This window comes from Oryza glaberrima, chromosome 2 (assembly GCF_000147395.1).
Source record: "Oryza glaberrima chromosome 2, OglaRS2, whole genome shotgun sequence".
NCBI classification, from domain to species: domain Eukaryota; kingdom Viridiplantae; phylum Streptophyta; class Magnoliopsida; order Poales; family Poaceae; genus Oryza; species Oryza glaberrima.
This window is the reverse complement of record NC_068327.1, coordinates 10,660,581-10,731,693: the sequence shown is the minus strand read 5'-3', so window position 1 is coordinate 10,731,693 and position 71,113 is coordinate 10,660,581. Positions and strand designations below refer to the sequence as shown.

At 42.4% G+C, this 71,113-nt stretch overlaps 5 protein-coding genes and 1 long non-coding RNA gene across 9 annotated transcripts in view; 4 read left to right on the top strand and 2 right to left on the bottom strand.

Moving 5' to 3' along the window:
• LOC127763284 (uncharacterized) overlaps nt 1–329 on the top strand; it is a 5,617-nt gene extending 5,288 nt beyond the window's left edge. The window contains exon 5 of the mRNA XM_052287935.1: nt 1–329. This exon is cut by the window's left edge and continues 549 nt beyond it. Within this exon, the coding sequence (XP_052143895.1) occupies nt 1–3 (3 nt within the window). The 3' untranslated portion in view covers nt 4–329.
• A 2,342-nt stretch (nt 330–2,671) lies between these two features.
• On the top strand, nt 2,672–6,024 carry LOC127763038 (phosphatidylinositol 4-kinase gamma 4). The gene is made up of 5 exons (XM_052287613.1): nt 2,672–2,813; nt 2,981–3,124; nt 3,229–3,301; nt 3,405–4,937; nt 5,305–6,024. The coding sequence occupies exons 4-5, from the start codon at nt 3,636–3,638 to the stop codon at nt 5,695–5,697; spliced, it is 1,695 nt and encodes a 564-aa protein (XP_052143573.1). The 5' UTR covers nt 2,672–2,813; nt 2,981–3,124; nt 3,229–3,301; nt 3,405–3,635; the 3' UTR covers nt 5,698–6,024.
• A 718-nt stretch (nt 6,025–6,742) lies between these two features.
• On the bottom strand, nt 6,743–9,943 carry LOC127763039 (uncharacterized). Its single transcript, XM_052287614.1, has 7 exons — nt 9,549–9,943; nt 9,069–9,161; nt 8,366–8,510; nt 8,165–8,275; nt 7,679–7,761; nt 7,533–7,590; nt 6,743–6,971 (listed from the first exon to the last, which is right to left on the bottom strand). The coding sequence occupies exons 1-7, from the start codon at nt 9,831–9,833 to the stop codon at nt 6,892–6,894; spliced, it is 855 nt and encodes a 284-aa protein (XP_052143574.1). The 5' UTR covers nt 9,834–9,943; the 3' UTR covers nt 6,743–6,891.
• Nucleotides 9,944–13,606: 3,663 nt separating this feature from the next.
• On the top strand, nt 13,607–27,624 carry LOC127761661 (uncharacterized). Its single transcript, XM_052285987.1, has 18 exons — nt 13,607–13,778; nt 16,793–16,910; nt 17,731–17,880; nt 18,112–18,228; nt 18,301–18,385; nt 19,041–19,149; nt 19,243–19,310; nt 19,417–19,542; nt 19,769–20,462; nt 20,570–20,885; nt 21,342–21,545; nt 21,651–21,711; nt 21,987–22,100; nt 22,511–22,624; nt 22,705–22,791; nt 25,327–25,389; nt 25,611–25,724; nt 27,370–27,624. Exons 2-16 carry the CDS (start codon nt 16,819–16,821, stop codon nt 25,351–25,353), a joined length of 2,364 nt encoding a protein of 787 aa, XP_052141947.1. The 5' UTR covers nt 13,607–13,778; nt 16,793–16,818; the 3' UTR covers nt 25,354–25,389; nt 25,611–25,724; nt 27,370–27,624.
• A 4,770-nt stretch (nt 27,625–32,394) lies between these two features.
• Nucleotides 32,395–39,826, bottom strand: LOC127762830 (putative pentatricopeptide repeat-containing protein At5g08490). The gene is made up of 5 exons (XM_052287336.1): nt 39,685–39,826; nt 35,549–38,477; nt 35,241–35,341; nt 34,723–35,115; nt 32,395–32,608 (listed from the first exon to the last, which is right to left on the bottom strand). Exon 2 carries the CDS (start codon nt 38,442–38,444, stop codon nt 35,652–35,654), a length of 2,793 nt encoding a protein of 930 aa, XP_052143296.1. The 5' UTR covers nt 38,445–38,477; nt 39,685–39,826; the 3' UTR covers nt 32,395–32,608; nt 34,723–35,115; nt 35,241–35,341; nt 35,549–35,651.
• A 19,312-nt stretch (nt 39,827–59,138) lies between these two features.
• Nucleotides 59,139–63,401, top strand: LOC127764762 (uncharacterized). Of its 4 annotated transcripts, none has more exons than XR_008015958.1 (3): nt 59,139–59,436; nt 59,520–59,988; nt 60,064–63,401. It is a non-coding gene; the product is annotated as an uncharacterized LOC127764762 (long non-coding RNA). The 4 variants fall into 4 exon arrangements; XR_008015960.1 differs by lacking the exon at nt 59,139–59,436 and having other exon boundaries at nt 59,479–59,988; nt 60,064–60,176; nt 60,291–63,401; XR_008015961.1 differs by lacking the exon at nt 59,139–59,436 and having other exon boundaries at nt 59,479–59,988; nt 60,064–60,447; nt 61,032–63,401.
• Nucleotides 63,402–71,113: the final 7,712 nt, after the last annotated feature.

The window sequence follows — 71,113 nt, the reverse complement described above, 5'->3', positions numbered from 1 at the left end:
TGAATGTGAAGAGAGGAAGAGAGAGAGAGAGAACTACCTGTGGTGTATAAATCTTTTGCTCGCTGTGGGCATGACTTGGGATGTTGTTACAGTATGTTGAAGCTATTTCATTTCCATCATCATCATCTGTAGTTATCCGCAGACTCCAGGGATATGATTCTTTTGGCTGTGATAAGGATGGCAGATAGATGTTAATTTCACATTGCCTTTCTCTTTCACCCACAGCTTGGTGTGTGTGATGTGGAATGTAATTACTGCTGCTCTAGAATGCCGGAATTTTGTGGTATATTTCCAGTAGGAATCAAGAAAATTTTTATTACGGCAGGAAAGCACTAGTTCATAACGTTACAGGTTGCACTGGCCAAACCAAACCTTCGGTGTCGATTCATGCTGATCGATCTGTGCCGGTCGTAACTCGTATCCACGATTTCAACTAGTCGGTCGTCTTCAATATTTACGCCAAGACTTAAACTATAAACATACTTCCAACCCTAAAATAAGTTTATTCTTCATTCATCTCACACGTACCAATACAAAAACTAAAATACCTTCACTTTATCAAATTTTGATAAAATTGTTTCTCCTTTTGTTTACTCCCAATCCATTTATTGGACCGATCTGGTCGTATACCACTCTTGACGATTTCAACTATTTCAATATTTACGCCAAGACTTAAACCCTAAACATACTTCCACCCCTGATCCCCAAAATAAGTTTATTTTTCATTCATCTAATACATACTAATACAAAACTAACAAAACTAAAATACCTTCACTTTATCAAATCTCAATAAAATTATTTCTCCTTTTGTTTACTCCCAATCCATTTATCTCTTACCTTCATAAACTTTGATGTAATGATTATTAAAAGATAACTTATTTTGTGACAAACCGAAGGAGGTAGCCTAGTATCGGATTTGGCTACTATTACGAATCTGGACATATCATTCTTCAAATTCATGGCATTGGCAGTCCAAAATTGTTATATATTGGGATGGATGGAGTATTTTCTAGAATTCTTCACAGGAGCCCAGGAACATCCATGGCATTGGCAGCAGCTTGACTGCTCGTCGTTGTTGTTTCAAGATCCTTTCTGCGAACTTGCTTGTTACTTTAGTGTCTTAAAATATATCAACTTTTAGCATTTAAAATTTGTTCTAAAATATAATAATTTCACCACATATATTCCATTATCAACTAATCACAATCTTTCACCATTCAAATTCTTCACCTACTTTTTCTTCCTAATCAATTACAAATTTCTCCCATTTAATTTATGTACTTTCTTCAAGCGCTAGCAAAGAAGAATTAGGCTGTATTCTTCCCTCACATTTCCCAACTCACCTCCCACGTGTTCCGCACGCATGTTTTTCAAGCTGTTAAACGGTGTGTTTTTGTAAAAGATTTGTATATGAAAATTGCTTTAAAAAATCATATCAATCCATTTTTTTAAAAAAATATTAAATACTTAATTAATCATAAGAAAATGCGTCGCTCTGTTTTGCGTGTGTGGGCCTCACCTCTCGAACACAGGCTTAGAAATCAATCGTTGTAATATTTGTTTTCTTGGTATATAATCCTTGTTTGGGGATCATTGTGCAATGGTTGCATTGTAAACATTTCGATCTACATAATTTATATAGGCTTATAATATGACACCTTTGGATGTATCATTTGTAACTTTTTCATATGAAACTATTCAATTATTACCAATCGGAAAAAACTTCACGTTCCCTTAGAACGCAATTCTTATATTTCCTTTTCTATTTATCTAGAATTAGAACCCAACTTGGGTTTTCACTTTTCACAAGCGCATGTTATAGAGTACCACCGTCAAGAGCGCTGGAGCATACCCGAGTTTACTTCCTCCATTTTCATATTAAAGTGTTTTACCGAAAATACTACACAAACGACCGGAGCGTCCGACTTTTGGACGACGATGTACGCGGCGTTAGCAACATGCTATACGTCACATGAAGCCTCACGCCATCATGTACTGTGCTGCTTTGTCGTTTCGATCGTACGCCGGTCGAATGTAGAAGTCGTACATATAGCAGGGTTCGTGTTTTACAAAAACTTCTAAAGTATTTGTTCTTTTCAGAAAAGATCTACTAGCGATTTTGAAACGAGCAATGTCTAATGTCAACTACTCTCTTATTTTTCATATTATAAGTTATTTTGATTATTTTCCTATTTAAATATAGAAAAATTTAACAGCATCTAAAACATGAAATTAGCTTTATTAAAACTAATATTTAATATAAAATATGTTTGTTTTGTATTAAAAATATTACTAAATTTTCTATAAATTTTGTCAAACTTAAATAAGTTTAACTAGCAGAAATAGTCAGCCTATAAAAGCTCATAAAATTTCAAATTCGAAATACAGTAGGACCTAATGGCCCCAGCTCACCGTTGGCCTGACTTGCAAGTTGCAACCCCGGGTTTCTTTTTTTCTAAGTCATTCATTACTGGAAACAAACAGACAATTAATTAATTAATAATTATAATTAATTACCGGAGTTACTTATTCTAAACAGTAACCGACTCCTTTCCAACGTGTTGCCCACGAAGCCGGCAACCCGAAGCCAAAGCCACCGCCTTCCAAATCCAAATCCAAATCCAAATCCTACTTAAGTTAAAATCCCACTCCCACCACGGCACCACGCTAAGCTAAACCCACACCACCTCGCCCAATTAAACCCTCACCCATTCTTTTTCTTTTCAACAACTCTCTCTCTCTCTCTCTCTCTTCCGAAGGGCGGAGCAGTTGATCGGCTCCGGCCACCGCCAATCCGCGCCTCCGCCGTCGTGGTAAGATGATCCATTCGTTCTCCGATTCGCTTTCCGCGATTTCTCCCTCCCGCGGGAGCGATTTGGTTCCTGTGTTATTGATGGGTAGGATCGATGAGGAAGTGGTGCGATTTTTTGGATTCGGGTTTGTGTTTCTAACGCGTGTTGGCAATGGCGATCGATCGTAGACTGCGCGACTTCGGAAGCGGAATCTCGCGGGGGTTCGCGGCCCGTCGGAGGCCGAGGCGGAGGCGGAGGCGGAGACGGAGACGGGAGGCTGGGAGGCTTCGTCTTCGCGCCTCCTCGGATCCAATCTGTTTATATCAATTCCGGTGAGGGGTCTCTCTGTTGCTTGTGCTGTTCGAATCCCCTGGCCGAACTCGAGTTCCTACTCGATTTATATTTTTTTCTTCTTTTTTTTTTTGAACTTCTACAGATGCTGTGCTGCTGCGCCATTGGAGTAGTAGCAGAGACGATCCTGCCGCCTCTGCACGATTCCTTCGGTTCGGGTGCGAAATGCTCAGATTGTTGCTGTGGTTTGCTGAAATTGCTGCTTTGAGTACCACGATTGCTCACCTAGGGTTTGATGATTTGTTTCTCTTGAATGTGCAGGGTTGAACGCATTGGGGGCCAAGAAGGGATTATAGGCGCATTGGTGTCAAGCGGTGGCCCCTAGGGTTTCCTTGTTGATAGGAGACCCTAGGGTTTGTTTTTTCATCAATGGGTCACATCCACTAATTCATAGTGCAAATAGCTGCTTCTCTAGTGCTGGTGGCTGTGCACTTGTGCTTGTTGCATCAGTAGCTTTGGCTGCCTTGGCTGTGTTGCTTGAGATCAGCAAAGATGTCGTCAGCCGGTATAGCCACACTGAGCCCCCTGCTGGACCAGTTTTGTTTTGTGCCCCATGGCGAGCCCCGGTCGCAGCAGCTGGATTCTATTGTCATTTTTCTTGCCATGCCAGGGGTGGCACCCATGCCAATGCGTGTCCTGCACTCAGACTCTGTTGCCTCGGTCAAGCTCCGCATCCAGCAGTCCAAGGGCTTTGTCACTACCAAGCAGCGGCTGGTGTTCAGTGGGCATGAGCTGTCACTAAACAACTCCCATGTCAGGGATTATGGACTTACCGATGGAAATGTGCTTCATCTTGTCGTGCGGTTGGCTGACCTCCGTGCGATAAGCATTGAGACTGCCAATGGGAAGAAATTTCAGTTCCAGGTGGAGAGTTGCTGCAATGTTGGGTATCTCAAGGACAAGCTCTCAGCTGAGAGTGGACAGCAACTTGGGAGTCTCAAGGACCAAAGGCTTGTGTTTGACGGTGAAGAGCTTGAGGATAACCAATTGATTGCAGATATTAGCAAGAAGGGTGCTGCAGTTATCCACTTGTTCATCCGCAGGCCAGCAAAGGTTCAGACACAGCAGGGTGATAAGGAAACTGTTGTTACAGTTGTTACTCCCAAAGACAATGATAACCTCCAAACAGATGCTTTGAACCTTGCGAAACCAGCTAAGGGTAAACCTGCTCCAGTTGAGCCAATCATTGCTAATGGAAAGGTGAAATTGTCTCCTGCTGTGATGGAAATGATCTACTCAACAATTTCTGGTATAGAAAACGGGTACCTTCCCGTGATGTCAACAGAGGGTTCAGGGGGAGTCTATTTCATGAAGGACTCTTCAGGTGAAAGCAATGTTGCAGTATTCAAGCCTATTGATGAGGAACCAATGGCAAAGAATAATCCCAGGGGCCTTCCTTTGTCAACTGATGGTGAGGGGTTGAAAAGGGGAACGCGAGTAGGGGAAGGTGCATTAAGGGAGGTTGCAGCATATATTCTTGACCATCCAGTTTATGGATGTAAATCGTGTGATGTTCCTGGATTTTCTGGTGTACCACCCACAGCGTTGGTCCGTTGTTTCCATATGGGGAAGGGATCTAAGGTTGGATCATTGCAGCTGTTTGTAGATAACAATGGCAGTTGTGAGGATATGGGCCCTCAAGCTTTCCCAGTTAAAGAGGTTCAGAAGATTGCCATACTGGATATTAGGTTGGCAAATGCTGATCGTCATGCTGGGAACATATTAGTGTGCCAAGATGGAGAAGATCACTTGAAGTTGATTCCAATTGATCATGGGTACTGCCTGCCAGAGAAGGTATTTGATCATTGCTATCATGTGAAACAATTGTATTTATGTTCACTCGCTTGAATTGGTAAACTTAAACTGCTATTTTTTTTCCTTAGCATAATAATTAGAGATCCCTAGTAATTATTTAGTGTTGTTGGAAGTTTAAACAATGTCAGTAATATCCTCGTATTTTCTCAATGTTTTTGTCTATGTTAATGTGACAATTTCGGCACTGATCCAGTAAACAAGGCCGTGTGTCCTTAATATTCATTTGATTTGAATCATTGTTAGCTGGCATTATTTTTGTACAAGTTAATTCCTTGTATGCTATCTTGCTTAGTTCAATCAATTTTTCTGTACCAGTTTACGAGTCTTTACCTTTTCCCCTTTGCAGTTTGAAGATTGTACCTTTGAGTGGCTCTACTGGCCCCAAGCCCGCGAACCCTTCGGTCCAGAAACCGCAGCATACATTGGATCACTAGATGCTGACAAAGACGTTGCGCTTCTCAAGTTCCACGGGTGGGCGCTATCTCCCCAGTGTGCCCGAGTTCTGCGCATCAGCACAATGCTTTTGAAGAAGGGGGCAGAGAGAGGCCTAACGCCTTATGACATCGGCAGCATCTTATGCAGGCAAACAGTAAAAAAAGAATCTGAAATCGAGGCCATCATAGAGGAAGCAGAGGATGCCATCCTTCCAGGAACTAGTGAGGAGACATTCTTGGAGACCATCTCGGAGATCATGGACTTTCACCTTGATAAGCTTGCTGTGAAGTTAAAGAAGTTCTGAATAACTGATCGAGTCACTCGAATTGTGCCCGGTTGTAAGTATGTATCGTAGTCACTAAATGAAATAACGAGTTTGGCCGTTGAACTCATTACCGTGGAACATTTTGTGAATATAACAAGGATCATCCACTTTTTTACCTGTACTTGTAATGTAGACTGTAGTTGCATCGAGTGTTCTTTCTGCTTGGTAATTTCAGCAAAACCTAGCACCTGAGAAGCTTGTTTGGATCATTGTCAATGTAAACCTGTTTAAAGTGTTGGCATTGCCAAATCCTGAGAACAATGTTTGGATCATTGTCAATGTAAACCTGATGAAAATGTTTGGTGAGGGTTGTTTGGTTTGCTGCCAAAATTCCACTTGGAAATGTGTTCACACTACATTTCAATTTGCTTACCAATATTTTGGCAATGCCACCTTTTTTTTTTTTTGGAAGGGAATGCCAATTATTTGGCAACAAATTAATTGGATTGCCAACTTTTTTTTTTGGTATTATTAAGATTGGGTAAGAACCAAACAGCTCTAGAGATTGCAATGTCTTCTTCCATCATGCTGGACTGAACATGAAGAGCTAAAGCATTTGCTTTTATGCAACCGTAACCATTTTTCTATTCTCGCAGGCATTGACTGGTATGGTTCCTGTGTTATTTTAGAAGATCTGATTCATGTGTTGTTTTAGAAGATCTGATTCATGATTGAACTGTCCCACTATCTTAAAATTTTCTGTGATACTATATATATATGGACCAAGCGTTGAGTAGAAGTATAAATAAAACCAAGGAATCAAACGAAAAAACCGCTTGTCATGAGATCTCGGGAGTGAAATGGTCCTGTTAATGCGGGTAAATCTCAGCTCAGCGTAAAATTTTGGGGCAAAGGACAAACGTTGCAGTTCGGTTTTCAACCAACCTAGCTCAAGGCTGGTGGTAATCATAAGCAACAGTATGCCTCAAGATGTAACATATTGTTGCGACAAACATTGAACTTTAACACTATTACCACCGGAGTTTTCAAGTCTCCACAATCAGAAAACAGTACACACTCAGCATGGGAGGAGACCGCAAAATTGCATTAGCTAGCGAGTACACAACAATTTCACATAATGTTTTACAGTGTTCGTTTTCAAAATTGCATTAGCTAGCGAGTACACAACAATTTCACATAATGTTTTACAGTGTTCGTTTTCAAAATTTCCTTTCACTGGATGTTCCACTTCTGCTCGAGAGCACTGCATATTCGATTCAAACAGCAGGCAGCACTGAGAGGGTAATTGCAAACTGCAAGAACAATGTGCAGAATATCAACACGAGTCAAACGAAACCATCTGAAGACAATGGATATCAACACAAGTAAAAGGGAAAAAAAAATCTGAGACTGTCTATATTTACATAAGTCACAAAGGAAAATCATTTTTTTACGAACTAAAGAAAACATCTTTGAGACAGTAAATGCACGCAACATTCCAGGCATCTCAGGAAAGGCAACAGGGCATTTGTGTTACAGAGCTAGATTGTAAACCTGTCTTACAAATGAGCGAGCATATGATAAATGCAACTTGCTTGAAACCTTTATGTAATAATATTTTTAACAGCTACTTCCTCCGTTTCACACTTTCTAGCGTTGTTCACATTCATATAGATGTTAATGAATCCAGGCATATATATATATATATATATCTAGATTCATTAACATCTATATGAATATGGGCAATGCTAGAAAGTCTTACAATATGAAACGGAGGGAGTAGACAATAACAAAAGAATGCAGCAAATAGATGATATCACCATGATCCTGCAAACTGTTTGCTCTAATTCTAATTTAAATTGAAGGTAACTTACTTTGTATGTAATCATCTGAGTATTCGTTGTCAATCTTTCCATGAGCCATAGCACCTACCTGAAATCATGTGCAGACTATAAGAGATGGACCAGGAAGAAAGAATGGAACAAAAAATAAATCAACTCGACGGCATAGCTTAACTCACCACAAACACAAGGGGTACATCGTCACTGGATTTGGCAACATAGTCAAACAAATTGACTGACTTCTCAGCACTATATGAAAGACCTAAGTATAAAAAAACTCATGAATTAGCAACAACCAACAGTGGACCATTACCTGATGCCCTGATCAAGAAAAATGTGCTACTAAATGTTCATTGGGTCACGAATTATACTATTTGACCTAGCTAAAAGTGCATCTTTGCAGGTATATTTTACAAATACTACTTTATGTTGTGATTCTCATAGGAAAAAAATGAGTAGAAATTCTCTACACAAAACTAGTAAACGAGGTTCTGGAAAATTGTATGCCATGACATTCAGTTCTCAAAATTTTGGTTTCTGTCATCCAAATTTAATCCTAGTCTAACCAAAGATGATTTTAGGATGTTACTCTAGCTAGTTTAAGGAACTCTGGATTTACTTATACCTAAGATTAACACTACCACTAAAAGAATATGAATTCTTACCAATCTTATTTGCTCCAACTGGTAGATAGCGGGTGACTGGATTTTTAATGACATTAAGAAGCTTCTCCCGCTTTCCAACTGCTGTAATGCTCAACTTCTGCAATAATTGTGCTGCAATATTGTAGAAATACTTCATCAGCACAGTTCACAGAAAACACTAAAAACACAATATATGTGCAATTACAGCCATTATTAACTTACACATTAAACCGCAAAAACGTTTGAATGTACGTGGCATGCGGACGTAAGGCTTGATTTCAAACAATACTCCCTTTTCAGTCCTAACATAAACAGCTTGTAACCTCCCTGCTTTAGTTAGCGGGCTATCAAATATTGCAAGAAGAGCCTGCAAAATATTAAGAATACAAATTATGTTGGCTTTGAGAAAGCAGGTATAAAACGAATGAGAGAAATGAATGACTGGCTTGAACAATTTCTTTTTCATTAATCACTTAGATGTTCTTTGTAAAATCACCACGAGGCTCTTTCAAGAATGACTTCATTCTGGTGTTATGCGCACAGCACCAACTACAGAAATCAGCTACTACTTCTGTCCCAAAAAGAATGTATTTCTAACTATGCACCTGATAAGAGTATGTCTAGATGCATAGCCAGAATAACATTCTTTTTGGGACGGAGGTAGTATCCTTTACCAGAGGGGCCATTCTGTGGTTAGCCCCCAAAAGTGAGGAGGTAAATGCCATGGAATGTATATATCCTCAATAGGGGAAGCCAAAATAGAACACAGATAATGATGTGGTACGGAATGATTTCAAACAGAAAATTGGATGTCTGCTTTCGCTCAGTTTCAAACAGGGGTTGTACAGAGATGTGAGAGAGGACAGGCTTTAATCATGTGCCATTAATCCCTGGGAGCTCCGGAAATACAAGAAATTCGAAATACCTGGTGAATGATATCAGGCCTGTAATCAGCTGGATTCCTGTTTTGCTTCCTCAAATAATTAGCATGGTCATCCGAGTTCAGGATTTGCATAGTCTACACAAAGAGTCAAAAGAATCGTCAAAAATATCATTCGTGCAGCTTAAGCTCTTCAATCATCAGAGCTACAGACTGATATGTTCAGATACAATATAGCTAACAAAGAATCGTCAAAAGTATCATTCGTGTAGCATTAAGCTCTTCAATCATCAGGTATACAGAATGATATGTTCAGATACAATACAGCTAACTCGTTAACAAAGTATACAGCTGAATTATCTTCTAGCGTCCACTCATCACAAACAAATTTATCAAAGATAAGCATAAGAACAGAACTAATCCAACTATCCAAACTGTACATCCAAAGCCAGAAACGGATTGGTCGAAAAAAAAAAGCGCAAGAAAAAGGTGTAATAAATTTGTTGGCAAAGCTTCGCCCCATACCTTGCCGACTTTGCCGACCTCGAGGCAGGCCCTCTCGAGCACGAAGATCGCGCCGGGCCGCCGCTTCCCGTCCACCGGCCGTGGCACGACGGGTAGCCCATCAGCAACCTCCCCGGCCGCCGCCGCCGCCGCCACGTCCTCCTCCTTCCCCTCCTCCTTCTCCACCCCCTCCGGCGGCGGCAGCTCCTCCGCCGCCTCTTCGTCGACCGGGGGCTCGCGGGAGGCCCCGCCGTCGTCGAGCTTCCGCTTCTTCTTCCGCCCCTTCACCGCGTACGGCCGCCCCATCGGTCTCCTCCTTCCTCTCGCCGCCGCTCGCACGCGTTGCAGTGGTGTGGTGGGGTTTCGAGGGGGAGGAAAGCTAGGGTTTTTGGAGAGGGTGGCGGCGATTTCTTCTTCGTCCGGAGGTAAATACTGCGAGTGATGTGAGCCACTCATCCAATTAATGGACAGCTGAGACTTTTTGGCAAAATAAATTTGTATAATATTTAGAAGGAGAAAACTAGAACTAAGTTTGTATAAGTATTTAGGCTTAGGGTGTGTTTGGTTCACGGTTAAGGTTAGATGGGATATGACGAGCCAGTTTTTTGTTTGGTAGAGTGAATATGGCGATCCAGTCTTTTCTTTGGTTAGAGGGATGAAGATGGATTTGGTGATCCATTTTTTTTTTGTTAGGAGGAGTAGGATGGATGAGTGGTTACAATCACCTCATCATTAGAGGTGGTGAGTATACCCCTTCAAATTCACCAAACTAAAAATTATCAATGTACTGCAAAATAAAAAATCTAAAGAGAAATAAAAGGGGAAAAAGGAGAAAAAAAGAAAAAAAGTTGGTCCTTCTTGCTCTTCACGCCGGCCGCCGGCTCGCCTTCTTGCACGCCGGCCGCCGCCTCGCCTTCTCACACGCCGGCCGCCGCCTCGCCCACTCCTCTCAACGGCCGCCGCCCTGCTTCTCTCGACGGTCGCCGCCCCGCCTTCTCGACCGCTGGCCTCCGCCCCACCTCCTTCCCAACCGGTCTCCGCCACGCTCGTCTCGCCGGCAGCCGCCTCGTCTCCTCTAGATCCGGTCGTCGCCGTCGTTTCCTTCTACACCGGCCGCCACCCCATCTCCTTCCCCACCGGCCGTTGCCCCGTATCCTCCAGATCTAGTCGTCGTCGTCGTCTCCGTCCCCATCGGTCGTCACAGTCGTCCCCGTTTCCTCCGGTCGTCGTCGTCGTCTCCGTCCCCCCACCGGTCGTCGTCGTCATCGTCTCCTTTCCTCCTCCCGTTGTAGCCGCCTTTGGGCTTGCCGCCGCCGTCCCCTCATCCTCATCCCGTTGCCGCCGTCGTGCACCGGGCCGCTGCCACCGCCATGCACCGGCCGCTGCCACCGCCGCTCACCCACATCGTTGTTTCGCATGGTGAGAAGGGTGACGCGACCCACGTCGTCGCTCGCCCCGCTCACCCGAGCGCTCGGGCGGCTCTATCCGGCCAAATTAGCCGGATACCACCATCCGGCATCTAGAGGGAATATTCCCCTCCGGGCCGCCCTATCCCACTTCCGCCCACCAACCAAACACCCACAAAAAATGGGCCGCCATGTCCTATCCACCCAAATCCCTCCATCCAAACACACCCTAAGCTAAGGCTGGCAACCTTTCGTACTAGCACGTAAATCGAAACGATCCATTAACGCATAATTAATTAAGAATTAGCTTAATAAACTTAAAATATCAATTAATATGGTTTTTTAAGCACTTTTCTATAAATATTATTTTTAAAAAATGCATTGTTTAACCGTTTGGATAGCGTGTGTATGGAAAACATTAGAGTCAAGTTAGGCAATTGTTCTGAACGTAGCCTTAGAAGGAGGTGACTATATTCAAACTCTCTTCATCCAAATTTAATCATTATATATTAAAAAAGCTGGATCTTCACAATGTTCAATTGTCACATTTGAATTGGTTGCTTATTGCGTCTTTGATCCAACATGGTGACCCTTTCGGTTCCATATGGGATTACTCCGCTACTCTCTAAAGGTTGGACCAATAGAATTTGACAAACAACTTCTAAATTCCTATTATGTTGTAGCAACGCTTTTCTTCTCCATGATTTGTGTATTAACTGCAACCGCCTGCATGAGATGGACGGTCGTTTTCATGTAGAAGACATGATGGAAGTGAAGGGAAGTGGGCAGGTAGACATTCTAGGGAGAGTGAGTGCCATGGCGCTGAGGTGAACATGTATGATTCCTGTGATGTTCATGCCGTGAAGAATTCCTTGGCCTGATGACACAAAAGTTCATGATTCCTATGTTGTTGTGGACGTCCAAGGTAGTGTTTGTGACCGAGAGCGAGATATATGGTGCGCATAAGAAAAAGCTTCTTCTATTGTCCCAATATCGGGTTTGGGAGTTTTTATTTCCACCTGATCCCTAAGTTGAGCTTAACTCCACATTTGAGCATGTCTAATATAGGGTTAAAGGACCCAGCACATTTTGCCATACTTCTTTTGCGCAAATGTGGTCTAATGACTTGCCATTATACTCTCCATCCCTTTTGATCTTAGAGCATGTACCTCGTCCCTTTTACGAGCTACTAGCTACTTGTTCAAAAATACCACGCGGTGCATGGTACTACATTAACATAAAGTAAGTATATAGTGTGCTAAAACAACCACATTAGTAATATAGTAATTGATGAACAACCACGTTAATAATATAGTAACTGATGATCAGGCTACAGGCCGATAATCATGAAAACAAATCCTCAAGTCTACAAGGATACAAATCCACGATTTACCTCCTTATAGTTCGTTTTAACTTGCCGATGCTACCATCATAGCTATAGCCTTTAAAAACTAGAGGACGACGAGGATGAGACATAATATTTGATAATATTTGATGTTAGAGGATATCTATCACATGCATACATAGGATGTCACGAGAAAAAAGCCAAAGCTTTAGAGAATTCGTATCTACTATATCTGTCTTTGTAAGTGTACTGAAATCAAATATTATTGATTACTAATTGAATTTTTATCTATGAGGAGGAAAATATTAGTTTCACTGGTCTTACACTCATGTAAAATCATTTTTGTTGTAGAAATATAGAAAAACATACAGAGGGCGCTATTTCAGCCCTCTATTTTCAGTACTTGTGGAAGAATATTCCACCACTATCTTAACACATATTTTATATGAAACACGGTTGAACCATGGATTGAATATAAAACATCAAGCTTCAATTACTGAAACATCAACAAATCCACAAGAATTAGAGACAAATTGAAACACCATAAAAAATCCCACTGCAACATTTAATCCAACACCAAAAAAAAAAACATCAAGATACATTGGCTGAAACATTAAAAAATTCGCAAAATATACCACCCATAAAAAATACATTGTCTTCTTCCTATCCTGTAGTGATGGCAGAGGAGGGGTAGGCCAAATTAAAGAGCTCTAAAACAACTTTGCCGCTAGCGGAGGACAAGGCTGAAGAAACGATATCGCTGGCGATGAAGCAGGGGCGACAAGGCTTGAGGATTCCCGCCCGGCGGTGGCAGGTGGGAGAAACGATGTCAATGCCGACGAAGCGGGAGCAATGGCGCTCGGGGGTTCTTGGCGGCAACGACGGCAGACCGGAGAAACAATGTCGATGGAGACGAAGGTTGGGCCGCCGCCGCCCTCCTGTGTGAGTGTGGGAGAAAGGTAAGGGGGTCCAAGAGAGAGGGAGTCACAAGTGTAAGCAAATTAATGGAAAAAAGCCCGATATAGATATTTTATTATCACAATATAGTTAGCGTTCTCTAAAATATACTCCCCATATGAGATCGAAAAAGAAAAAAAAGAGAGCCGTTGATGCCCACCATCCAACGGTGGGAAAGGACGCGCTATCGTATCGCCCCTTCCACGCTGGAGCCGCGTCGTCTCCCCTTTCTCGGCTCGACTCGCTCTTGACGCCCTCCCACCAAAGCGTCCTAAGCGCAACGAGAAAAAGAGACGAGGGCAAAAGCACCCGATTGCCCCCCCCCCCATCCCCTCCTCTCCCCCCCCACCCCCACCTCGCCGCCGCCGCCGCCGCCGCCCGCTCCCCGGCGTCTTTCGCCGGCGACCGCAGAACCGACCCCTTCCGTTCCCCCGCGCCCCCCCTCCCTTGCCGCGGCCTCGGTCTCCCGCCCCTCGTCCCCCCTGCCTCTCCGCACCGCCGGGCAACCAGATCCACCCGGTTTCCAGGCATCCCCTCGTCGTGGTAAGCCCTAGCTTCTGATTGTTTGGTTCCGCCGCGTGTGCCCCGCTGAGAAATGGAATACTTGTTTTGGGATCCCGTGCGATTCGTTGTCGGAGTGCGCTGTTGGATTGGATTAGATTGGATTGGTCCCCCGGATTTGTTCGATGCTAGGATGCAATCCGTCCGTAGGGTTCGTGGCAGATATGTTCTGTTTTGGGCGTGCGGAGGGTTCCTGAATTTCCTATGATCCTAGCCTCCTAGATGCATCCGCCAGCCCCAAGCGGACAAGCTCGAGGTAGAAGGCGAGGCGAGATCGGGTTACATGGTGATTGGGTTCTTGTGGAGCTGTTTTGACTTGTAAGCTGGGTGTTTTTGGCATGTTGGCAGTTGGCATATGATGTTAACTAACTGCAGGGGTTTGATCTTGGTGGTTCGCCACTAGACTCTTTCACCCCTATAGGAATCTATACGGTAGTTTTTTGGTGTGTGGCAATGCATCTAACTTTTTTGTTTTCATCGGTCTGGTTGTTTTAGCATATTGTATTACTGTATCAATTTTCCTTTCATGTGCATATCAGATATGAACCATATTGGTAGTCTTAGGGGCTCTTTGGTTGCCTGGATCTACCCTGGCTCGCATGGGAGATGCAGACGTCCGCTTGTTTGGTTAACTGCATGCCCTTCGGAGCCTGGCTGAGTTCATGCAAAAGTAGGTTAGCCAGGCCCGAGAGAAACGGCCGATTTCTTCTTCGCTCCTCAGCCTGGCTCACTTGATGCAAGGTGGATGCAGCGCGGGTGCAAGCGTTGCATCAGTGCGTGCGCGTGCGTGGCAGGGGTCTAGCGTCCGCTCACCTCCTCCCTCTCATTTTCATCTTCCCATTCTCAATTGCTCTCCTCTTCCCCTCTCTCCCTTGCCGCCGCCGCCACCAAATCCCCTGCGGTCACCGCTCGTTTGGCGTCTTCTCCGGTGGTGGACTGGCAGCTGACCTCGAGCTCCCTCGGCCGACCCCAGTGGAGAAGCTACTGCCGCTATTACATCCCTTGCCATCTCCATCGCGTCGATGCGCTGCCTCTCTTTTCTGTCGCCACAACTGGCTTCTCCGACCGCCAGGCCACCAGATCCGGTGACCATGGTGGCGTTGAGCAGCTGGGAGCGCCGATGAAGCAAGTCAACGATGAGATTGAGGGTTTTTTTTTTTGTTTTCTCTGTTCTATTTTCTACTGAGAGAAGAGCAGAGGAGCGCGCATGTCAGATCAGGATGAGAGGCCAGCGAGGAGCATGGTACTGGCCGGCGACAGAGGAGCTGGGAATGGCTGGCGGCGATGAGGCAAGAACTCCTCTCCTCGACGACAAGGAGGAGGACAAACGCTTCTCTCTCTTTTTTTTTTCTTTTTTTTCCAGCGCTTTGCTATCAAATGGTGGAGGAAGTTTTGTTGACTTCTTATTTTTTGAGAACTCAAGAAATTTCACTTTTGGTGCAGAGAATGCCGGGTGATTTTTGATGCCAATATTATTCTTTGTATGTGAAAAATTGTTTATACCTATTGTCTAGATTTGAAATTTTTGTAGGTAACCTCACCCAACTAAATGAAGAGGTAACTAGACTCAAATCTATCCAACCAACCAAACAAAATCTTTTCCAAACCGCATCTCTCATGCACTCAACCAAACAAAATCTCATCCCAACCGGGCTAAACTGATGCAAACAACCAAACAGTTGCATGTGTATCTCTTCATCCAGGCTAGACTCAACCAGGATGAGAGAGATGAGCCAGGCTAGGAAAATGCAAGCAACCAAACACACCCTTAATGATTCATTGCTGAGCTGTTGATCTATCCTTGCTTTATGCATTTTTGGCATAGGATGTGAGCTCAGAATGTAGGCCTTCCTTGGACTGACTTGCTCTCCATGTTTTTACCAATGAATAAATTGTACTTGTCCAAAAGTAAGAATTGAAATTCTTTTTTTTGCATTGTTCCCATGCATTCTTAACTCACAAGAGCAGGACATCAAATGTGTTATGAAATCTGTTGGCAATGGCAAGCATCCCTGAAACACACAACATACGCAGAATAAACTTAAAGAGCAAGTGTTTGATGACAAGTTTTCAAATTTTTCAATGAAAAACCCATCTTAATGAATATGCACACTGCTGTACAAGCCTGTTTGCAAAATTTACACTTAATATGCTAGGTCCATAATTGCCTACAGCTCAAAGCACAAAAAGATGTGATCCATCCCTGAAATATCATGTGCAGAGAGTATTTCCAACGAGTGCACAGTTCACCAAAATAAAATCTAATGAGATGAAACCTTAGCTCTTTTAACCTACTAGAAATAACTAAACCGTTGAATATATATAGCATGCCATGTCACTTTTATTTTTATCAAAATTGGCAATATTATGTCATAAATATGATTTTCTTACTATCTAGCAGACTCACTAAAACTTGGTAGTTTGAAGCAACCGTTTCTAGTTGGGCTTGGTTTTATATTCTAAGCAGTCTTTTGATGAGAAATGTTCTTTGGTGCCTTAGCGCCTGGCTGCTAGTAGAGCATGACTTGCATAGTGCACCGTGCTTTGGATAATTTGAGATGCATTTTCTTTGCTGCATCTCGCTATTGTGCATGTGTGCACCTTGTTTGCCTTTGGCAGCACTGCTGCTGGAGCTGGATGTTCTGTAGTACAATTTTGTGAATATCTCAAACAGAAGAACATTGTGCGAGGTGACCTAAGGTCAAATGATAATCTAAGCATCTGTGGCAAGTTATATCTACCACACACTGGTTACCATAGGGAATCTATCAAATGGTAGTTGTTCGTGTCCAGTCACTCTTGATGTGCTGTTTGCTAATTTTTAATTGGAGTATACTGCATTTTCTGATTTTCATATGTTGGATTTTGGGATGTTTGTGTCAATGTTTTTCTGAAGAATTGTTCTAAAAACTTCTTACTTAACTTCTGTTATATATCATACAATTTCATTAACATTTTACATCTTGTTGTATCTGGTTGGTTCAATTAATTTTTAGGTGCATATATATATTGAAGGCCTGAAATGGCTGAACATTGGGCAGAAGGTTCAAAGCATGCTTCTGCACAAGCATCGTATTCTAGATATCAAGCAACATCTGCAAGATCTAGGCAAAGGTAATTGTCTACTTAACATCATCATTTAGTTTTCTGCTAGAGAAGTTGGTACAATCCTATGAGAAACTAACTGTTACAATTCAATTGATAAAATGTATTCTTTCTTTTGATTCTGTGTTTGGAACCAATATTGCATCCATGTGCAATATTTGACACAGTAAAGGTGGAATTATATCTGCAAACCCTCTTGTGACTTATTAAGTTTGATTAGCACCCTGGCCTTATTTATCTTCTTCTACTCTTGGTACAGTATTTGTTAGCATACAAAGCCCTTTTAAAACAACATTTGTGAAAAGAACCTCACATATTTGTTCCAGAAAATGGACCAAAGCTATGGGAATATATTCTGCATACTGTTACACCACTTCACCTAGAGGTCAGCTGTGTTGGATTAAGTGTCGTCTCCACTGGTAGAAATGTCAAAAGGTCAATACCACATGAATTAGCATTAGTATTTTGATAATGTTATGGCCTATTGGACTATAACATTAGCATTATGCCTAACCAATTGCAGGGTAACATTCATCTTGAATGTAATTTGCAAAAGCTCTTTTGACCAACACATTGTTGTTATCATAATACTTAAGTACTGCGGGAATAGCTTAATGGCAAATGCAACTCCCTGATAGAGTAGCACCATCAGTGTTAATGCCACCATTGAGCCATTGTGGTATCCCCATGGCCCCCTCCAAAAATAAACTGCATGAGGGGTCATTTTCTGGATAATATAAAAACATTTTCAGTAACCTGTTTTCTAATGGCATTATAATATGTGATCACTTGTTAAATATATAACCTTTGGTTTGCCCATTATTGTCAGGAACATCTTCGATCTATTAGCTCAGCGAGAGATTTCCCCTCGAACAAAACACCAAGCTAAAAAACTTTGGAGCAAATCTCCAGGAAATGATGCTGATTCCAATGAACTAAGATATGCAGCTACAGATGCTAAACATGATATATATTCATGGTACGGGGTCTTACTTTACCAGGATGGTTTAAGCACAATTTGTCATGTCTATAGTAATGATTGAGTTACATATATTGTACTTTCGATTTTACACCTAATATTTCTTTGGTAAATATTTATAAACCCTATGAACTATTCTTCATTGTCTATTTTAACTGTTGAGTTACATAGTTTTGTACTCTCACTCTTATACCTAACTTTTCCCTGGAATGAAACCTTTTCTGTATACAGGGCAGAATCACAGTCCCTGCATCACTGGTCTGCCAAATATTGTCCTCTTTTGCCACCCCCCAGGTCTACTATCGCAGCTGCATTCAGCCCAGATGGGAAAACACTTGCATCTACACAGTAAGTTTATTATTTGCGGAATATAAGGATTAAAGTGAAGGCATGTGGACTAACTCCATCTCTTTTGAGCAGTGGTGATCATACTGTTAAAATAATTGACTATCAAACTGGGAAATGTTTGAAAGTGCTGAGTGGACATCGGCGCACGCCTTGGGTGGTATGATTATGAACACTGTCATCATGTTCCAGAATGTGTGCTACAAGCTCTTATAGATAAAGGATAAATCTTACCCTGTCCCTGCTACAAGTCACTGCTTTTGTTACCTACCTTCCTACAAGTAATTTTGGTTTATTGGCACCCTCAAAGTCGTTTCAGTCTGTAATAACCCTGTCCCTCCCTGTTGCCTGTAATTTCACGATTCACTTGACCAATTTGTTGGGGGATATTTCATCAAATCGTCACAATCAGCTGTTCTGCTATCATCATGTGTTGCACGCCACATGGGTCCTACTAATTTACCATTACCACCCGTAGCGCAATAAGGGGAAGATAGATTGGGGGGTTGGGGGGCACTGTTGTAGGGGATATAGTTGCACTTTTGGATGGTACAATGATTTACAGGGGGTGCTGATAAACCAAAATGACTTGGGGTTAAGTCACAATGACCTTTAAATAAACAACTCAAGTACTGATATTTTTACTAACCATCAGGCCTTATCAGCATGTCATGTTTGTACCCATATCCTTATACCACTTGGCAGCTTAGTCCATAGGGAGCATTTTATATATGTTTTACATAAAAATGCATAAATGCTGTTTTTGCAGTCTTATTTGCCACTTATTATTTTGAGTTTCTTCTGTTCTATTTCAGGTTAGATACCATCCATTACTTCCTGATATCCTTGCTAGCGGTAGTTTGGATCAGGAAGTCCGTCTTTGGGACGCTAAAACCTCAGACTGTATTGGATCTCAGGACTTCCGTAATATATCTAAGCAGATCCTAATGAGTATGTCTCCTTCCATGGGTGAAATCTGAATACTAACCTTTTCAGTGATGTTCTCTTATTTGATAGATCGGCCAATTGCATCAATAGCATTTCATGCAAGGGGGGAGATTCTGGCAGTTGCATCAGGTCACAAAGTGAGATTATAGTGTTAAATTTGAAAAAAAAAGGAAGTCTTTCTGTGCTTGTTTTATGAACAATGATCAAATAACATATAGTGCTCAATGCAATGTATTGTGCCAGCTGTACATATGGAACTACAATAAAAGAGATGAGGCTGCTGCTCCAACCATTATATTAAGAACCCGCCGCTCACTAAGAGCTGTCCATTTTCACCCCCATGGTGCTCCATATCTTCTTACTGCAGAGGTAGAAATAATATACTCCCTCAGTCCCAAAATATAACAACTTCTCTACCTACATTCTCTTCTCAACCAATCACAACCTTCCCACATTTAATTCCACCTGCTTTCTTAATACCCATGTCCAACCCTAAAACTCATTCTGGGACGGAGGTAGTACTGTTTTCTGCATTTTTTGCTTTCTTTGCATAATTTCATGTACCGATTGATCTTATGCAGATATTCAATTTCAGGTTAATAATCTTGATTCTGCGGACTCACCATTGACCCTTGCAACCTCTTCGGGCTATTCAAACTATCCCTCGGCTGTGTTTTTTGCAAATATTAATTCCAGAAACTGTCCACATCATGAGGCTAATTCATCATCACCTTGCTTGCTTTGGCCTGCATACCTCAGGGATGATGGAAGTTTATGTCTGATTCGCAATGACTTGGTTAGTAGTTCAACCAATGTGCATCAGAGACCATCATCTTTAGCTCAAAATCCATTATTGGCATCAGATGTTGAAAATCAACAGCCTGACCAACATGTCACGCCTATGGATGTGTGCCCTGGAGAACCATCTACTTCTCATGCTTCTGCATCTGGTTTAAGTGGAGTTGAAATGCAGATTGACAGGGGGCAACCTAGCTCCAGATTACTGGGCAGTAGCTCCACTAGTAATCATGAGAGTTCTACTGATAGAGATGATGTGCAAATGCCCTCCCTGAGCAACAGCGTGCCGATTCCAGCAACATCTCAGCCTTCAGAACATGATGGCCGTCATGGTATGCCAATGAATTCGTTTACCACTTCTAGTGGATTAGATGTTCACATGATCCTAAGAAATTCAGAGGGTGGAAATCATCATCATGATCTCTTCAGTGACTCGCGTAGCTGGGAGCTTCCCTTTTTGCAGGGCTGGTTCATGGCCCAAAATCATACAGGTTTGCACCCTGCACCTTCCAAATGATAATGCCTTTGTACTGGAGGCCTACCTTCTTGTGGTACTGGCACTGCTGAGACTGATTAAACTGTGTAATTGAACTTGCAGGTGCTTCTCCATCTATTCCGATTGATGTCGGCAGTTCTAGAGGATCAAATCGACATCATGCTTCTCGTCGTCATGTTGTGGGCTCATTACGTGGGGTTGGGAGTTCACTTCTAGGCCCCCAAATTGATGAAGCTGAGGTTCATGCTGCATCATTAGGCGTTGGATCTGAACTTACTACCTCACTGCTTGCTGCTGGAGCTGCTGAATTACCTTGCACAGTGAAGCTTAGAATATGGCGGCATGATATCAAGGATCCATGTGTTACATTGGAACCCGAGGCATGCCGGTTGACAATTTCTCATGCCGTTCTCTGCAGGTGCTTCATTGTACTTTTGGTTTTCTTGTATTCACATTTTTCCTGCACAACACAAACTTTTATTTCCTTTCTGTTGTTTCCTGTATTGCTTTGCCTGAATATGTACATAAGTGGATAAGTTATGGTGTGCAGCAACAACAAAAACTTACTGTTCTGTTTCACAATGTTTGTCCATTAAGAAAACCAAGAATGTGGTTATTACAATGTTTTCACTCATTAAATGCTTTGAAATGGGTAAAATGGTTGCATTTTGCTATGCATGTTTTTTTCTCGTTAAATTTTTCTTAGATTTTGTACTTCCTTGGTTTGAGCGCATGGGGTGCTGTGGAAAAACATTGTTAGACGGAGGGAGTATCTTTTAGATGTTTGACATGAAGTGCGTATTTTATTTTTGACAAACTGTGCAGTGGATTGTTGACCCTTCTTTGCTTACTCTAAAGTTAATAATTATTGCAGTGAAATGGGTGCCCATTTTTCCCCTTGTGGACGATTTCTGGTAGCATGTGTTGCCTGTTTGCTGCCTCAAACTGAAGGCGACCGTGGTAGCCAATTGCCTGTGCAGTATGATTCTGCAGGGGCCGGAACATCACCAACTCGTCACCCTCTCCCTTCTCACCGAGTTATTTATGAGCTCCGAGTTTACTCTCTTGAGGAGGCAACGTAATTTTCTCAACAGTCTCTTGTTACATAGTATGCTCTTTTGCTAGGTTTCTCATTTGTAAACGTTCTAGTTATTTTGAAATTGTGAATGTATTTTCCTTACAGGTTTGGCAAAGTTCTTACATCAAGAGCGATAAGGGCAGCTCATTGCTTAACTTCCATCCAGGTTAACATCTCATTTGTTTGTGTGTTTGTTGGTTTTTTAGTGCTGCAAAAGATAAGCAGGCATCTCTGCTGCCACCCTTCTACTGGGAGCAGAAACATATTATATACCTCAGATAATTGCTGTCGAACTTGTGGCTTGTGTCTCAAGCATTGTCCAGTAGCAGCATTATAAAGTTGACTGGCTTTTGCATTTTCGACCTAAACTTGAGAAATATTGATATGAAATTCAACAACTTTCTTCATCAGTTAATTTGGTGAGCACTTGTTTTTCTGCAGTTCTCACCCACTTCAGAGCACATACTATTGGCATATGGTCGTCGTCATAACTCTATGCTTAGGAGCATTGTGATGGATGGGGAAACTGGAATTCCTGTATATACTATCTTGGAGGTACATATAGTTAGATTATGCATAAGCATATCAGTGAAAATACTGTAAATTCTGTTTTTGCTGCTTATTTTAAATATTTCAGTCTGAACAATTTTCTTATTATAGTTTGTAACTCCTTGTGTCCTTTTGTTTCTGTATGACTAACAATATGATTTAGGCCCTGTTCTAAACTTCAACTTCCTCATTTTCCGTTAGCACGCTTCCCAAACTGCTAAACGGTGTACTTTTTGCAAAATGTTTTTATATAAAAATTTCTTTAAAAATTCAAATGAACCTTTTTTCAAATTTATAATATTTAGTTATTAATTAATCATGTGTTAATTGCTTGCTCCGGTTTCCGTGCCACTTAAAAGCTCAGTTCTTACTTATGAATGAAGCCTTAATCTCATTATTCCTATTCATCACGTTAGGTCTATAGAGTATCGGACATGGAGCTGGTAAGAGTTCTTCCTAGTGCTGAAGATGAAGTAAACGTTGCATGCTTTCATCCTTCCCCTGGAGGTGGTCTTGTTTATGGGACCAAGGTAAATAGCAAATTAGATCAATCAACAGTACACAACATATATTTGCTTTGCTAATTCATGCACTCACACATTTGCATCAGGAAGGAAAGCTCAGGATCTTGCAGCACAATGGTGCAGATACCACAAGCACAGGGTTGAATTGCTTTATCGAGGAAAATATGCTTGAGGTAGTCCTTTTTTCCCCAGTTGTCATATCCAAGGTTTTGAATCCTAAAGACTGGCAGTCGTATTTTGAATTCAATTTAATTGGCATGTGTAATGTGTAATTTTCATAGATTTGTCATATAAGATACGTTAATACATCACAATTAGATTGAAACTGTCAAAATTAAAACTGTAGTGACATGCATATTTAATACTACAATATTCCATATTCCTTTTGCACAATATATATAACCAAGATACCTGTTTCATCTAACATAACATTTTGAATACCGGTTTCGAAAAGAAAATACTGGTCCCTCCAGTTATGGGACATGTTTGAGTCCAAATATTTGAATTCCAAAACCGGTTGGCACATAAAATACATCAATGCATCACAATTTGACCAAAATGGTCAAAATGCAATCTTTTGTAGTGAAATGGTTTGTATCAAATCCAACAGTCTATATTCTTTTTGTGAAATATATGTATAACCAAGACATCGGTTGTATCTAACCGTATGACGGCAAGAGGCGTTGATTGAAAAGGGCTTGAGCTGCAGTGACGAGTGATGGGAGTTTCATATTTTATTTCCTATTTTCCTCGTTGAATGTGCCTATTTTTTTCCTACTCTATCATATAATTCAAATGTACTTACACATGTCACTGCAAGAAAATATACAGTTTGTATTAAAATTTTGTTTTATTCTGGCTGGTATGCCAGATACCTGCTAGCCAGCAGATCCTGAACGGTTACCAGCTGGTTACTGTTGGGATTCCGATCTATGATGGCAGGTGACATTGACTAGACTGCCTCGAGCTGCAGAAACAAGCAACAAGGCTCGTTTTAGATTTCCCCTATTGAATGCGTCTCTCCTTTTCGGTTGTCACACTTCTCTGTTACAAATGATGTTGCAAGAATATATACAGTTCGTATGATTTATAATTTAAAATTGAATTATTCTGGCCAGTACGTTGGATACTAGCTGGTGGCTCTGGAGCGGTAACTGTGCTGGTTATCGCCGGGATTCCGATCCCTGGTCATACCTTGTTAATTATCTGGTTTACTTAGTCTTATATTGTACCACCACAGCCATATTTTATGCATTTCTCGTGGCCCATGTGTCTGGTGGTGGTTTCATTCTCTACACTGGAAGTTTAGTGGATGTTTAACCAGCATTTACATTTCTAAATGTAGGAATTCTGGATTTAACTATCATGGGTTATGTCTGGATGAAAGTATGAACTAGTTGCTATTATGCATGGACTCGTTCAATGCTGGCTCTGGGCTTTAAGAAATTTACAAAGCACGAATCATGTTGTCTTCACAAATAAACTAGTTGCTTTATCTTGGTTGTTGAGCCTAAGATAATCAGTTTGAGTGGCACTTTGCCATATGGATGCAGATTTTTTTAAACTAGTTATGTGGTTTTTGATTTATCAAGGTCAATCACTTTTTTTTATAAGTAACTATAGGTTCAAATATGCAAAGCTAAGACAAGATAGTCCATGTTATTATGGGTTGTTTGGTTTGATCAGAATTCGGTCCATCGTAAGATCGTTCCTCAAATTTGGTTCAATGACTAGTATTCCTCATTTTTCCCACTTAGTATATATGATGACCACATTTCATTCCGCAAACCAAACTTATTTAGGATCAAGTGATCAATTGACAATCTCATTCGGCCATTCCTCAAACCAAACAGCCCTTTAGAGTTTTACTGGGTCTGTGTCCGAGCTCCAACCAACTAAGGGGCATGTGCTACCAAGTCCATGCTATCAGCGAGTTTCCACTTTACAGTAATCTGGTACGAAATAAAGTTGGAACTAAACGGCATGACAATTGGCCGAAATTTAACAATGGGCCGAAATTTAACAACGGGGATGTTTTCTGAACAAGTCATAAATGATGCAACAGTTCACTCCGATTTTCATGATAACTCTAATATATCTTTAAGCACACGATAATGGAGTACAGAAATTGGCATTATCCATCACAAATAGGTCAAAATTGTCTTACCTCATTATTTCCAGGGAACTGTAAATAAATTATTGACCTTGGATTTTCAGTTGGGCAATCATCACTTTTTGGAGTCTTCTATTCATGTTAATAGTTAAGACTTTTGTCGTGGACATCTAGCCACCACAAACTTAGTTTTACTTGATAACCTGTATGATTTGCTACTTGATACATTTGAAGCCAATGGTGGCCCAGTTATGGTTGCTAGATCTTTTGCAATTTTAATCAGATTGTATGCATTTGGCTCACTTCTGCTGAAACTAGCAAGATTCTCATAAATTAGTGTCCTATCTCATATTTTATTAATATGGTATCTATTAATAGGGCAAACTTAGGGGCAGCAACCAGACACCTGTGACCTGTCCAGATACAAGCCTTGTTAGGAGTTTATTTATTTCCGTGAAAATCTTTCCTTTTGCTTGTACCTCATTTAATTTAATGCTATTGTGTCAACAGGTTTGATAATGATAGTGCTGCTATTATGTGCTCATATTCGGTCTAATAAAATCGATATAACGGTATGTTCCTTTCTTTGTTGTAGATTCAGAGATATGCGCTGGAAGGCTGAACGATTGGTTGCCATGTGTTATGTGTACTTCTCCAGGTAATTACCATTTATCAACATCTCAATTTTTTTTCTGTGTCTGTTGCATTCCTGGCCTCAAACGTTATCCAGTTCACTGGTTGGAGGGACACTTTGCTGTTTCTGTTCCTTTTGGTCATGAAGTATAATCAAACTTTCTGTCTATAGGTGATACTATGACCAAATATGCCTTTTCTGGTTGGCTTGCTGGTGACTGAAATCATGATTGGTTGTCACTACAGGAATTTTCCTCTGCAAAGTTTATCATTGTACAAGTGAGCCTCAAGGAAATCATCAGATTTCAGCAAAGTCATGGCAGATTCTCAAATGAGTTTGCTAGAGTGCCTTGGGGATAGGTATGGAACTGTTGCGTAATTTGGTTTGGTGACAGTCTAAGATTACCCGTCTTGTTTTGTTCCACTAAACCCACCGACATTGATATCATCAAAAGATCCCTATTGCTCCTTAATACCATTCCATCCAAGCCTTCTTTTTACCAAAAGCAATTATGTTAGATGAAATAACATTCATTGGCATCTTGGCTTTCCCTCCTATCTTCAGTGCAGATGGACATTGAAACACAAACATACCACACATTACTCATTGTTAGCAATGTGCAGTGCCACTGTGTGCTAGAAAGCTTGAGTTTCTGGAGCTGCTCGATCTCTATGCACAGTGAGGCGATGAACATACCACACATTACTCATTAGTCGGAGTAATGGCGATGGTGTGCTTGGTGGTGGGTCTTCATGCGGGATGCCTACTTTTCATGGCTGCAGCGAGGTGAAAAGCTTGTCAAAGCTTGTCAGTGCAGAGGTCCTTGATCTTGGTGTTGCCAGTGAAGACTGTGTTGGATACGTGTCCTCATCTCTTCCCTCTTAATTGCCAGCACTACCCATTCACATTTGCCATCATGTTAAGCATCCTGCCATGTCTCTGCACCACCTCATCCTCTCCCTAGGGTTGGCTGCAACAATGTAGAGTGGAGACAGACAAAACATGAGGGTGGTCAGAGTTGGGCACACACTTTAGACCCCCCAAGCTGATATCTTTCTCTTCAAACTCTGTCTTCGTTACAAAGTTCTCCGATTACCATAGACCCCCCAACCTAATATCTTTCTCTTCAAACTTAGTCTTCATTACAAAGTTCTCCGGTTACCAAATCTTTTTTTGGTAAAGGTTTGTCTTGAGAGGTCCGATACCAGCTTTCACACTTAAATTGATCTGTCTGGATTAGCCAGGCCAAATTGTAGTGCCGAAATCGTTTTATGGCTGTTGCGAGCTTAGCCTTGGATGGAATGGTATTTGGATGGAATGATATTAAGAGGAACATGAGTGATCTTTGGATGGTATTAAAGTGCTCATGTGAATCAGTGGTATAAAACAAAGACGGTAATCTTTTGGTGTCACCAAACCAAAATTTCCTTATAATATACCATAATACTCATGCTATATAGGTGTATGTATTTGCTTCTCTGCTGCTGGGTATGATTAATATGAATTCATTATCTTTGTATGTGCATGAGATTTATCAATAAAATTTCTGCCACGCTAAAGATAGAAATTACCCTGCACAGAATAATAGATGGCCCAGAAATATAAAACCTGCTTCAAATCAATATTTTTAATTTTTTCTCGAGGGAGTAAAGGAGTCAGTGAAACAGGCTAGCTGTTTTGTTCTGGGAATTTTGTCGCGACCAGTTTGCCAGCACGGCTTGGTATGTTCAGGAACAAATTGCCCTTTATTCCTTGTATATAGTAATTATATAAGGAATAATAATTATGAGCTTATATATAGTAATTATATACCCAAGGACAAACTTATATACGTTGTTGCTAACGTTTCTGCATTGGGTACTTTTTTTTTTTTTTTTTTTTTTTTTTTTTTTTTTTTTTTTTTGCAAACTGACCATATAGCTGACCTGTGTTACACCTGTGCTATTATATTCTTTCCCGCCAAGTGACTAGTTTTAATGGATTGCCATTTGCAACTTAATTCAGGTCTGTGCAGAGGGAGTTGGAAGATGTAAATCAACACAACCATGTTGCTGCTGTCAAGTCATCACGATGCTGTAATTACAGAATTGTACATGTAATCTTTAATCAACTTAACTTGTATTTTAGAAAGCACACAATGCTAACCCTTTTCTTTTCAATGGCAGAGGTATTTATTGTTCCCCTTGTATTTTTCGTTGTGTAGTCTTTTATTCCTTGACGGGGTACCAAATGCCAATGATTAAAGTAACTAATCATCAATTCATCTTTGGTTCAAAGATGAACTCTGAACTTGGCGAAGCATCCTGATATCATTTTGGTTTGTCCCTACAATTCCAGAAACCGATAGACCTGACAAATCGTTGTATAGTCTCGAGCAAAAGAATTTTATTTGTTGGGCAAATTTTGCTACCAGACATTTGCGACTTTGTGGTTTTAGCTGTAGGACACCACGTGAAGTCACTTTTGGAGGAACACACTTTGTAAATGTGGTTATTTCTCAGGGGACACTTCATCTATTAAATTAATGTTTTCATGCTGACTAAATTACCCCTTATCTCTTCCTCTCTCTCTCCCTCTTTTCTCGCTTCTCCCTTGGGCGACATCAGCCTGCTCGATGGCGGCGCCTGGAGCACGAGCGACCCGCTCAGCGGCGGCGGCGCCCCTCCGCTGAGCGCGCGCGGTCTACCTTGGCCACATCCACAGCGGCGCTCCTCCGCTGGTGGCGTGCCCAACACCACACCACCAGATCGCGCCCCTCCGCCTCCGAGCGCAGGGGAGCACGATGGAGCTCGACGCCGGCTGGGAAGCCGTACTCCGCGGGTGGAACAGGAGCGCGTGGACGCCGGCTAGCCCCATCGCCGATGCCATTGATGACAGGAAAGAAAATAAACGCCATTTTATTTTAATTCTTGTTAGAGAAATATGGCTGAACATATGTTCAAAACTAGCAAATATGTGTGCTAATTAATATGCTCAATTAATTTTGTTTATCACTATGCCTGTATCACTACTAGCACGGCTCGAAGCCATGAAGCGTGACCGAAGCAAGTGCTTATTTAACTTATGGTGAATTATGCAAAATTTATGTTTGTATCCGTGATTTGTATCGGCTCGTAGAGGACCGAACCTGAGAGCGAGAATCTCGCCTAGGCTTGTATTCCTAACGGGACCAAATCAGAGGGTATGGTAGGATGACATGAAAAGAATATGCATGGAAACCACTCCTAGGCCCGTATTCATCTGGCCAGACCATAGGAGAAAGTGTGAAATCATGTTAAAAGCCATCAAATGAAACGAACTTCCTTATCTCATACGCGTTGGCTGAGACGAAGGACACAACAAAGAGGAAAAATTCCTTTGGCTTGTACTCATGATGGCCAAGCTTAGGAACATGTCAAGAACATAATTCCCTAGTTCGTACTCATTGGCCGAACCGAAAGACACAGCAAAAGAATACATTAACACGAGCAGAGGAAGGAGAATTGAGAGATTCCTCGACTCGTACACAATAGCCAAGCCTAAGAACGAAGGAGGATCATGATTCCCACCTTGGAACACCTCTTATTCTTCCGGCATAGCAGAGCGAGAAACTAGCACGGCGGCAATTGCTTCGCAGTAGCGAACTACTCCCTCTGTCCCATAATAGGTGACGTTTTTGACTTTTTATTTACAGCGTTTGACCATTCGTTTTATTTGAAAAATTAGTGCAAATATAAAAAAAGATAAGTCATATGTAAAGTATTTTTGATGATAAAGCTATTGACAAACAAAATAAATAATAATTCTAAAATTTTTTGAATAAGACGAATGATCAAATATTTAAAAAAAAACTCAAAAAGACAAATAATATCGGACGGAGGTAGTAGCAGCGATTCAGCACAGCAGCCTTTCGCCTTAGCCAGCCCTCACACCAACCTTCTTCTTGGAACCTCTCCCCAGCGAACTCCCCTTTGCCTCTAGCCCTGATCCTCTATTTATCGAGGAGGATTAGAGGGGGTTAATTTGCTTTATGTGATTTTGAACAGGATCCCCCGCGCGTGCGCAGAGATCGTGGGGTGGTTGTGGGCAATGGCTTGACTGCATGCACATCCCTTTGGCTGATATGTGGGCCCGTTCAGTTTGACGGGACGAATGTGCTGGCATTTGCTGCATGCATGCATGATTAGTGGTGATCGTGGGTAGGTTATGGGCTTGACCACTTGTCTCTTTGCTTTCACTGACGTGTGGGCCCTTTGGACTTGACTGATTTTTTTTCTTTAGATTTCAGTTGTTTGTAAATACATGCGTGTGTCTCTTTCTTGATTTCAAATTTTATTTTTTTTGCATGCATGACTATTCTGTATGTCCTATATTTTGACTGCATATACTCTCATTTAATGGGGCGCCTCAATTTATTTATTTATTTACTTTTATAAACACTTTGGATATGAGTCTTCTCTTTTTTTTTAAGAGGCACACGTATATATTCTAGTGCACCATTTTCTATCGAGCGGACTGTCACTGCCGTAAATTTATTTTATACGACACGCATCGTGTCTTGACGTGCATATTATCACGGTGGCTTCCTCAAGCCAACATCTAGACATCGAGATAAAAATATTGGATAATGTCAAATGCGACCCCCTTTAATTTGGCGCGCATGTAACATGCATTTTTATTTTAAGTCGCGACTATTTGGAGTATAATTTTTTCACTAGCCAGCTAAACATCTATTTTGGCTTACATTTTAATTTTTGTATGCTATTTTATATGGTGGGTACGCCTTTTCTGAAAATATTCGGGGCGTGACTATTTCGGGCCAGTGAGAAAATCCCACTTCATGGCCATATGTTTTAGGCCAAATTTCGTATGCAGATACGACGAGAAAGCTAAGTATTAGCGTTCGCCGGTCTGACGAAAAGCGCATGAAAAATATTTGTTCACGCCATATTTATGTGGAACGCGCATATGCATTCCTATTTTAAGCCAAAAATTATTTTTTTCCAATATAAGTGAATTATATTTTATTTCATGGCCATTTATTTCGTGGCCGCTATTTATTTAAAATACTTCACCATCTGTCTCCCAATAAAATTCTTATTTATTATTATATATATTTTGTACGCACTATATTTGAGATAATATATTAGTTTATAATTTAATAAATTATATTTATATTTAGGACACGAGCCAAAATCCGTGTCAACAGCCATCCGCAATGAGGTGGGCTCGGAAGGCTCTGCCATACTGGGGGTAGCGACGAGGGTGGGGCACGCGTCCGGGTGGCACCGGCAGACCAGCAGCAGCAGCAGCCACGCGTTCTGGTACATCTCCAGCAACGTCGCGCCGGCGCCGCCGGAGAAATCCATCGCCACGGTGGTCGGACTTGTCGCGTGAGCTCAGAATCGAGGAGGAGGGATCCGACATGTGGGCCCAACGGCATTCATTACTTTCACGTGATTTCTGTCTTCTCCTCAACCGAAAAATATTATTTTACTGGGTGCGATGTCCATCAGCAAATATTCAACTTTTGAGAGTATTCTTCCCCAAAAGTGACTTTGTGCGGTGTCCTACAGACAAAACTACAAAGTTGCGATGTCCTGTAGCAAAATTTGCCTATTTGTTATGCTTATTTCAAGCATTTGTAAATTTTTGCTAAGCTTCTCCAAGTTTGTCAATTCCATTCGGGAGGCCATCCCGGTTTGGCTCTTGGAATTAGGGGTGAGCAGAAAAAAAACCGAACCAAAAAGACTATGGTTTGGCTCTTGGAATTAGGGGTTAGTAGAAAAAGACCGAACTGAAAAGATCGAGACCAATTTAGTCCTAAGTAGTGAAAGACTGAATTTTGTATGGTAAATCCGGTTAGTCTCATCGGTTAACTGAAAAGGCCAAATTTAAAAAAATTGTCCAAATACAACCTACAATCCACTAAGTTCAATAGGATTAAACTCTAATTTTCACATCTCTACTTATTCAGGCATGTAACCTAATAAGAGTCTACTCATACGTGTTTGCGATTTTTTTTTGTGATTTTTGTGTTGAAAATTTCAATTATTTCTTTGCATATATGAAAATGTTACTGAATTTCGGTCAGGACTGATATTTTTATGTTGAAATTCGGTCTTCACTTTTCAAAGACGAACTAACATAAAGACCAAAGACCGAGACTGAAATTTTCGGTCAGACCGAATACCCACACCTACTTGAAATATAGTGTTCTAGTACAGTCGATACTGGTGTACTATTATACAGTTCAATAAAACAATATAAATATATTAATATATGATATATTATCAAAGTTTCACATGTAATCATGAATTAATAAACCACTAAAGCTACCATTTTTCTCTTTTTTTAATTTTTTTGGGCGCCTCGGGATGCTGCCACGTTTTTTCTCCTTTCTTTTTTTTTAAAATTTTTTGGCGTCTTGAGATGCTGCCACGTTTGTATTGCTCTGGAGCATGACTCGATCGGGTGAGAGGAATCGGCAACACGCCATTCAACTGGTCATTGCGCTGTTTTAGCACGCCTAGAGGTGTAAGTGGATCAGCCACGAACCCACTTATAGATCAAAATAAACGGACTAACAGTTTATTTTAGCTTATAAGTGGGTTTCGCGGGTTAGCCATTTACACCCCTAAGCACGCCTGTGTACATCCGCGAAGGAAAAGACGCGTGGTAGTATTTTTGCAAAAAAAAGAACTCCTCACATTTACACTGAATATGCATATACCCTCGAACCGACTGGCACCGGTGTGTTTTATCCGGAAAACTACTCGTGTTTGACAGAAATACAATCCCAAGAAGCGAAAATTCCACTTATAAGGATAGCGCTCTAAAACAAAGAAACGTAGGGTCTTTCTTAAAAAACAACCACATATATACTACTAGCAATATTTTGGGTCGGAGGAAGTAGAAAACTTGCCACGGCTTTGCCGCCTTACGGTGATGATCAGTTATTTGAACATTCTCTCACGTCTAGAGATATGTAAAGTTTAGGAAAGTTAGCACGAAACATGGCACTTGACAAAAATATAAAACATTAGTCACTAAAGAAAAAAGTTCATCACTCTCCAAAATTGTTTGGTACTATTTCATTTCAAATTCCAAAAATACGTGATTCTTGGGGGCACACCCTGGCATATATTCAGTAACGAAAGTTTCATAAACTAACTATTCAATAAAATTCAAGGGTCTATGCTATGAGCAAGGGAGCTTCTGGATCTACTGAATGTTTAGATTCCTTCATCAAGTTCATCTTCGCCTATAAAAATGAAATGGAATGAAATCAGTACTGTTAAACACATGCCCAAAAGCATCCCTTAACACTGAAGTAACTGTTCAGATTATGCTCATATGTTCTGTTCACTGCTTTAACGAAAACATAGATAAGGCATGATTAGCTGCTAAGTAGTTGGAGAAAATTGCACAAAGAAAAGAAACAATATAAATTTAGAAATTTTAATATCTGCAGGAATGTTGGAGATCATCATAACACTTCCCTACTCAAATCCATATGAATATTTTCAAGTTCTTTGATGAATAAAGCATTTTATTTACTTTTAATACTTTTATTTTGCTATATCATAAAAGAAGTTGCCAGGAAAAAAATTCTAATGTGGTGCATCGAACAATTATCTTATCTGGAACATTGTATAAGGGTATCAACCTAACAGCAAGCATACATGTCAAGCACATGTATTTCGCAACAAAATCAAATTATTTACTACTCTCATATGCAAGCAATAGGACACTGTTATCTGCAGATGCCACACAGTTCTATTTAGCTTCCATAGTATGAATGAATACTACCATGCCAGTACATATAGAAATATGTAGAGACTTTGAATGTTGAGGTGTTGAACATTTCAGAACACTTCACAGAACAATAGCACTTGGCAAATTGGCAATTACATACTCCCTCCGTACTCATAAAGGAAGTCGTTTAGGATAATGTTTAAGTCAAACCTTGGGAATATAAATCATAAATAACTCTCAAGTTGTTGAGTTTGAAAATGTAAAAATTATATGAATAGATTTGTCTTGAAAAATACTTTCATAAAAGTATACATATATCACTTTTTAATAAATATTTTTATAGAAACAAGAAGTCAAAGTTGTGTTTTGGAGACCGTGTCGCTGTCCTAAACGACTTCCTTTATGAGTATGGAGGGAGTATCTCGGAACCTCTTAACTAGTTCAACTGTAGCAGTTGATGATCGTGGCAGTCCTTAATCATCGGTCAAACCCAACAATGTTTTCAAGTTTTTTTTTTCTCGAACACACACGAGAGCTGCACATCATTATATTAATAAGAAGGAAAAGAGTCCAAAAGGACTCACACAAGCACATTAGGGCAGGTTTTAGTACAAAACGGCTTGCCAAAGAAATACAAAAGGATTATGACCATCTGAAATAGTTAGATGGAATGTTTTCATGTTTTCAGAGGAATATTATCTGAGGAATAAGCATCAGCTAATTTTGTGCCAAAAGCTACGCTAAGACAGGATGAAATAGTTAGTTGGAATGATTGGGCATAAAGTATTCTATCCCAGACTTCCTGGAAAGGTGGGGGAAACTACCAGCTGAAGTGAAGTAGGGGCACACAGAATTTCCAGTGGAGTGCTGAATTGGATATAGGAAAGACGAACGTGAAAGTACTCCACTTGGCCAATACTATTTTATATTTCACTTATTAGCCTTCTCATAAGGGATTTTAGTCAAGCAACACCTTTTGTGACGTTTTTTTTGGGGGTATTGAGGGGTCCTTTTGGATCCCTCGTTTGTACATATTTCTTCTTCTTAATAAAATGAAGCGTAGCCCTGTGTTTTCAAGAAACAAAAGGGATTTTATTTTTGGGTATATTATTCTAGAATTTCCCACAGTTCTCTTTACCCTGGTGTCTCCAAAAATTATATCTCATCTGGAACATTTGTTTTATTTAAAAAAAGTAAGGATGGCTACCAACAGCAACCTCCTGTCAGGCACATGTAAATTAACCACCAACTATAAAGCTAATAAGTAGTTCAGACTAAGCAGCAGCCGTACCCAGAAGAAATACAACATTTCTGCCTTAGATCTATGTTCACATGAATGTCAAAACAAATGATAATATATACTTCCTCTGAGACTCTAATTCCAAATACAAATGGTTTTTTATACTTGTGCACAAGGATTAAGAAAGTGATGAAATCAGCTCGTTGCCCTTCATTTATACACAGTGGGGACATGTTCACGAGTGGTAACATGTATTCATAAAGGACAAAGAAGGAAAAAAAATGAGAGTAAAAGGTGCCTCAAGTTATGACTTATATTTGGAAATGAGTTAGGAATTCAAAGATGACTTATGCATGGAATCAGAGGAAGTATAATCTTACCTTTTTCACATCTGAATATAGATCTTCAACCCTTTTCTCTGTCTGCTTTGCAAATGACCACATTTTGTATATACTAGACTCCATCTTTCTTGATTCATCAATTAGAATCAAGAAGTACCACCTTCTCGATTAATAAAGTGGTGTTTGCAGACAGGCTATCTTAGAGGTGGTGTTTGCAAATGACCCAAGAAGCACCACCAACCACACAGAACACAGCGCCACAGCGTCCAATCTCCTCTCTCGATTTGACATACCTTAGGCAACGGCTGCAACTATTTGTCGGCGTTGACCCACAGCTCCCGGAACCACGGTGTGGAAGGGGGCAGATCGGACGTACGTGAGGACGAGGATGCCTTGCTAGCTTCGGACGTCTGTGCTGCGTCAGCTGTTCCCCTGAAATCCATCAACCGCTCATGGGTCACAGCGGATTCTGGGGAGCGAAAAATACTTTCTTCGCACGGTTTGTGGGTGGAGGGGATTTTGCTTCGCCTCCAAATGACACGCTTAGCATTGCTTACCTCAGGAAGAACAATGCATCGCCAGGAACCAATCTTTTTTTGAGCTGACAAAGACACTCCAACCGGTTCACGGTTGTAAGCAGATGTCTCCATATGTTGTCCTGAAAAAAATTGGAAAGATATGAGATTGCAATCCCTGCAAGTGATATGTAGTGTAAGTATTCCAAGAAAAACATCAGTAGCTGTTACTTATTACTCTGCACAATGGCAAGCATTAGTGAGAAAAAGTGTTACACCAAAACATCAAGAACAACAGTGACAAGAAGGTTAAAACAGAATCAAACCAAATAATGAGATTCCAAGCTCACCACGGAAGATGTGATGGAAAGGTCACTCAGTTCCATGGAGATCTTTGGCAACCCAAAACAATGACGGGGCCAGAACACCAAGTAATTTACTGAGTGTTTTATGTCACAGCTCATAAGTCACAACTAAATGTTCTGTCCCTCCCTGTGTACCTCTGATTTGCTGATACAAACTTCCCAACACATCGTAGATAGAAAACCTATCTTGGTGCTGAACATCACTGGCTACAAACAAATGCCGTGTCTTCTCAACCTCAATCCAGCTGCATCCTGCAGGTTTTTTCATATCCTTGGATTTCATCAGTTTCCTGACATGCTCAACACTTTCCCATTTATCATCAGCCGCAAAGATGTTTGACATGATCACATAGTTCCCGATGTCCTCAGCCTCCATGGAGAACAAGCGATCAGCTGCAAGCTGACCAATTTTGACCTCTCCATGGACCTTGCATGCCCCTAGCAAGGAGCCCCATGCATTGGCATTGACCACATGAGGAGGCATATCCAACGCAAAACTGTATGCATCTTGGAGACGCCCAGAACGGGCAAGAAGGTCAACCATGCATGCACAGTGCTCTTCTGTTGGTTCAACTCCATAGATCTCTCTGATGGACTTGAAAATCTTAATTCCAGCATCGACAAGCCCTGCATGACTGCAGGCTGACAGAAGAGCAGTCAGAACTACATGGTCTGGCTTAATGTCAAGTGTAAGCATTTTGGAGAATAGTTCTACCGCCTTTTCTGCCATTCCATGCATTGCATAAGCTCCTATCATGGCTGTGAATATGACAAGGTCCTTATGCAGGCTAACTTGAAAGAGGTTGTATGCATTGGCTATGTTCCCACACTTAGAGTATGCATCAAGAAGTGCTCCTTCTAGATGAATATCTTCTAGGGATGCTCTAAGCATGTAACCATGGCATTGTTTCACAAGTTGCACTGAGCTCAGATGGATGCAAGCCGAAAGAATATTTGTAATGCTTATAGTATCAGGGCTTAGTCCTTCAGATTGCAACTGATGGAACAAGCAAAAAGCTTGATCACACAAATCGTTCTGTGCATACAACCGGCTCATCAGATTCCATGTAGTTAAATCTTTCTCAGCCATATGGTTGAAGGTCATCTCAGCATCCTCCACACAATTATTTTTTAGGTAGCAAGAAATCATTGTATTGCCAGTAACAATGTTCCGTCCTGCAAGGCTTCTGAAGAGTGTTTCTGCATCATGCAGGTAGCCACACTTTGCATACGCGTCTAGAATAGCATTCGCAACTGAAGAATCACCAGTATAACCGACTCGCAAGGAATATCCATGAGATTCTCGAACCATCTTAATCCCACAGAACGTACTCATGCGGATAATATTCAAGATCGTGACAGAGTCCCACTGAGTTACGTCATGCCACATTTCACCAAGGAGTCTAAAGAACTGTTCAATATGGTGTTCACTGTTTGCACAAGCAGAGAGAATTGCGTTCCAGGATACTGAGTCTTTGTTCTGAATAGTGATAAAAGATCGAAAAGCAGCATCAAACCTGTCACACTGGCTGTAAAAGCTGACAAGAGCGTTCATTAATGATATTTCTTGAAGAAGTTCAGGATGTCGAAAAATATAACCATGAACCCTGATGCCCACTCTGAGATTGCCTACTTGGGCACAAGCAGTAAGTAGGCTGATAAGAGAAACAGAATCAGGAGCCATTCCGGCAAACAAAAGCCCCTGAAACAGTTTCAATGCCCTTGAGGGATACCGATTCATCACATATCCCGCAATGACAGTGTTCCATGTAACGATATCTCCCATTTTTGAACTTCTAAATATTGATTCTACAGCCCTCATTTCACAAACCTTGGAATAATGTGCCATCAGCGCATTGCTAACAGATATATCCATTTCTAAACCATGTCGGACCACAAAACCATGAATTTCTTTCCCATAGTGCCTCCCATACTCCACAAGTGAACAGAAGGGAAGAACATTAGCCAATGTTGAATAGTTTGGAAGGCATTCCTCTGAGATCATCTGACCAAACAGTGCAAGTGCTTCTTCAAACAACCCATTCTCAGAATATCCCGCAATGATTGAGTTCCATGAAACCACATCCTTGCAACAAATTGTAGAAAATGCTAGATGCGCATCATCCATAGCTATGCTCCCACCACATTTTGCGTACATTGATACCAAAGCATTTCCAGACAGAGTGTTAAACTCCAAACCAGTCTTGATGACATAGCCGTGGATACTCCTTCCAGCCCTCAGCACCCTCAACTTTGCGCACACCGGAAGGACGACAGCGACCGTGACTGCAGTTGGCATGCTCTCATCTACACCACTAGCAAGCATTGCACGGAACAAATGGAACACATCGTTGTAAAGTCCAGCACGGGAGGAGGCAGTGATCAGGATGTTCCTACATACCGCGTCGGAGCAGCTCATCTCATCAAACACCGTGTGGGCGTCCACGAGAGACCCGATCCTCCCGTACATGTCCATGACCGCCTTTGCCACCACCGTGCCATCCGCGTACCCGACCTTGACAGCGAGCCCGTGGAGGCACCTCCCGAGCGCCGCGCCGCCGCGGCAGTCGGGGAGCGCGGACGACGATTTGACCGCCGCAGCGAGCGCCAGCCTGTTGGGGCGAAGTCCCCGGGCCAGCATCCACCGGAGGAGGGAGGTGCACCCGTAGTGGTCCCCTCCCGCTGCGCGCTCCCTGAGCAGCGCGCTGCACCGCATGCGGTCATCCAGGGCAGGCACTGCATCGAACACGTCGGGCGCACCACCACCGCTTGTGGTTGCGGCTGCGGCGCGGAGGTGGTGGGAGAGCCGCCACTGCCCCCTGCGGAGCGTGGCGTCGGTGTAATGGCGACCCGGCGGCCTTGAGAGAGGGAACATAAGCATAGCCCCTTATATCACCAGTATTAATTTCCATGACTGCAACACATAAACAAATCATTGATGCAATGAAAATGTGACCATCTCGTTAAATAATCTCATGGTACGTGATGCAAACTTTATTTTTCAGCTTCTCGAACAGCAGGCCACAAGATCACCATAAACTTCAATGTAGTACTACCTCCGTTTCAGGTTATAAGACTTTTTAGCATTGCCCACATTCATATAGATGTCAATGAATCTAGGTACACATATATGTCTAGATTCATTAATATATGTCTAGATTCATTAACATATATATGAATGTGGGCAATGCTAGAAAGTCTTATAATATGAAACGGAGGAAGTACCAAATTGTCAATCATCTCAACAACACAACTCACACAGAACACCAGAAATGCCACAAACTATCATTATAGAGGAAAAAATCAACTTGACCTATGCACTAATTTGCTTGAATATTAATGCTAAAACCGATCATACACACATCAAGTCAGGTACAGCCATGACTCATGTACGATTTTTTTTAAAAAAAATAGCACTTCTTCCCTCAGCATAAGCATCTCAATATGTTATTCCCTCATACATGTACACTGAAAAAAATATGAGTGGACATATTTTGTAAATATATCCTTATGACCAATTAAGAAGGACTCAGCAGATTCATTTACATATGGAGCATTCATATTGTGGCAGCTTTAATTATAAACATGTAGAGAAAAGTGATAAAAAGTTAAGTCATTTCCCCCTTGCAGATTAATTGTTCAGAACTTGAGAGATCAAATATCTAAGTGTACGTTGGAAATGTACGAGATCAAGTATATAAGAAGGATAAGCAAAAACTGTATTTTGGTTGATTCTAAAATATACTATTTAAGAACCGAATCTTAGTTGATCATGATGGCAGAAAAACCATGGTCGGAGCTACTCTGCCTAGACTCAACTGAACAACAAACTTAAGATCCCCTGCAGGTAAATATTTGAGAACTTTCATCTATACTGAAGAAAGCCACAAACTCATATCAGGGGCGGATCCAACTTGGGACATGGGGGTTTGGGTGAAGAAACAAACTGTTATTACTTGAATTAAGAGAGGTTTAAGGCTATCAAATTAAGGAGGAGGAAAAGAGCTTCTTCCAGATCTAGAAGAGAAGCTAGTAGGGTTCACGAACGCAAGCAAATTCCAGTCCCGGTGGGGTGGGAGAGAGAGAGAGAGATGAATCAGAAAGGGCACGCGGATGCTCACCAGGATCCCCTCCCCTCCGCTGCTCTGCTCGTCTCGCCGCCCGGCCCTCCCCTGTTCGTCTTGGCGGCGGCACAAGGAGCGGAGGAGACTTAGATTTTTCTTTTTCTTTTACGCGATCCCCGCCCTTTTCTCAATATTTTTAGAGTAAATTGCACTGTGGTCTAGTTTTTACTCCCTCTGTTTCTGTTTTATAATGTAAGTTATTCTAGCATGTAAATAACTTACATTATGAAACAGAGGGAGTATTACCCAAGTTGCATAATGAACCATGTCTATACCAAACTTTTCACTTAACATTGCTTGGACCAGGGTATAGCAATCTAGGTTTTTCACTGCCAGCGCGGCTCCAACATCGCGTTCTCTTAGGAGAGAGATGAAGTGGCTCTCGTAGGGCGGGCTCAAGGCCGACGTCGACAACGCCGGAGGAGATTGTGCCAACAGCGTGAGTGGTGGACGGCAAGTACCAATCCCTATTAGCCAATCCATTATCCAGCCTCACACCCTCGCCGACGCGCTGCCGGGCGCGGTGAACCATCCACTCCGAAGCACGGCGGCAGCCGGCAGGTAATCCCAGGCATACTGGCAATAGCGTTGATCTTCTTGTAATGCTAGTGGGAGCTGCATCATGAACTGAATAAGGCCACGCTGCGAATTAAGTGGTAATGTCTTCTACTTCGTGCGCTTCCACCATCGATCTACAGTCTGCATAACATCCTATTAATCATAGCATCCGTTGCTTCTGTCCAAATGAAAATCGTAATCCCGTTACCTGTCCCGGTCCGGCAGCGGCGCCAACAGCCACTGGAGGTGGAGGCTGGGAAAATAACCGAGAAAGCAAGCATGAATCAATCCATTAACTCCTCCCAAATGTATGTGGCTCTAATCTTTCTCTAAGCTGTACTGTCCTGTGCTCCTGGCCACCGCCTCCTCTCCTAACTTCACCAGCGCCGCCGATCCCCTTTCTGGTTTGCGTGATGATCGAGGCTCGCTCGAGCTTATCGTGATGTTAATTACATGGCTGGACTAGAAAAGTCATCGTAGCAGCCAGCCCAACTCTCTCAGCCTGGTCCATGTTGCAAATAATTGCAAAGATATATGGCCTAAATTGAAAAGACTAACCATGACCTGGTCAATTCAGTCAATATTTTTATTATTTTAAAACTAGCTAGGACTATTTCTTTATATAACTGGTGACCCATGTATCATCAATACTTAAGGAAAAATTAAGTGATTGTGTCGACAACAAATTCTTCATACCACCAGCAACCACTAACTGCACCGCCATCACCGCTCTTTCTCCATGAGCCACCATCGTTCCTCCTCTTTGCCTTTACATGCGCAGCCTTACCCTCTAGTAACCGACATATCTTTTTCTCCTCTCCTATCGTGATGCACACTATTGTTATGGTTGCCGTTGAGGTCGGGGATGTCGGGCTTACATGGACTTTGGGAGGTACAAGCTGACCTGACGAAGAGCGAAGGAACTATATCTGGGCTCCTTCTTGCTAGATCTATCGGTTATCCAACTATCGGAGGGAAAAAGAAAATGGAGAGAGAGAGAGAGAGAGATAGTTAATGTGTGGAGTGATTGCTGAGTCACCGGACTTGGAGATGGATAGAATAAGGTGGTCCAAATTGAAATGTAAAGTTAGCTATTGTGTAAATGTAAAGAACGGTTAAAGAATAACATTATATGAAGCTTTTAAGAATTTTTAAGAATACGTAGTATGGACTGTAATTTACTCCCTTTGTCCCACAAAAAATGAATCTAGAACTGGTGTGGCATATTCTAGTACAATAAATCTGAACATATGCATGTCTAGATTCATTTTACTAGGATGTGTCACATCCAGTACTAGGTTGGTTTTTTATGGGATGGAGGGAGTACTTTTTTCTCTAGCACAATTAAAGATAATTGTCCATTACCCGATAGTCTTGTGATATGCTAAGTATGGTTGGGTCGGTGTACTTAGCTATAACTAATAATCTCATGATATATTGATGCATGACGATACAGACTTCTACTAACACGGGCTAATTAATTATGGTTAGATAGATTCCTCTAAAAGATGATAAAAATAATACCATCATTTTTGCTCAATAATAAAGCATTCGACTATGGTCTTCTTTTCTCATTGCATGATATATGATGACTACATTAGTAGGTATTTCCATAATTCTTTCATATTGTTCTTTATTTTCTACATATATGTTAATTTGAACTAATATTTTTCTCATAATTAAATAGATAATAAATCATTTTCCATATTTCTCCTATAAAATGAGAATAGGGTATTTTATATTTTGAAAATTATATTATAAGTGTATGTAATTTAATGTGTAAGATATGGACTTATAGTATAAGATTTAACTTTTTTCTAAAATTGCCGCGTCATAGTAGATAGGTAATTAACCGAACAACTATAAAAAACAGAGACAATTCATTGTGTGTCACTGATTTTGTCCCTGCTCTACAATATGTCGTTGGGTTTGTCAAGTTCTAATATGGCATCGCATTTTACTTAACTTCTATAATATACCATTGTCATCTAGTTGGCCTCCGTTAGCATTATACAATTTTATCATACAGATTGTACAACTTACAAAGTTTGAGATGGGCAACTTCTCTGTCTCGTTTATAATATGATATTTCGGAATTTTCGGCCAAATTTTGGAAATTTATTTCCTAGGGATATTTCGATCATTAGGACAAAATTAAGTACTAATGGAATCTAAATGGACGGTGATGGTATATTATAGAATTTAAGCAAAATACAATGACATATTGTAGAACTTAACAAACTCAGTGATATATTATAGAACAGGGACAAAGTCAGCGGCACACGATGGATTCTCTCTAAAAAATAATCTAGTTAAATTGTTTCTTTTTTATTCAAAACAAAACATTGTTACCTAAATACATTCAAAGAACTTCGAAAGAAGTAAGAAAAAGAGGAGGTTAGTCACTAGCGCAAACACATGAGGGTGGTTGCTCACATTCATGGTATGGTATATACTCACATTAATCGATAATATACTAATATTATTAAAATTGTTCTTTGTAGTAAATGGTGTGAAACTAAAAACTTTAACCTTATATTCTTCTGTTGTTCCATCTTCTTCTTGTTTTCTCATTCTTTTTTATTTTTGATAATAATATTACTACAACCAGCACTATTACTTGCACATGAATACTACTCCCTCCATCCCTAAATATAAGAGATTTTGGTTAGATGTGACACATTCTAGTACAATGAATCTAGACATAAAGCCTGTCCAGATTTGTTGTACTAGGATACGTTACATTCAACTAAAATCCCTTATATTTAGGGACGGAGGGAGTAGCAACTAGCACATGTATGTGTGCTCCGTAATATATATTATCTATGTTTTTACATGAGGAAACAATAACTATTATCTTTGTTAATGATATTATATTTATAAAAGGTATCTGACTAGTTTTTTTAAGAGAAAGATATTTTTGCTAAACATTATCTAGAATGCTATAAAAGTTAATAATATTAAACGATATAGTCATATTTTTTTTGGATGAACTAGTGATCAACACTTGTTATGAATCCAATAATCATAATGCACTATATATATTGTTCGAGTGAGTTGTGACATTTAGTTACTCCCTCCATTCCTAATTGATCATCATATATTTTTTTAGAATATTTCCAAATGATCATCATATTTGTATTCATTCATTAAGTCTATTCGTTATTTGTGCATTCGATAAATTTACATTGATGCATGCATCCATGCACACAAGTATTTATAATCATCATACAATGTTTTGATTTGCACAAAGTATTTATAACAATCATGCAATGTTTTGATTTGCTATTGGCTAGGAAATAATGGGATGGTACATGCATCGAGTTTGTTATCCGAGTAAATGTGAGAAGACTAATTAGCACGTACGCGCGAGATGAGTTACTGGCGCGCACGGACATGTGTCGTTAGCGTAACGCACGAGCGGTGCTATGGAAAAAACCGATAAAAAAAAGCGATTAGTATTTGGACTAGCTTGGTTAGTTCTTGATTTGTTTTCTTTTCCCGGATAATTAGGCATAATCAATGTTGTTTTTTTTGGTAACTTTTCAAATATAATTTAAGTCTTTCGATTGCCCAAAGTTAGAAACTTCATATTCCAAATTGAAAACTTTCAACACTAATTTGAAACTTTCAACTCATATTTGCAGACTTTCAAGTTAAGATTTGAAAACTTTTAACTAAAATTTAAAAACTTTCAACTTAAATTTCAATTATTTTAAAAAAATTAACTTAAAATTTAAAACTTTCAACTCGGATTTTTAAACTTTCAAGTCAAAATTTTAAAACTTTCAACTCAAATTTGAAAATTTTCAACTTAAATTTAAAAACTTTCAACTTAAACCATGAATTCTTTATTCATATTTGAAATTTTGGTGTATCCATATAATATGATGATCAATTAGGAACGGAAGGAGTACATGCCTATACATCATATAAACCTTATAGTTTTTGCCTACAAGTTTTGCCCATGGTATTGTTTTACTATACTACTGTTCAGCCAACAGCTAGTCAGCGTGGTCTACTTCGTCTGATCTGCCACGCGTCAACGATCCGTCTCCTCTTGTTTGATCTGCCACGCGTCAACAATCTGTCCCCTCTTGTCTGATCTGCTACGCGTCAACGATCCGTCTCCTCTTCCGCTTCTACCCTCCCATGAGGTCGCGATTGGTTTCTCCTTCGGTTTCCTCGTCGATCCCCTTCCGCGCTACCTATTCCTCTTCGCCACCGCCTGCTAGGGTTCCTGCTTCGTCGCGGCCAACGCCGCTGCCGTCCACCGCCATTCTTGACCGCCGCGGCTGGCCGGGTGAGCTTCTTCTACGCCCCCGGCGACCATCTCGCGTCGCTCCTCCGGCATCTCTTCACCACCTCCACTCCCCTCGACCTCGCGGGGCTGGATCCGGAGTCGCCGCCTTCTTCTCAGGCTTTCAGGGCCAGCCGTCGCTATCTCCGTGCAGGGCCAGTGATCACCATCGTTGCTTCCCATCGTGCTAGGTGCGGATGCCGGTGTCTTCTTGCGGGTCACAGTGTTAACTGTAGCCGTTGTTTTATCTCCTCCCTGCATTCCTCGCAGGCTTGGTTTTGCAAGATTTATGGTGCATCGACCGCCCATAAGCACGTGGTAACCAAAACGTGAAAATTCACGTGGGTGTTCCTGCTGATTGGATTCCTCAAATTAATTGTTCAGTTCTCCTTGCAATCCTTTTTCTCACTTCTCTTTTTCATATCAACTTTGCATGATTAGCGGCAGCCTGTACTTTATTTTTCTATTTTTCTATGGTGTTGGTAAATCAAGTCTAAAGATATGAGGTAAATCAAGTCTAAAGATATGAGGTTACATATGTTTTACCTACAATATGCTTATGAACTTTCAATGTTAGAATGACATATTTTGTTGATACCTGCAGTTATTTTTTTAAGCACAAACGCTGAGATCACATATGTATGTTCTGTTTGTTGATTACCTTTTCCTCAGATACACATGCTCCAGTTGGAATGTGCATAGCCATTATGTCTTGCTTTACATGTTAATTAATTAACTGATTTAGTGAATGTTTACTACAGTGATTGGTCCGTATCACAAACTATAATGGACAAGTGTGACTGAAAGTAATTCACTAGCCTTTTATGTATATTTATAGTTGTAAAAATGTCTGCAGTGTGCATCAGACAAGCAAAGAGTATATATGGGCGGCGATGGCACATTCCTATGGAAGGGATTTATGAGTCCAATGTCAAAATCCTCTCTATCAGTCCATATAATAGCAATTGCCTACCATTTATATGTATGTCACCCCATCAGAGTTATATTCACGTGTTCTTATATTCTAAATCCATATGTTGTTGAGATGTGTTCTTCAATCGATATCTATGCAGAGTGTCCTATCATAACATTAACAATGTTAGACCATGTTTTGGCCCTTTTCATAGAAACCTACCAAAATAGCACTTAGACTGACTTGGCAACAAAGAAGTTACTTGGTCAGATATATTTTTATGTTTGAGCTTACTTCCATAGTTTCCATCTATGCAGCACTCAAATTTATTCACCCGTGTTGCCATTCACTTAATAAACCCTATTGTTTTGTCCTATAAACTTTCCCCATGTTAGATGTCTACCTCGGCTACCACGCCGTTGCCTGATTTCGCACCGTCGTAGTTGCTCCTAGGGTTCAGGTTGAGTTTGTGCCATCCTTTATGCCTTTATTTTTCACAGTGATTTAATTTGTGTTTATTTTCTATCACTTAATCTCTGCTAAATGTGATCTGCAAGTATTGATTGGCTGGTGAGTTTGCAGTGCAAGACTCGTGGCTTTGTTTTGGTTGACGAAGGTAGTTTGATCTAACTATAACTTTTAGTTTTACTTTATTTTACTTCTATCCATACAGTCTCGTAGCCTCATGCTTTCAACTTTCTGATGCTATAGTACAGGTGCTACATTCAGCTGTGCTCTTATGAATTGATAAATAGGTTTATTCCACTGAAGAAACACTTCTGGTAGATATGTTGTGCCAAAACAGCACTTAGATTGGATTGACAGGAAAAAATGCTTGCTCAGATGTCCTTCTATTTTGTGCTTACTTTTGTGGTTCCCATATATGCGGTCTTAAAATTTATTCAGCTATGTTGCCAGTGCTTTCTACCTATAGAATTGAAATTCTTTGGTTTACCTCCAAGGTAAGTACTATCTACATATAAAAGTAAAAATAATAGTTATAGATTCTGTATGCAGACATTTTTGTTCTCCACAACATTCTTATGCATAGAAAGCAAGTCCATCTGTTTGCATGGGTCTAGCAAATGGTGTGGGATTGCTATTTCAGTTTCTTTTTGATTAATTGGGGCAACAACATCAAATTAAAAAAACACGTGCATCTTCCTCCTTTCAGTGGCGGAGCCAGGATTTCAAAGTTGGGTATTCCCGTCTAAGCGCTGAGGCGCTGGCCCTACCCCTCGTGGCCACCGGCCACCCAACCGGCCTGACCGCCCGAGATTGGTGGAGTGGTGGGCGTCGGCCGCCGCTCGCCACGGCAATGGCCTCCCCCTCCGCGATAGCACGGTCCAGCTCCCGCTGCCGGTTGCCGTCTCGCTGCGCCGCCGCCTAGGGTTTGGAAATGGGGAGTGGCGCGAGGGGAGCCGAGCCAGGGAGGGATGGGTCACGGAGAGAGAGAGCAAGAGGGGGCCGTCTGGAAGAGTGGTGGCTAAGTGGGTCAACTGATGTCTGATGGGTCATGACGGAATGGGTCGGGTTGGTGGAGGCGTCGCAAGAGGCCGGTTGGGCTGTGTTTGGATTGAAGAATTGAGGATTTAGGTGCACTAATATGTGTACATGTGTATATACTAGAAGTATACTTGTTTTGTGATAAAAAAAGTTGGGTATTCCTGGGTATACCCAGGAATAATGGTAGCTCCGCCCCTGCCTCCTTTATGCAGCTGAAGTGATGCTTCTTATACCCAGGTTATGTTCAGAACACAGCTATATGTGCAGTTTAGCCGACTTGCTTTCCACCTCTCTATATGGAAACATGCATATCTATGTGTTAGGATTAATTCCACTGCTTGTGCAATCCAGTTCAAACACTGAAGGTTTATTCTACTTATCTTTTGCACCTTAATTTCACTCATGAGCAAACTGTCTTGGTCTCTGCAGCTGCATGGGAGGTGAAACGCAGGAATTCGGCAAGAATGACATGCTGCAATTTCGTGGTCTCTTCAAGCACGTGTACTAATTATCCTTACATTCTGTTGCTAAACTACTGATATCTTCATACTAGAAATATGAAATTATTTTGTTTGTCACATCAAGGCTTCGTAACAGCCAACTGCATGTACTATTTCTTTTGAACTAAAATAGAGTGATAGAAGCCCAATGAGGTACTACTTAACTACTAGCAGCATCTATCTTATTCTCCTTATAGCTCAAAATGTATTGCATAGTTATCAGTCAAATGAAACATGACTCCACTATCTAACTTATTGTTCTATTTCTACCAGATTATGTAGTTCTGCAACATTCAGCGACTGTAATGGCATATATTTTTTTTATGGCATCTCAGATTTATGTCCCGGGTTTTTCTGCGCACAATATTTTTCCCTTTTTGGTAATTTACATAACTATAATCTTTAGGTGTAAATTAGAACATATCATAGATACTAATATAATTTAGGTGTGAATTACTGATATTATAACATATATACTAATCTATAGGTATAAAGAGAAAAACTAAAATAGATACTAATCTTTACATATGAATTAACACTTGAACTGCTTTCAGAGGACCCAGCAAAGTGGCATGACATGGCTTGCATGTAAAATAGCTGTACCTTGCAATATTCTTAGGTATTTTCTTTGGCTCTGTGTTGACTGGAAGTGAAACTGTAATGTTTGACATAATCAAGCACTGCTTTGAGGAACTACAGGAGAGATTAATACTTTCTTTGCTCCAATACCCACCATTATGAGTTTATTTTTGTTCTTTTCTTAAACTGCAGCGGTTCAGAAAGGAAATTTTAATGGTTAGGGCACCAACAATTGAAGCTGTAATTCCCTGTTCCAAGTTAATTCATGATTCTGGAGACCTTATGATGTGACCATGGCTACTATAGATACAACCATAGCTCACATCATGGATGAACAAGATGATATCAAGATCAAGTCCACCAAGTGCTGGAATCCGATTCGGCCACCTACTACACTGCTGACTTCAAACGGCCACCGAATCTGCATACGACCTCCGTTTTCGGCCCGTGAGTACTTGATGGAAAGCTCTCGGAGCCCTCTTTCTAACGGATCTAGCCTCTTCTCTGAATTCCATCTCGTGTGGCCGGAATCACAGGAACAAGGTGCTGCGTCACCTATAATGGGCCTATGGGCTTGTAACTTCATTTGGGACCCCGGCCCAGGTGGGGCCCATGTGGGGTGCGCCCCAAGCTGGTGGAGCACGACCCTAGGCACCCCTAGGTCGTCCTCCCACCCCTATATATAGCTAGTTACCCCTTCGGGGTTTCTCGGGTTTTGATAGATTAAAGTTTAGCCATTGCTACTTGCTTGCAGCGCGCGTGTCGGCTAGACCGTCCGTCTGCTTGTTCTTCGGAACCCCAACTTATCATTCGTATTTAACTCCTATTTGCAATTCAGATTGCTTTTATCTTGTTCTTGCTTGTTTCTTCGATTTGCTTGCAAGAATAAGGTTGATTTGCACCGGCAAGATCAACGACCCACGGAGAGGTGTATCGATCGCTAAGGCGCAACGCAACGTCTTGTACGGTTGTAGTCGGGTCGTCAACGTTTCTTCCAAATCGTAGTTATCATCAACTCACCGAAAGATCGGGCCAAGAACAGCCTTGAGTGTCGAGAGGAACTCAGGGTTCATCAGGTGGTATCAGAGCTTTCGTTGCTCGGTGAGTTTTTATCTTCCTATAACCAGAAAATAGCCATACAAAAAAAAATCGCATCATTTACCGAGCCATATTTGTGCCATTGCATTGTTCATTTCAGTTATTGCTTTGTTGAGTTTGCGTTGCATCGTCTAGTCGTGTTGCTGGTCTTAGCGTTTAGTCCGTTTAGAGTTTCGAGTTCTGGTCACGTTTAGTACCACTGTCGCCGCCGCTGTCGTGTCTTTGTTATCGTCGGGACCTACAAAAACGGAATCGTCTTTCCACCAAGGTTCCATTTTTCTAGTTTTCAGAAGCTTTTGTCGGTCGGTCTTGGAGTTGCTGAGTTGCATCAAGGGTTTGTCGTCTGTATTTGGCCGTGCTTGTTTCTGTTGCGCGAGGAAGAGGAGAGAAAGAAAAGATAACAGATCGGTTTTTGGAGGAAGTTTTGCAGATTAGATCAATCAGGTTGGTTAGTTTCCATCTAAGGCCAAACTTTCCACTTGGGTCGAGTCTATTTCCTCCCCCACGCGTGAAGACCGGTTGGCGCCATCTCCTTTTGTCGCCCACTTTCTGAGTCCGACTCCCTCCCTCTCACGTCGGTTTCGCCTGTTCCGAGTTGTGTCAAACACCTTGGTGAATTTTTGTTTGGTGTCAGTTTCGAGATCCGTTTGGAAAAACGGAACCAGTATAAATTCAGCATTCCATTTTTGTATAATTTTAATTTTGAGTTTGGACTTTTACATTTGTGTCCCTGTAAATTTTTTGTTTACGTTTGAGTCCCTGTAACCTTACATTAAGGTCCTTGAGTCAGTTTTTGTTAAAAAAAATAAAAAAAAAGTGAAAAAAAAGGCAGAAAGGTGCATTAAAAAAAGAAAAGAAAAGAAAAGCCGCACCAAAAAAAAACAACAGAAAAGAAAAGGAAAGAAAAAAAAAAGAAAAGAAGAAAGAAGAAAGAAAGAAAAGAGAAAATACTGTTATGTTTGAGCTGAACTTCATATATCAGAGTTGTGCATGAGTTGTTCCTAGTGCTATCTTGTGGTATCGTTTGTGTCTAGGCTCGCGTCTCTAGTACGTTCTAGCCTAGGACCAGCACGGTACTTGACTTTGAACAATTATTCAACTTTGCATTCTCTGATTTGAGCATTTGCTATTCCTTTGCTACATATTTAAGCCTACCCAGAGCTCCACAGATTTGATTGCAGCCGTACAGCAAGTGTTTGCCAAGGCATCGATACATCCAACCTCCATTGGGGTGCTTGTTTGAGTCGGTGTATGTCACCATTCCGCTTGCATTGGTAAGAACTTGTAAGAGCTCGATGTAAAGCTTGGGTGTGTGTGATTTGTGAGCTTCCACTACCTAGTAGTTGATAGGAACGTATATATTCTTGTATATGTTTCTTGTTTGCTACTAACTATGGCAGGGTTACACAAAGAGTTTGGAGCTGTTCGTGTTCCATGTGGACATTTTCACTTGCGACAACACATGGCAAGTGACCAGCATGACCCAAATAAGGTACATGATCATAATCTTGCAAGAGTGGAGTCTGTTTTGCCATCTTTTGATGGGAAGTATGATTCCGCTGCATACATTAATTGGGAGCTAGCAGTAGAAAAACAATTTGATGAGTATGATTTCTCTAATGCTCAAATGATTAAGGCTGCTAGTAATAAGTGTACCGGTTCTGCATCTTTTTGGTGGCATACTGTGGGAAATAAGCTTGAAACTTGGGATGAATGCAAAATACTAATGAGAAAAAGATTTGTGTTTTCATACTATAGACGTGCTCTCTTTGAGAAATTTGAACATCTAAAACAAGGTGACAAAACTGTTAGGGAGTACTTTCATGATTTTAAAATTTGTATCACTTATAGTGGTTTACAAGAATCTTATGAGAACACAATGACTAGATTTTTCAGAGGGCTTAATTCCAATATTCAGGCTGGGCTTGTTAATGTGACATATAATCATATAGGCCAATTGTTTATGCTTGCTTGCAATGTTGAGCGCAAAATTTTGGAGAACCCAACGGAGCAACAAGCTATGCGTGTGCCTCCTATCGCTGATGTTTTGCAGGAAGTTCAGAACAGTCCCCAAAATGAGAAGAACGATATGTTTGAGATGTCACTTCCATCACTCGCGAATGAGGAGAAGGCTGATGCACCTACATTATCTGAAGAGGGCATAAAAGGTAAATTAAATGGTGCAGAAATTACTCAAGGAGAGTATGCTTCTGATGAATTACATTTTTCCACTTTCCATGCTGACCTAGAGCAAACTTTAGTGGAACCTACTTCTGAATTGCCTTTGTCACAAGTTGATTTGCATTCTATTCCTTGTGATAAAGAAGAGTTGTGCGATAGTACTTCACTTATATCCATTCCACAACTAGTGAATGAACATGCTACTTTTAATCTTGATTCTCCATGTACTGAATTTAAGTATGTTATTCACACGTCCAGCGAGAATGATGAACTTCAATTGCAATCATCTTTAAATATTTTGGGCTATGTTCAGGGTGATGATTTTTGTGAGCTCGATAATTTAAGGGAGAAATTATTTGCTAAGTCTGATTTGCCATGTCCAACTAATGCTATTTTCCATATCTTTGGCGAATATAATGATAGAGGAATATATTTGGTGCCTAGAGTTTTCATTTCTTCGGATTTAGAGAAACATGTTATTGCTAATCACACAACTTCGAGTTTCTCTAGTTTTGATTGGATGAAACAGGTTATTTTGAATGGACTATGTGGCGAGCACCATATGGAAAAACCGAGGACGGTTTTCCGTGAAGAAGGGGAGGATGATGTGACCATGGCTACTATAGATACAACCATAGCTCACATCATGGATGAACAAGATGATATCAAGATCAAGTCCACCAAGTGCTGGAATCCGATTCGGCCACCTACTACACTGCTGACTTCAAACGGCCACCGAATCTGCATACGACCTCCGTTTTCGGCCAGTGAGTACTTGATGGAAAGCTCTCGGAGCCCTCTTTCTAACGGATCTAGCCTCTTCTCTGAATTCCATCTCGTGTGGCCGGAATCACAGGAACAAGGTGCTGCGTCACCTATAATGGGCCTATGGGCTTGTAACTTCATTTGGGACCCCGGCCCAGGTGGGGCCCATGTGGGGTGCGCCCCAAGCTGGTGGAGCACGACCCTAGGCACCCCTAGGTCGTCCTCCCACCCCTATATATAGCTAGTTACCCCTTCGGGGTTTCTCGGGTTTTGATAGATTAAAGTTTAGCCATTGCTACTTGCTTGCAGCGCGCGTGTCGGCTAGACCGTCCGTCTGCTTGTTCTTCGGAACCCCAACTTATCATTCGTATTTAACTCCTATTTGCAATTCAGATTGCTTTTATCTTGTTCTTGCTTGTTTCTTCGATTTGCTTGCAAGAATAAGGTTGATTTGCATCGGCAAGATCAACGACCCACGGAGAGGTGTATCGATCGCTAAGGCGCAACGCAACGTCTTGTACGGTTGTAGTCGGGTCGTCAACGTTTCTTCCAAATCGTAGTTATCATCAACTCACCGAAAGATCGGGCCAAGAACAGCCTTGAGTGTCGAGAGGAACTCAGGGTTCATCACCTTAAGTATCATGGAATGTAAGAGTTTTATCTTTGATTCTTTTCCATGTTACCTCTGTGCTTGATATTAGGCACTTTGATGCCCATTAAAAAAATATATCCTTTCATATATATCTTGCCTTTTTGTCATGTAAAATGAGTTCCCTTCATATCATCTCTGGGACTTGTGAAGTCAGTTATACATATAAAATAAATTAATCAAGTTTAGCATGTTTGCCCATCTATGTGATGTTTGCACATTTGATTGGATAAGTGGTTGCAAATAAAATTGAATATAACATCTATGTCCATATATGGCTATGTCCTCACCCGCGGCAACGCGCGGGGTACCGTCTAGTTACAATGAAATCTACATATAAAAAATAAGATTTAGTTTATTTCTAGTCTAGTTTTTTTATGATGTATTGGATTTTTTACATTTCTTTAGAGATAATATTTTATAACAATTAGATAATTTATTGTTTTATAAATAGATTAGTTTATCATGCCCCTATTTATAAAATCCTACGTCCGCCACTGACTCATATATGTTAAACTTGATTTACACTATATAATATATCACAAATAGATATTTTGAAGTGCAAAATCACTTTCTAATATGCACTTGTTTGTACTACCTACCCTACTGTGATGAATATAGGAGTATAGGGCTACGTTGTAAGCACTGCCCATGCACTGGACCGGCGGTGTGTCGGTGTGGACAGCGTGGGGTCAGCGCTTTCTGATATGCACCTTGTTTGTAGTACTACCTACCGTACTGTGATGAATATAGGAGTATAGGGCTACGCTGTAAGCACTGCCCATGCACTGGACCGGCGGTGTGTGGGTATGGACAGCGTGGGGTCAGCACGGATGGAGGCAGTGGTGGCGATGTCTTCCCGGATGCGGAGGCGGCGACAGCTGAGTGGAGGCGGGCAACGGATCGGGGATCCACAGTACCGGCGGCGGGATAACACGACGGCAGCGACGTGACAGTCGGAGGTGGAAGAGGGCAAAGGGTGGGAGGGGGCGATTGACGGAGGGAGGATTGTGCAGCGGAGAGGAGGAGACCAGCGGTGAATCGGGGTGAGGGAGTCGATTGCGAGGAGGGCGACGGGATTTGGGGGCCGCGGGTTGTTACTGATGTAATAGCTAATTAAAGCAGGACTTTGACTCCTCCGAATGTTATTGTTGCATTGATTTAATTCTTTCCATAGCATCGTACGGGCAATTTGCTAGCATATAATAAAATTTGACTCGTTAAGTGCTATTCTACAAACACTTTTAATTCGCTAAATGGCACTTTAATAAATTAAATCGACCATCGATTTTCAACCATTTAGACAGTAATATCTATTTTGTAAAAAAAAAAAATCCGGAAACCCCATCCCGAACTTTCCTTGCATTACTTCATCTGTTTTATTATCTTCATGACAAATTAAAATTATTTTTATGGGCAAAAAACCCATAAATAGACCTCTATCTACTATGTCTAGCGGCTCTCCCTATGTCATTTTAAGAATGTTTTCTAACTCACTACGTGGTGATACTGAATTAGATAAAATACTAGAAAATCTAAGAAAAACAAAGTATTCGACTATCAGTTTCTTATTTTAGGTCGTTAGTTATTTCCTTTAATAAAAGGAAACAACCCAAACATCTCTCCCTCCCTCCACCCGTGTATGATGTTAAAGTCCATTTAACATCTTATATATGCTTCTAAGCCACTACATAACATTATTAAATTAGAGAAGAATCTGGTAAGTTCTTAATAAAAACATCCACAAAATTGTGACTTAAATCGATGGATACATTATTTTAGGTTGGTATATCTACTTTTTTCCAAAAAAAAAAAAATCCCAAACCTCCCCTCCCTCCTACCCCCATGCAGTGCTAAAAGTCCATTAAACATCGTATGCTAAAAGTCAATTAAACATCGTATAAACGCTTCTAATCCGCTACATGATGTTCTTAATTATGGACAAAAACAAAACATCCAACAATCGGTTTTGACTTAAATTGATGGACACATTATTTTAAATCAATTGAGACATTATTTTAGGTCGTTAGATCTATCTTTTTTTTTAAAAAAAAAATCCTAAACCTCCTTCCCTCACTTCCTCCTCCGTGCAGCGTGCGGTTTTAAAAGTTCATTATACATTCTATAAACGCTATGTTACGTTGTTCTCTTAAATCAGACAAAATCCTAAAAATGATGATAGGAAAACAAAACATATTATCATTGGTTTTAACTTAAACGTCCAACACATTATTTTAGGTCATTAGATTAATCATTCAGAAAAACATCCCAAACCTCCCTCCCTCCCTGATTGCCCATGTGCAGCGTGCACAGTTCCTTTTCTCTTTCTTTTTTTTATCTCCCTGACAATTAAAATTAAAATTAAGGTAGATCCAAACAACAGGCTAATCTAGCACACAGTGCTTCTTTTTTGTTTTCTAAGAGAAGTCTAGCAGTACTATTTGATGGCATCAGAGATCTGTGATTCTTCAATCAAACTCTCAGAGCAAGTACATTCTTATGTTTCAAGGCTGAGAGACCCCAAGTTGGTAGCTTTAGCTTTTAGGCCCTGTTCTTTCATGATTCTGGATTCTAGGTTTTTGTTTGCATGCTTCCAAGCTCTTAGATGGTTTGTTTCGTGCAAAATTTTTATAATATAATTTTTATTGTAATACTTTTCTAAAGCATCTTTTCAACTTTGTTGTAGTTAATTTATTCGTTTATCCCTTAAATAGATATCATAAAAAAAATAGATTATCCATCAATCCAACGTGTTTAGCTATCTCAATCATGGCCTTAGCGCTAGCTAACAGTGCGGCTACAAGAATTCATATATAGTCGAGCAAATTTGCAACCTAGGAAGAGTTTGTACCAGTACATGCATTTCTGATTTCGGTATATACTATAAAAATATCCGTGCGTTGCAACGAAAAACTAAAATTATAACAAATATAAAAATATTAGATGATTAAGGTTTAGTTTTACATATTGAAATAAAAAAAGTTCAACTGAAGGGACCTAAAGTGAACTTATTCCGTGCGGAGTGTACATGCGGTCCATGAGGTGGCCCAATAGTGCGGGCGGCCTGGGAACAATTCGGGGACAACTTGAGGGACATAAAGTAAACTTATTTGTGCGGAGCGTACATGTGGCCCAATAGTGTGGGCGGCCTGGGAACGGCGCCCGGCCCGATGCGGGAGAAGCCGTAGCCATCCGATCTGATGGACGGTCCTGATTGATCCCGATCTATACAAATACTCAGCAGCCCAAACCCTAACCCTAAAAGCATTTCCTCTTCCCCATCTCTCTCTCACTCAAAACAACGTCGGCGGCAGCGCCTCTCCCCAACCCTCCTCCCACCAGCGCCGCCGCTCCCCCTCCCCCTCCCTCCACCGGTGACCGGCGCCGCCGCTCCATCTCCCCCTCTTCCTCCTGTCTCACCGGCACGGCGCGGCGACTGGGAGGGGACCCACCAGCAGCGCCGCTTCCCCTCGGCCACTCCCCCCTTCCTCCACCGGCGGCGCTCTCCTTCCGGCACGAATCCGGCGGCGGCGGCGGCTCTCTCAACCCCTTGTCACCTCCCTCCCGCGGTACATCCGGCGGCGGTGGCGGTGGCGATGGCGGCGTCGGCGGGAGGAGGTGGATCCGGCAGTGGCGGCGGTGGCTCCCTCCGCCCCCTCTCGCCTCCCTCCTGCAGCAGATCTAGCGGCGGCGGCGGCCTCGCGGCGGCCATGGGTGGATCCAGTGGTGGTGGCGGCTGCGGAGGACAGATCCGGCGACAGCGGCGGCGGCTCCCTCTGCCCCCTCTCGCCTCCCTCACTCGGCTGAAACGACGGTGGTGGCGGGCGTCGGCAGCGCAGCTCGGCAAGCCACTGCCGGCGGCCACTCCGCGCCCCCTCACCGGTTTTGGCCATGGGAGGCGGTGGCAGCAGAGGCGGCTATGGAAAAATCTGCTCGATTTCTGTTTGATTTGTTTTTTTTATCTCCGTTTGCTGTTCTTCTATTCTTATATTTGGGATCTAACCTGAACTGGATTAAAACTTTGTGTGTTATTTGATGCGGACTCTAGATGATTTGTTGTTTGTTGGACTTATGATGTTGCGGACGAAATTTTTTTTAATTAGGTTAGGTATATATTTGGGAGGGAGCTATCTGGGTGGGAATCGGACAGAAAATTTGGGTGCTACGGATGCGATCGATCTGAGAAAAAAATATTGAGAGCGATCTGGAGGCGGATACAGAAACAAAATCTGTCCCACCTCCCACCATCGCCTTGCCCACACTGGGGATACCATGACTCGGATACAGAAACAAAATCTGTCCCACCTCCCACCATCGCCTTGCCCACACTGTGGATACTATGACTCGAATACATAAACAAAATCGCATGATTTCCTCCCAACCTCCACGAGAAAAAGGACAATATGCCTCTCCATTCGGTGGGTTTAGATAAAATGCTACCCAATACATTGTAAAGGATAAAATGCCACTCAATAGGTTACTTTCAGGATATTTTGCCACTTTGAGGGATTTTAAGACCAAAATACCCCTGGCCGTGGATAGAGAGGAAGAGGGAGGAGCGGAAGGTTGACCCGGACGACGCTAATGCTCGCCGGCGGCGGGTGGCGAGCGCACGGGGGTAGGCTGCGATGGGTGGACAGGGGGAGGAAGACGACGGCGAAGAGGGAGGAAGACGACGACTGTGATGGGGGAGGAAGATGGCGGCGACGATGGGGGAGGAGGGCAACGCCGATGGGAGGGAGGAGGCGACAACGATGACGCGGAGGGTTCTCCAGCGCTGCCCGCGCGTACGCTCACCCCCTCCTGTGCCACCCCCGCGCGCTTACCAGCGTCTTCTTCCTCTCCTCGTTGCCGCTAGCGGGAGCACAGACGGTGCTTGTTCTTCCCTCGTCGCCGCCCGTGGCCGTGGTCATAGGGAGGAAGACGGCGGCGGCGATGGGGGAGGAGGGCAATGCCGACGGGAGGGAGGAGGAGGCGACGACGATGACGCGGAGGGCTCTACAGCGCTGCCCGCGCGTGCGCTCACCCCCTCCGGTGCCACCCCGTGCGCTTATCGGCGTCTTCTTTCTCTCCTCGTCGCCGCTAGCGGGAGCACGGACGGTGCTCGTTCTTCCCTCGTCGCCGCCCGCCGCCGGCGACCACGGCCGCCGCCGTTCGACTCCCCTCTCCGGCTCTCTCTCCCTTCCTCTCTCTCTCTCCAAAGTAGGGGCATATTTGTCTTAAACCTCCTCAAAGTGGTAAAATATCCCAAAGATAACCTATTGAGTGACATTTTATCCTTTGCAATATATTGGGTGGCATTTTATCGAAACCCACCATATGGAGTGGCATGCTGTCCTTTTTCTCCAACCTCCACCACACAATTTTCTCCGCCTTCATCGCCGGAGTCTTTTACCTCTGTGCCATTAAGAAAGTTAGAGGTTACGTGTATGCCACAAAAAAGTTTTGAGTCACCTGTATACTATGACACAAACTTTCGTTTACCTATGCGCCACTTTAGATGGAATCAGCACTAACAGAGACTAATAGAGGTTTAAAGGTTTATTTTGCCCTTGCTCTATTTCAGCCACTTTGAATGGAACATTGAACATTTGAAAGAGAAATCGGCTCACACACCGCATAGAGGCTGAAATGTAGGTTGAAGGAAAATGAAATAAAGTAAATATTTTAAAAAATTGAAAATAAAGTTAAAACAGGAAATAAATATGGAAAAATTAGTAAATAAATTTTAAAATTATGGAAATAAATAGAAAACAGGGAATAAATAAGAAAAAATTCGTAAATAAATTTTAAAAAATCATAAATAAATATGAACATATGAAAAAAATAAGGAAAATTCGTAAAAAGATAAGGAAAAAAATGCGTGGATAAATAAGAAAATGCAAAAAAAAATTTAGAAAAAGCAGAAATAATACTTGGTTATAGGATCAACATTCAAGCAACAGCTAGCATTACAGAATCACACCCAAACTGAACAAACTCTGAACTCTGCAACAATATGTAGCAGCAAGAAAGCAATAAATGCAACAAGCTGTTCGTCCTCACAGCTGCTTCAGTCCGTCGGCGAAGCATGAGCTGAACCGCGCCATGTCGGACTCCGGCAGCGCCACGCCGATCTAGATGCCGCCCCAGCCGTCGCGCGCCTCCGCCATGGACACCGTGCCGGGCGTCTTGTCGATGGACAGGAGCTCCACCTTCATCGGCCGGTCCAGCCCGAAGTCGGTGTCGTACACGGCGTACCGCGCGAGCCGGCGATGGACATCGGCCGGTGCGGCATCAGCGACACGATCTTCTGGAACCACCCATCGGCACCGTCCAGAACGCCGTTGTCGAGCCCCCTGATGGCGGCGCCGATGCCCGCCGCCGCCGTCACCACGCCGCCGGCGCCGAGCAGGCCGGCCATGTCGACGTCCACGAAGCAAGGGCGGAGGCAGTTGCCGAGGTACTCCTGCGGCACCGAGCCGGCCTGGGGGCGCCGGCCTAGGCGCGCCGCCGGATCTGGCGAGGCGACGCGAGACGAGGCGAGGCAGCGGCGGCGGCGTGCCGGCGCCGGCGACGACCGGCGGCGGCTATAGAGGCGGCGGCTAGGCTAGGGTGAAATTGCTCGGGAGAGGAGGAGTAGAGATGAAAATGCTTCAGGGGCAATTTAGTCATTTTCATACATGGGTCCCACATGTCAGAGCTCATTCTCTAACAAAAGGTAAACGAAAGTTTGTGTGATGGCGTATAGGTGACTCAAAATTTTTTTTTGGCACATAGGTAACCTCCAACTTCCTATGGCAGAGGTAAAAGACTCTCGTCGCCGCCTCCTTCCCCTTCCGCGCGGTGCCTCCATCCACCGCTGCCGCATCGGCTCCTGCCTCCTGTCGCCGCTTCCGCTGCTCCTGTCGTCGCCGATGCCGCTCCCGTCTTCGCCGACGACGCCGGTGACTCCCTCCACCGCCCCGCCTCCGTGCCGCTCGCCACCACAATTGGACCTGCTGGTCCAGGGTTCCGTTGGTGCCACAGCCCCGTCGCCGACCGGTGGTCCAGCCTTCCGCCAGCGCCACTGCTCCGTCGTTCTCCGGTGGTCCAGCTTTACGTCGCGCCTCCGGTCTTGCCGCCGTTACGAGGGGCATAGTCTGCCGTAGGTACTTCCAGCCGTGCCTCAAAATTTCTTCTGCTGGTGAGATCGAGTGAGACCCCATTGACTCAAATTGACTCTTCTGAATCCCCATTAGTCTTCTGTGTGGATTCTTATTCAGCTGAAAGGGTATGCACATATATTAAATCTCTCCTCTTAATGGTGTGATTCGGTTCTTATCGATCCATATGTGCATCATTGCAGGCTATATCCTATCAAGGTGACTGGTGTTGCTCCATTCAGACTAACATTGTAGACTTGTAGTTGCCATGCTGCGTCTCTTCCAGATTACTTTATAGAGAAATTATATTGTACAGGTTTGAGAATTGTTCAAGTGATACTGCATTCCACCATTTGATTTCTTTAGCTAGGGATACTATAAAATTGTCGTAATACAAGCTTATACGGATATGCTGGGGATGGGTGAACAGGATGGAAGGCATTTTTTATAGGCCCTTGTCAGATGATGGCTTTTGGCTTTAAGATGCTCTATGAGAAGGGTCAAGGAGATTTTGTTCTGCTATTTATCATTGATTGGCATTTGGTTGATATATATGAATTAATATACTCCATAGGCACAACAAAAAGGTAATATTCATATGTGCAGGATTATTTCTTTGCTTTAAGTTTTTACTAATTTTTACTATGGTTATTGGTCACTGGTCAGATAAGGTACATACATATATTTGCGTAGTATAAACATATTAAAGAAACTCAGCTTAGTGTATGCAAGGGGGCATGGAACAACTCTGATTCTGAATAGGAATAACTTCTTCCTTTTTCTGGGCTAGGAATTTGAGTGTTTACTTTTTCATTAACAAGCCTTATGTGCTCCTAGCTAGCAGCTGCCGGTGAATTGATAAAATTCTGGTGATTTTGTCCTAACGCTTCAAATTTTGTTTTGGGTAGATCCAAGGACAAATATATTCTCCAAACAGATGAACTTTTATTAAAGAAAAATAAGATATTTTATTTTGGGGCACAAGTATGTGCTATAGCCCCAACCTCTACCCAGGGGCACACGACCAAAACACATTCCATGATGCTCCAGAAGTCTAGCACTGCTACAACATGCATAATTTCATCTTTATATTGGCATTGATCCGGGATTATCCTAGCTATTGTCACATGCTGCTAAGAGGCGGTCCTTTTTTCCTTCTTTGCGAGAGGAGGCAACCTTCATATAAGCCTGGTGGCATCTCTGACCACATGCTTGGAGGATGGAATTAGGCAATGTGATGCACATGACTTCAATGAAGCGAGTTAATCGGGGTTGTAGATTTGGAGGATGGCATCAGGGAAGGTGATGCACATGACTTAAGTGGAGCAAGTTAATCACGATTGCAGGTTTGAAGGACACCATTACTTACACATAATTCCCTGTCAGAATAATATTTGACATTCATATGCTTATACACATATGAAATCCCAAAATTATCTACCTGAATGTTCTTGTTTGCCACATGCATACCACAACACTATTGACTATTTGTGAATTATCTGAAATTTGCATTTTACTTATGTATGCTGATGGTTCTCTCTGCTCAATCTCAATTCAAAGAGTTACAGGTCATTTTCCTTATAATCTACTGTTAAGTTCCTATTGAATTTATATTCGCTGAACTCTACCCAACCATGTTTGCTGTTGCTCCAACCAAAATTAGGAGGCTTTATAGTCTTTGTGTGCCATACAACTTTATATATGAATTTGAATTTAGTTTTACATGGTCTGAACTTGGGCTTGCATTGCTCAAGAACTTGGTTGACAACATTCTGAAATTGTCCTTGCATTATATGGCATCCTGTGTAGTGTAATTAATGTATTGTTTCTATTCAACATAAACATGCATATATATTTTCCCTGTGAACTATTGGTTATGTACTGAGTTAATAATTCCTGACAGCCTTTAGAAATGTGGAACACTTTCCTTTTTTTTGTTACAAATTTCCTAGGAGCAAAAAAATTTCCAATCACATCTCATGTTGTGTCCTCCAAAAAAACAAAAAAAATGCTGTAATTTTCTGTCATGCTGATGACAAATTCTTTATATATACCTCAAACATGCTATTCATTTTCTATATTTGGAGTCTTTGTCCTTGCAATATGTGTGAACCATAGATGTCTAACATTTGCCAGATTAGTGTTTGAACATTTCATATATTATTTTCTGAGCATTTGGCATATTAGTTTCTGACTTGTCCTTATGATGTAGGAGCATCTGAATTTAGAATCTGAACTTCGACAAGCATCTAAATATTGTTCAATGTTTTAATTTGCTGTGAGCTAATTAAAGTTATGAATTTCTCATAGCTCAAGTACCGGAAGTTTAGAAATTCTCCAGACAATGTAAGGTTTGTGTGGGTTTAGTGACTGACCTTAGCCATTGCAATGTGTGTAAACAATATACTCTTATTATCATTTAAGGTTGAACATGGAATGTACTCCCTCCGTTTCATAATGTAGGTCATTCTAGCACTTTCCACGTTGATATGGATGTTAGTGAATCTAGGCATTTATGTATGTCTAGATTCACTAACATCCATATGAATGTGGGAAACGCTAGAATGACCTACATTATGAAACGGAGGGAGTATTTTTTTTTTTTAGAACTACATGGAATGTATCTGAATTCAATGTGTGGACATACCATTGCCATTTTTTTTGAAGTCAATTATAAATATGCCCTTGCAAGCACTGTTTCTTCCCATACTTTTACTTTTTTAAATATACATTGGAAAAACGTGCCTTGCACGGGCATTATTACTAATAATAGGTAAAGATATACCAAGTGCGAACTGCCAATACTTTTTGCTGAGAGAAAGGAGAGGGCATAGGTGTGTTGTGTTTTCGGTATATTGGTGGGATTGAATTAGCACCGCCGCTGGGAAAGAACCAGGGTACGATGGAGTAATGAATGCCTGACTCTAGCTAGTGACAAGGGTTTACATGAAAACATCTATAAACTTGAAAACTATTGCAAAAAATACTCAAAAGCTTTTAAAACGCACACATATAAGTAAGAATTAGATAACCATATAAAATTGTAAGACCAAACTAAACTTCGTTTTGGAGTCATGAAATTAAGTAATTAACAAATGGCTAAAAACATTGATCTTCAGTTTTTATTTTTTCTTACCTATTTTGTTAATATTGTATCTAATAAATGAAGTCAATTTTAATTAATCTTGTAATTTTGTAGGTTTACTAATAACACTTTAGCAGTGTTCAAAATACATAATCTATATATTAGCGATATAGAAATGTCCAGTTTTGAGCTTAGAACATATCCCCCTGATGAGAAATCTGCACAAAGAAGTGTAAGAAACGTCAGGGACACATGTTGTATCTGACATGAAAGAGCAACAAACAAAATAATAAGAAAATTATGTGATTAACTGCTATATATCCTCCTGGTTATGCATGCTTTTAGTTCTGTTGCAAAGAGTGACGTTGAACCCCCACCAAAGAACAATCTTTCCAATTTCCACAAATGACAGCAGCATTTGCACTTAGACAATCCAACCAAACCACTCAAACTCATTCTCAAGCAATGCAACTAAATAAATGAAAATTTAAAATACCATATTATTTTGCCATGGTTTATTAAATATAAATTAGAAAAATTCTAAATCGTTACGAGTCATTCATGTTAAAATACATTTTCAATCATGTGCTATAAATTAAATAACATGATATGGTTAGAGGTAATGGCTAGCACAGCATGCGTATATATCAGAAGCCCATGTATCAGATGCTAAAATGCCATGGCACATTTAACAATGTCCTCGATAAGCAAAATATGACTTATAGAGAAAACCGTAATTTTGGCTCAAACTGAAGATCAAGACAGAGAGAACAATAATTTTGCTCAATCTGAAGACCAATAACTGCACTGAAAGGAAATTCTACCATTATAAGTACGAGAATCAGTCCACCATTTGGGGAATTTTGTTTGGCAAAATTTGCTACAGGACACACAAAAAACATGTAATTAGCTGGGAGACACCGCGAAAACGTGACATGGCTGATGGACACTACAAAAATAGTGTAATTGGTTTTAGGACACTGGTCATATTATTTTATTATTTCTGGGTCAAAAGAGATGAGATATTTTCCTAAATACCCGGATTGCCACTTCTCTTTCTTCGTTTTCTCCTTCGCCGGGAACGCGCGCGGTGGGGTGAGGTCGGCGAGGTCGGCGCGAGCGGGGCGGTGGGGTGAGCTAATTACACATTTTTTGTGTGTCTTGTAGCAAATTTTGCCATTTTGTTTTACTAATTACATTATGAGGCAAGTACTAATTGCAAGCATATTCTCATTTTACCCACTATTATCTTGTAAAAAGTCGAAAACTGAAGGCATTCCTAGGCCCCTGACAAGTCTTGTAAATCAAATATGTTAAAGATAAAATAGCATGTTTATCTTCTTTCTGCTTTTGCCGATCTCCTATCCAATCTTCCCGATTCTGTTATACATCGGTTGAGAGATTCTGGTATGGATGTAGCTATATATGTACACATGTTCCGTGATTAATCGATATCGCGTTGAGCTATCCCTGCTTTCATGGTATCAGATACTCCCGATCCAATCGCTTCCGCTAAACCCTAAAATCTCATCGCTGACGGCTCTCTCTCCTGCCGGCGCCCATGTCGTCCGTCGACGACACGGCTCTTACCGCGGCGGTCGCCTCCATACACCGACGCTGCTACCTCTGCCATCCGGCAGGTCCTTTGGCCCGACGACTCGGCCTCACCCGACGACCGTGCCGCCGCCACGGCTCTCATCAACGCGACTTCGGCCGCGACTGCCAAGGCCGTCCAAGCGGTGATTTCTGCTCTCGTCGTCACGCCTACCAACGACGCGGCGGCCACAGCGTCAAGTTCTGCCTTCCCGACAACGGTCACCGTTGACGCTGCGGCTCTTCGCGCCACCCTCGGACTTCCTCCAGCCAGCGCGACCACGCAACCGCCCATCGGCCTCGGCTCTTCTTCACCGGCCGACCACGCTAGCCTGTTCGCTGCACTCAGCCTTCAACCACCGCAGCACGAACGAGAACGCTAATTAGCGTTCAGTCGCACGCCCCCTCCCCCGCGCGACTGGACGCGTGTCACGCGCGGGGAGGAGGGTGGAGGACGGCGCGTGGAAATTTTTTTTTCTGGTGGACGGTTTCTTTTTTCTTTTTTCTGTTTTTTTCTTTCCTTTTTTTTGGTTTTTTCTGTTTTTTTCTTTTCGTATCTTTTTCAGTTATTTTCGTTTTATACATACGTATACAAACTTTGTATACGCCTATACAAACTTTGTATACATCTATACAAAGTTTGTATATGGGTATATACAAACTTTGTATACGCGTATTCAAAGTTTATATATGTGTATTTTTTATTTTTATACATACACGTATATAAAAACCAAAAATACACGTATACAAAGTTTGTATACGCCATATATAAAGTTTGTATACGCCATATATAAAGTTTGTATACGTGTATATAAATTTTGTATACATCATATATAAACTTTGTATACGTGTGTGTACAACAACTACTGCTACAATACTACTACTACTACTAATACTATTACCACTAGTACATTATTACTACTACTTGTAATACTAGTACTATTATAATTGTTTATATATATATATATATATATATATATATATATATATATATATATATATATATATATATATATATATATATATATATATATAGTAGTACTAGTGGTAGTAGTATTAGTAGTAGTAGTATTGTAGCAGTAGTTGTTGGACTAATGGACTAAGGCAGGCAGGACTGACCGCGCGGGCCTGCGCCCGCGCGGCTGGTCGCTGATAAGCCACACCCCAGCACGAACAGCCCGCCGGCTCAACGTCCGGGGGCGCTCTGCCAACCTCCGACACCGTCGATGCCCTTCATGCCCAGGCGGTGTCTGTTCTCAATGTCAAGGCGCTTGTCCCCGTCGTCCTCGACCTCGGCGCCGCGAATTACCAAAAGTGGCATGGGCTCTTCCTCGTCACGCTCGGGAAATATGCCCTCACCGACCATGTCCTCTCCGACGACGCTTTTCCTCATCACGCGTCCTGGGCTCGGATGGATTGTGTCGTGCTCACGTGGCTCTATGGGACCATCGCCACCGACCTCCTGGAGACCATCATGCAGCCTGACGGTAACGCACGCCTCGTCTGTCTCTCCCTCGAGCAGATGTTCCTCGGCCACTAGGAACAGCACGCCATCAACCTCATAGCTGAATTTCACACGTTCGTCCAAGGTGACCTCGGCGCGAACGACTACTGTCGACGTCTCAAGGCTATGGCTGACACTCGCGGTGAGCTCGGCGACCCCGTCACCGACCAGCAACTTGTCCTTGCAATGATCGGTGGTTTAAACCCTAAATATGAAATTCTCCAAACTATTATTCCTCTGCAGCGTCCCTTCCCGATGTTCGTCGAAGCCCGGAGTAAGCTCATTCTCACCGAGATCAACAAGGGCTCCTCCAACCGCTCCACCAACTCCTCCACCGCCCTCATGAATTGCACGCCACGGGGTTCGGGAACCCAAATCAAGGTGGCGGCAACACACAAGGTGGCAGCGGCAACAACAAAAATCGCTGTCGACGCAACGGGAACGGGGGTGGCACCGCCAGCGGCAACAGCGGCAATGGCGGCGCCGCTCAGGGCACATGTGGCCAAAGCGTAGGGTAGGCTGCCCCTCAGCCTCGCGCTGGACAGGCCTGGCCCACTACTCAGCACCCCTGGGTCGGCACGATTCAAATGTGGCTGGGCGGCCCAATGTTGCGTGCTCCAGGGATTCTGGGCCCTCGGCCCACTTCTCCTTTTGCAGGCGTGGCAATGTCCGGTGGGCAAGCCGCCCTCCCGCAGCCGGTCTCCCAGGCCGGCCCTTACCTTCCAGCCGGCCTCACTCAGCAGCAACAACAACTGCAGCCATCGGCCCAACCAACGTCCTGGTACGGAGCCTCCGGCCCAACACTTGCTTGGGACCAACAGACTTTGGCAAGTCTGTTTCAAACCGGCACCCTCACGATGCCCGCCTCCAACGACTGGTACATGGACACCGGCGCCACCTCACACATGACATCGGACACCGGTATCCTATCCTCTCACCCAACCTACCTACTCCACTCCGTCCCACATTATCGTCGGCAACAGTTCTCTTTTGCCCATCATTGCTACTGGCAGTCTGGCAATGCTTCATTTGTTCACGCTAATAGAATGTTTGTTCTCAATAACATTCTTGTTTCACCTAACATTATCAAAAACCTAATCTCTGTTCGTCGGTTTGTCACTGACAACAATCTCTCCATTGAGTTTGACAAGTTTGGTTTCACTATGAAGGATCTACTTACCAGGACCGTGATCGCCAGGTGCAATAGCTTCGGTGACTTGTACTCCTTTCTGGCGAACTTCTTCACCTCCATTGCCAGTTCCTTCGCTACCACTACCACCACACTCTGGCATCGCCGGCTTGGACACATTGGTCACGACGCCCTCACCCGTTTTGCTCACTCCTCGGTCATCTCTCCTCCCAAATGCGGCTCCTCCACCGTATGCCATGCGTGTCAGCTCGGTCGCCACATACGCCTATCTTTTGCTACTTCTTTGTCTAGGGCTAAGGCCAATTTTGAGTTAATTCATTGTGATTTGTGGACCTCTCCAATTCTCAGTGTGTCTGGTTTTAAATACTACCTTGTCATTCTTGATGATTGCTCTCATTACGTTTGGACATTTCCTCTTCGTTTGAAATCCGACACATTCACCACTCTTTCGCATTTTTTTTGCCTATGTCAGGACACAGTTTGCTACACCCATTCGCAACATCCAATGCGACAATGGTCACGAGTTTGATAACTCCGCCGCTCGATCTTTCTTCCTCACCAACGGCGTCGCCATGCGCATTTCCTGCCCACACACCTCGCCCCAAAAGGGTAAAGCTGAGCGTACTCATCGTTATCTTAATAACATTGTACGCTCGCTTCTGTTTCAGGCTCACCTCCCCGGCTCATTATGGGTTGAGTCTCACCCAACCAAAACTTTAGCCCAACACACTCCCTACTTCGCCCTTCACGGTGTCAACCCCTCATACACACATCTTTGCGTCTTTGGTTGTCGTTGTTACCCCAACCTATCCGCCACCGCACCCCACAAACTCTCGCCACGTTCCACCAAGTGTGTGTTCTTGGATACCCTAGCGAACGTAAGAGATACCGGTGTTTCGATCCGATCACCAACATGGTTATTATCTCTTGGCATGTGGTGTTTGATGAGGATACATATCCCTTTGCCGAAATGACTAGTGACACTGCTTGTGCTGCTGATCTTGCTTTCCTGGAGGATTTTACTTCTCCTATACAGGCTCCAATTGGCTCCAATCGCTCGGGGAAGGCTGCCTCCACTGCTCCTGGGCCCATCGGCGCATGCATCGATCGGCCGACCTCTCCTTGCTTGCCGGGTTGGGCTGGGCGCCTCTCTCCTGGGCCGGCACCTGCGGCCTCATCTCCGACGGCCCATGGGGTCTCTACTTTAGGGCCAGCTTCTCCAGCTCGGTCTACCCACGATGATGCCATCTTGGCCCATGACGGCGCTCCTCATGTCCACGACGGCGCTTCCTCCCTGTCTCATGACGGCGCACCCTCCCCAGCTCATGACGGCGCGTCTAGTACGCGCTTGCCGCGTGCCCCGCTTCTCTAGCCGTTGCCACTCGCGGTACCGACGTGCGCCAGAAGCGCCCGCGCCCTAGTCACATGGCCACCGGTTACAGGCTTTGGCATCTCTCCTATCGACAACAACCACGCCATGGTGACAAGGGGCAAGGGGCGTCCGGGTTGCCACTTCACGCCTGAACCTCCATGCTGCCACTCTCTCCCTGATACCTCGCACCTACCATGCTGCGCTCGCCGACACCAACTGGCGTGATGCCATGCAAGAGGAGTACTCGGCACCGATGTCAAATTGCACTTGGGACCTTGTGCCTCTTCCACCGGGCACAAACATCGCCACCGGCAAGTGGATCTTCCGTCACAAGTTCCTCGCCGATGGGAGTTTGGACCGCTACAAGGCGCGGTGGGTCCTCTGCGGCTTCTCTCAGTGCCCCGGCATCGTCTTCGACGAGACCTTTAGCCCCATTGTCAAGCTAGCTACAGTCTGCACGGTGCTTAGCTTGGCAGTCTCTCGTAACTGGCCTATCCATCAGCTCGATGTGAAGAATGCTTTTCTCCATGGCACCCTCGCAGAGACAGTGTTCTGCATGCAGCCATCTGGGTTTGTTGATCCTGCTCAGCCCAACTCTGTTTGTCGCCTGAACAAGTCTTTGTATGGGCTTAAGCAAGCTCCTTGCGCCTGGTACAGTCGGTTCGCCACTTTTCTCCGCTCCGCTGGGTTTGTTGAAGCCAAGGCATATACTTCTCTATTCATCTGTCGACGTGGAGGTGATGTGGCCTACCTCTTATTATATGTTGATGACATTGTTCTCACTGCTTCGTCGACATCGCTGCTTCACTGGACAATCTCTTCTCTTCAGTCTGAGTTCAGTATGAAGGACCTTGGTGAGCTCCATCACTTTCTCGGTGTTTCAGTCTCTCGCCATTCCTTCGGCTTGTTTCTCACTCAGCGGCAGTATGGCTTGGAGATATTGGAGCGTGTAGGTATGTTCGACTGCAAACCGTGTAGCAACTCGGCTTGGTATTCAGTATGCTGTTCAGCAGATTTGCCTCCACATGCATGATCCTCGAGAGTCTCATCTCATAGCTCTCAAGCGGATTCTTCGCTATGTTCGAGGCACCCTGGATCTTGGTCTCCACATTCGTCACTCAGCCTCACATGATTTGGTTGTCTACTCTGACACCGACTGGGCCAGTTGTCCTGACACTCGCAAGTCCACCTCGGGATATGCTGTGTTTTTGGGAGATAATCTTGTTTCTTGGTCCTCCAAGCACTAGACTATGGTTTCCTGTTCGAGTGCAGAGGCTGAGTATAGAGTTGTTGCCAACGCTGTTGCCGAGACATGTTGGTTGCGCCAGCTTCTCCATGAGCTTCATGCTCCTCAAGTCAAGGCTACTCTGGTCTACCGTGACAATGTCAGCACAGTGTATCTCTTGACTAACCCGGTGCAACGCCAATGCACGAAACATGTTGAGATTGATCTACACTTTGTTCGTGAGAAGGTCGCCATTGGTTCCGTTCGCGCTCTTCATGTGCTCACACATTACGCTGACATCTTCACCAAGGGTCTTCCAACTCCAGTCTTCACAGAGTTTCGGTCCAGCCTAAACGTTTGTTCGAACGACGTTCAGTCTGCGGAGGCGTGTTAGAGATAAAATATCATGTTTATCTTCTTTCTGTTTTTGCCGATCTCCTATCCAATCTTCCCGATTCTGTTATACATCGGTTGAGAGATTCTGGTATGGATGTGGCTATATATGTACACATGTTCCGTGATTAATCGATATCGCGTTGAGCTATCCCTGCTTTCAAAATATGATGTGTCAAAATGCAGTACAGCACCAACATGTCACATGGAGATGTTTCCTTCACTTCATGAGCAAAAGCAGCCAAACTCAGTTACTGCCTGCTAGCTCGGTAAAACACCATTTAAGATCTCATCAGACATCTGCAGCATTTTATTTATTTATTTATTTTTTTTTTTGGGGGGGGGGGGGGGGGAGTGCTAGTGGGCTTTCAAGATGGAAGAAAAATTGAAGGGAAAAAAAAAGAAGGCATCTGGCATCAGGTTTCGACTTACCGTCAGTAACCGCACGGTTACCGGCCTTACCGCGGGGTATGGTAATAGAAAAACCGCAGTAATCTTCTTAAATTCAAATAAATTTAAAAAATAATTTAAATTTTGATAAATTTTGCACTGTTTTTCAAGGCGCGGTAACCCTGGCCCTGACGGTTTGGGAAACCCTTTCTGGCATGCATACTGGATGCTCGAAATCGGTGGAAGGCTGCACAAAATTTGTACTGCCCAAATTAGCAGCGAGCAGAGCCAATGAAAATCTGTAAATCCCCCACAGTAATAAAGGAAATGGAAATCCCCAAATCAGCTGCAGCGAGAGGCTCTGGCGCCGTCCTCGTCATCTCCACACTACTCGAGTAGTCCATCTGCACATGAACAGCTTGGTGGATAGGCAGATCGGACGGTCGAACACAGGTGATGAATGAACAGTGTAACAGTTTTACTAATTTGTTGACAATTAGTAAAAATGTATTCGATTTTCAACTTTTTTGGGTTCAAATTT

Excerpts from the sequence above, each read along its gene's own strand:
- LOC127763038 (XM_052287613.1), top strand. The coding sequence starts at position 3,636 with ATGTCGTCAGCCGGTATAGCCACACTGAGCCCCCTGCTGGACCAGTTT. Across the intron at positions 4,938-5,304 it reads GGTACTGCCTGCCAGAGAAG|TTTGAAGATTGTACCTTTGA; the intron begins GTATTTGATCAT and ends TCCCCTTTGCAG.
- LOC127763039 (XM_052287614.1), bottom strand. The coding sequence starts at position 9,833 with ATGGGGCGGCCGTACGCGGTGAAGGGGCGGAAGAAGAAGCGGAAGCTC. Across the intron at positions 7,762-8,164 it reads AGTTGGAGCAAATAAGATTG|GTCTTTCATATAGTGCTGAG; the intron begins GTAAGAATTCAT and ends TTTTATACTTAG. Across the intron at positions 6,972-7,532 it reads CTCAGATGATTACATACAAA|TTTGCAATTACCCTCTCAGT; the intron begins GTAAGTTACCTT and ends TTGTTCTTGCAG.
- LOC127761661 (XM_052285987.1), top strand. The coding sequence starts at position 16,819 with ATGGCTGAACATTGGGCAGAAGGTTCAAAGCATGCTTCTGCACAAGCA. Across the intron at positions 19,543-19,768 it reads CATATCTTCTTACTGCAGAG|GTTAATAATCTTGATTCTGC; the intron begins GTAGAAATAATA and ends ATTCAATTTCAG. Across the intron at positions 22,792-25,326 it reads TCGAGGAAAATATGCTTGAG|ATTCAGAGATATGCGCTGGA; the intron begins GTAGTCCTTTTT and ends TCTTTGTTGTAG.
- LOC127762830 (XM_052287336.1), bottom strand. The coding sequence starts at position 38,444 with ATGCTTATGTTCCCTCTCTCAAGGCCGCCGGGTCGCCATTACACCGAC.